The 72,089-nt window shown below is 35.8% G+C and overlaps 1 protein-coding gene across 1 annotated transcript; it reads right to left on the bottom strand.

The window, feature by feature from the left end:
- Nucleotides 1-20,123: 20,123 nt before the first annotated feature.
- On the bottom strand, nucleotides 20,124-71,876 carry LOC145668600 (cytochrome P450 6k1-like). Its single transcript, XM_081736628.1, has 4 exons — nucleotides 70,907-71,876; nucleotides 45,712-45,933; nucleotides 41,021-41,272; nucleotides 20,124-21,932 (listed from the first exon to the last, which is right to left on the bottom strand). Exons 1-4 carry the CDS (start codon nucleotides 71,835-71,837, stop codon nucleotides 21,736-21,738), a joined length of 1,602 nt encoding a protein of 533 aa, XP_081592754.1. The 5' UTR covers nucleotides 71,838-71,876; the 3' UTR covers nucleotides 20,124-21,735.
- Between the last annotated feature and the right edge of the window lie 213 nt (nucleotides 71,877-72,089).

Raw genomic sequence — 72,089 nt, 5'->3', positions numbered from 1 at the left:
TGTATCATGTTTAGGTGGCAGATAAGCCTTCTTACAGCCTTAACCTCGACTTGTAAAACAAGTCAAAATAAATTTGGAATACTACATTAATAAATTCAATTATGTATATCAAACACTCAGTGCAATACAATTTAACCATACTTACACAAAGGTGCTTGATTTCGATGTAAGAAGCAGAAGTCAAATAAGAACAAGCTGTGTCAATACTATGAAACAAACTCACTTGTTTGCCTTAACTACCTAGGTAATGTCACTTCTAAAACTGGTAACTTTTACGTAATAGAATATATTACTCATTAACAATATAATTATTCTTCGTAGAATTCTTGCGTAAATAACTTTGAGAACTTTTATTCGTGCACTATCATCTACAATTTAATTTACAATGTAAGAAAAAAAGTGCAAATAATATATACGGTTAGTAAAAATATGGGAACTCTCACAAAAGGAAGAGTTTTGTATGTATTATTCCAAAAGGGGTAAAACCAAAGATCAAGGTTAACATGAAATGGGTTTTGTAATTAAGGAAAATCCACAATACTCACAAAAGAATAGCACATTTAGTACGTAAATCAAACAGTTATTTCTGACTTCGACAACTGTCATCTAATTCCTGATTGCAACAACTTCTTGCATAAGTTTCAGATACTTAATCAGTGTCTTCAAAATGTGAAGACTTGGAAAGGAAACATACATATTCACATGGCAATCAAATATCTCTCTAGTCTTAGTATCTGACGTTCTCGTATTGTCTATCCACAGAGATCCTGGAAGAATATGGGAAATACCTATGTCTAAGTTGTGCGTGTATGTGTGTGTGTGTCTTTTTTTAACGAGTTTCGAAAGGAAGAAATCACATGTCAACTGCAAACAGAAGGCTCACAGGATGTTGTTTCAATGCTACCCAAATTTGGAAACTTCTCTTCCAGCTGATGAGGGTTCTATCCATCTACTGAAAGTACAGCGTTCCTTTATGAATTCTGTGCATAAATAGATAAAAAAACTGCAAGTCTTTCTGAATTCTGAGGATAATTCAAACAGATAATAGTAATTTACTCATTTGCTTAAAATTAGATCCAGGTCAGGTATTATATACTTGAGACGTTTTAGTTTTCAAATAGTAACATTTCCATCTTCATTTTTGTTTTCGATGTTGACTATTAACTGTTTCTCAGTTTTGGGGATGAAATATTTCATTTTCTAATTTTACAGTGGAAGTGAATGAAAGTATCATATATTCGTTTTCTATAACAATGACTAACTTTACTTTATGATTTCCACTAACAACCTACTCGTTTACCACGTAATACGACTGAGTTCATTTCATAGATATAGAAACTGTTAAAGATCAATTTTGCACAAGAAACTGGAGTTCGAAATGTTTTCTTTTGAAAATAAGACCTTCTTTAGCTGTGCGCTACGAAAAGCTACGTATCTATGAATTGAACAATAAATATGTTAGGTTATCATGTTAAAGTTTTATTCTTCAGAGAGCTCTGGGGATATAATCAGTGGGCGGAATACTATCAAACTTGTTAGGAATCAGTGGCAGATCCAGGCCTGGGCCGAGGGACCTAGGTCCCATGTTTCTTCACTAACAAAAATAATTTAAAATATTATTTATATATTATTGAAACTCCATAGTAAACTCATGATATACCTATTAGTATCGGTTCTGGCTGCCTCCCGGTTGTTACCTTCTAGATTTACCACTGGTAGGGATGATTTGGAAATATATAGAAGCGGATTATGTGGTAAAAAGTAAAAATTACCATGATCAGATGAAAACGTGAAACTGAAAAACGCCAATTAAGTGCGGCACGGAATAAAAACGACACTATTGATACGAAATAAAAAGAAAGGCCGTAATTATCTGCCCTGTGGGTGTCATGGCAGTAATTAGTAATGCCAGTAACCTCCCTTCTCATAGTCCTTTAAACAGTGATAATTTGAACATGATAACCTCAGGTATTTGTACGAGGTTATGAAGGTATTTCAATATCTGTCCTTTTCCCCTCTCTCATTATATATATATCAAAGGTTTAGGGCAAGATAGCGTTATGTAACACTTTAGCCGCAAAGCGAGAGTCCATTCGGAGTACTTTTAACGGTAGTAAGAAATTTCATGAAATGTTAAGGGAGAACAGCGTAAGTGCTACAAATCTGTGTTGCCTCATAAATACAATCTTAAGCATTCAGCATGAACAAAGTATGCCACGTGCCGGAACAACGTGGCAAAAGCCAGTACGAGAAGTGTCAGAAATCATGCGAAAACAATATTGTGTTATATAGACAAAGAAAATGATACTAAAGATTTATTTCGCAGTAATGAAAAGAATATGATTTTCATGACAGTGGATGAAGCCTAAACGTAATTGTCTAATAGGAGGCAAATACAATAGACATTAACAAAAATAGTTTATCGCTAGTTATTCATTCTAATCTCTATGCGTAACGACAAAATAATATAAATATAAACCTGAAAACTAAAATCAACCAAAAAAACTGCGATCAAAACATTTCTACCCACATAGTTAATACATTCTATTTCATATTATGAATACGAGGTGCATGTCAAAGAAGGACCGATAGTTTCTTACGCGGGGTTAGCACCACTGATTACGCTGATCATGCGCAGAAGCATACTCCAGTGTTCTGTGCTTGGAGCAGAATTAGAAGTGGCATTGCATATGTTGGAATAGCAGTAAGGTGAAATGGCTGCCGTAACACAAAATCCCACCAAATATGAAGTGAAATATATCATACGATTTCCGAACGTCAAACGACTGAAAGAAGCTGAAATCTACCAGAAATTGTATGGAATTTACGAAACCACAATAATAAGTGAAAGAAAGGTCAGTCAATGGTGTAGAAAATATAGGGAAAATCGTTCAAATGTTCATGACAATGAGCGTAGAGGAAAGCCTAGTGATCAGAGGGACGAGGTGGTGGAACGTAAAACGATAAAGTGTGATCCAATTTCCGGTTTACAATAACTGAACTTGCCAAAGAGTTTGCAGAAGTTCCTGCGAAAACAGTGCATCGAATTGTGATAGACGACTGGGTTATCATAAACTGTTGGCAAGATGAGTGCCAAAAATGCTGGCATGCTCAAAATGGGCAAAGAATGACAGCTGCACGTGATTATTTGGCCCTGTAGGCGGAGGATGGAGATGACCTCTTTTTTCACATAGTGACAAGGAATGAAACCTGGATAACGGACGTCACTGGAAATTCAAAGTAGTAGTCAATAAAACGGCAGCAATCTGTTTCTCCCAAAGCGAAGAAATTTAAACAAACACCAACAGTTCCCAAAGCTATAGCAATCTTCTTTTGAGACCAAAAGGGTGTGATTCACGAACAATTACAGTAAATGTGTATTGCCAAACACTCAATAATTTGCAAAATGATATCCAAAATCGGCGAAGAGAAATGCTATGCTCTGAAATTCTTCTGATTCATGACAACGCCCAATTACACACAGTTGCTCGTAGACGTTAAGACAATTCAATGATTCCGATGAAAGCTATTACATCCTACAGCCCTTCATAACCCTGACTTAGCTTCCATTGATTTCTTTCTTTTCTTAACCTGAAAAAGTGGCTTGCGTCGAAACGCTTCAGCTACAGTGAATTGCTCGACAACAGTTCTGGATTGGCTGCATTCTCTGGCGGCACCGTTTTTCACCTAGGATATGCAGAAGCTTGCGGCACGCTACTAGAAATCTCTGCAGGCTCATGGTGGCAATGACAAAAAATAGTCAAGGTATGTACTTGTGTATCAATCATAATAAACTTCTTCTCCTATCATTTTCTTGTTTTTCTAGAAAATATCGACCTTTCTTGACATGTCTCAATATATAAGCAGTTTCTTTCAACTTGCACAATATTCTCCACATCTCTTATTTTAACATACAAACTTACATATTCCTATATTATTTATGTACTCAATTCGCATTACTAATTATAAAATGTTCTTGTTCTCCAGAAGTGTACCTATCCGGGCATTGCAGATCACCCAATGGTGTTTCTCCAAACTACTTATCCTCCGTATCTTTATTTCGGTTTGTTCTCTTCGTTATGATATCACTCTCGATATACCACAAATATCAAATATAGTTTCCTCATTTCTATAGGGAAGTGTTTTCATACATTCGTTGGGCTTTATGTTTTCGGAACATCTGTGAGGTCGTAGTTGATGTGTATGTACACTCATGTCCAAAATGATTGTCGCATATCTATAATTGTCTTGTAAGAATATAATTTGATAATGATTTTGCAGGGTACTTTTAATACTGATACTATGTGTATAATCGGGAAATGTATATTTGTGGTAAATTTCATAGGAAAATAATTATAAATACGAAAATTAGAATGAGTAAAATAAAATATTGCTAAATGGAGTAGAAAGTTTAATTTTCGTTTTATTGTTCTTGTTTAATGCTCTTTTGATATGAGACTTGCCACATATATGTCTTTGCTGATTATACACATACTAACATTGTAAAAAATACCGAGCGAATTCGTTATCAAATTATATTCCTCCAACAACATATTTATAGACATGCTACAATATTTTTGGACATGAGTGTATTCTCCTACTTTTGTTTTGCAACCAAACTTTGTTTAAGAAATTCTCTAAACAGCGATGAACTTTTCCTGGAACAAATTTAGGGAAATTTTGGGGATTATTTAAGACCCAAACATATTGGAATAACCCAATTTGAATAAGATACTGGTTTCAAGATACCTTGTTGTACTATAACATCAATATTCTTTTTAATTTGGTCTGTAATTGTGTATGGTAATTGATAGCACTTCCGAAATGTGGGTTTTGCATCCGATCAGAATGGCCTATGGCAACTGAGCCCAGCGTATGGTTGCGTAACTGAATCCCGAAAACCTTCCGAAATTATCTGCCTCTAAACGTAACTAATGTTAACATTCGTAATATAATGTAGCTGAAACATTGTATTAGAGATAGCTTTAATTTTCTCCACTAAGAAACATAAAATCGAGCAAAGATCTTCCCTGAATTGGATAATTTAAATTATATTCCACAACGATCATATCCACATTCATAACAAACGTTTCTTTATGAACGAATAATTTAATTTGTCCTTCTATAAGTAATGGTCAAATTCTACGGTCTTTAATTAAAATACCTTGATTTTAAGTCTTCGTTTAGTATGTACACTCATGTCCAAAATGATTGTCGCATATCTATAATTGTCTTCTTGTAAGAATATAATTTGATAATGATTTTGCAGGGTAACTTTTATAACTGATACTATATGTATAATCGGGAAATATATATTTGTGGTAAATTTCATAGGAAAGAATTATAAATATGAAAATTGTAATGAGGAAAATAAAATATTGCTAAATGGACAAGAAAGTTTTATTGTTCTTATTTACTGCTCTTTTGGCATGCAATTTTCCACATACACACGCTAACATTATAAGAAATACCGGGAGAATACGTTATCAAATTATATTTCTACAATACCATATTTATAGATATGAGACAATAATTTTGGACATGAGTATACATTTGATAGGGTACAGCGTGGTAATTCGAATAGGCGGGGACTTTGAATACTGTTAAGCATTTTGCCAGCTGGAGTGGAAACGCGGCTCGCCATGTTAGTGAACCTGTGGTGGATTTGTAGGTGGTGGTTTGCAGAAGTCGCTCTCGGAAATACAAACTATTCCTTCGGTTCTGAAGGCTTATACGATTTTTTGTTTGCTGCAAGGTAAGTAGGAATGTGTGTATTTTTAGGTCGTTATAATTTTCAACGTTGTTTCCTTAAGCTTTCCTTATTATTAACTGGATAAAATGAAACCGCTCTGGATTATAATCGTATCAGTAGCATGTGGGGCATTGATATACTGTACACTGGCGTCAACTAATCAGCAGCTTTCATACCATATTCTGAATGGAATATTCGTCGACTGCGGGGCAATTTGGATAATTCAAAACGGGTCAATTTGAATAGCAGGGAAATTAGAACTATAGGCCTACTATTTTATATTTGTTTGTCAAAAGCGAAAGCTTCTAGTGTTAACAAGGAAACTGCGAATTCTTATTTTGACTTACTGGGAAAATTAATGAACGAGCATGATCTCCAACGGTGATAGCATGCTGCAATGCCAAAAGGTTTTTTATACCTCCTGTAGTAATATTCAAAGGCGTACGCCTAAATCCGGACTTTAAAACCCAAAATCTCACTCACAACTTTTGTCCTTAGAGTTCTACCAAAGTCATGACATCGAAATGCTTTACCTACCTCCACACACAACACACGTATTATAACCACTCGATCGCTCTGTTTTTAAGGCCCTTAAAGCCAATTACCACCAAGAGGCAACTATCTGGATTCACTAAAACCCGAGGTCAGTGATTAGTAAATCTCAGTTCTGCATTTTGTTCACTGAAGCCTAGAAGTGGACAGCTTCTGTTGGACTGGCAGTTAATGGGTTTTCATGTACTGGTATCTACCCGTTTAGTCCACAAGCTATTGAAGAATTTCGATTCGTCCCTTCGGAAACGTATGCTCTTATTATACATTTTGAGGAGCAGTCTTCTCGGGAAGAAGATCTTAACAACGCGCCTTCTTCTTCCGGTCATGGCTCTCAACACTTTGTCCCAACGAAGCCTATAGATGAACGCATACAACAAGTGCTTCCCAGCCCAGTGCAGAAGAGACGTCGTGCCGCAGGAAAATCATGCCACTCAACTTCTGAAAATATTCGGGCAATTAGAATAAAACACCTCCGAGGAAAGATGCAAGCGTCGGGTGCAACAAAATCCAAAGACACTACAAGAAAGAAGAGTGCTAATACAGAACCTGCCAAGAAAAAAACAAATGAATGCTCGAAAGAAACTGATATCCTCTACCCCTTCCAGTGACGAAAATGTAGGCCTAAGTCTAAAGATGGCTGCAGGCAATGAAAGTCAAACAAGGAATGCTGTTTCTGTCTTCTTAATTACTATTCAGAACGTTCTACTAGAAAGGGAGACTGGATTCGTTGCCAGCGTTGTAAGACATAGTTCTACGAAGTCTGTGTCGGTGCAGAAGGTCGAAAACAGTTTATCTGTTGTTGTTGTCGTTAAATACGAACGATGGAAGATGAATTAACCAATTACGGCGCTTTGCCTTAGACAGTTCTAAACATTTTTTTTTTAAGTGTAGACCTACATTCAATATGTGACGCATATTTATAATATATTTAGGCCTACTTCTTTTCATTCAAAACTATCATATTTCAACTACCGTAGAAATAGCAATCTATCTATTAAATAGTTTATACATTATTTCTATAAGACTTGTTTATTTAGTTGGTTATTCATATTACCCCACTCGTTATTCAAATTGCCCCTCACATTTACGTTTTTCGAAATTTCGGCGGGGAAATTGAATACAAAAATTTCACAATGATGTATCTCAGATACTCTCTTAAGAAAAATTGTTAAGTAATAGTAAGGTTCAAAGTTTTTGTTCGCAATTTTATATTTGAATACCAATTACAGTTTCCGACATATATGAGAAAATGTCTGAAATTATTCAAATTACCCCGCTGTACCCTATATGTAACAAAGTAACCTACTGTGATTAGAAAAAATAGAACTTCATTTCGGATTGGCAGCACTGCTAATTTAGTGGTATAGCAGGGTAAGTCAATGTATTCTTGGTAATTTTCAAATAGTACAAAATTTAGTTTTCTTGTTTCTATTAGTTAAAGAAATAGAAAAAGAGACAAAGAAGATTATGTGTGGAAAAAGTTTCATCCAAAATTTTGTATTTTGCATTTCTTTTCATTGTAATTTTGCATTCCACTCTTTCTATAATTATAGCTATAATTCTTTTCATTTAGCCCAGCATTTGCCATTTCTTCTCATACACAATTTTATAGGTAGTTTTATTCAATACAGAAAATAGTTAAATATGTAAAGCTTTAGAGAAGTGAATTTCTTCATGTTTTTCACTTTTCAGTTGAATCAATTAGGAATTGAATAATCCGTGTAGATGACTCTTGCTCAAATTTTACTGTGAAAATATCATATCCACATTCAGTCCATCCACTCTTTAATTAAAATAATATGTTAAACAAAGGCAAGCAGCGTGTGATGATATATAAAATCAGTTTTTGGACCTATTTTATTTCTGGATCTTTCTGAATTGTCTTTTTTAATTCCCTAACCCACACCGCTCATCGAGTGGTTAACGCATACGTCTTTGGTGTCCAAAGTCTCCGCCTTTGATAGTGTGTCACAAGAAAACCTAGCCTGATAAACAAAGACTGATTTTATTTCAAAATTCAGTATATTTGATTTAGCTTAAAATGTTATTCACACTCGTGGTGATAAAAAGAAAATATTGTTGGCCAATGTTATCATTGCCTCACAGCAAAAAAAAAAATTAAAAAAAAAATCCAGAAACAAATCCATATATTCCAAACAGATAGCAGATGCTTCTGAATATATGCCTTCTCGAACGATAGAGATTACTGCGATGATTACATTGGTCTACAAAAAAGAAAATCACTTTCACAAAAACATGTCTAAATGTACTTGTCCTATTAAATTTAAAAATGCAATCAGAATTTCCTCATCAGGCACGTTTTTCTTGTGTCAGTAATTTGTTTTGTCACGTTTGCAGGCGAAATGGATCATATTTTTTTCAAACATCCTTGTGTTTGTAGCGGCATAGCTCAGCTGTTTATTAACATGTCATCGATTCCATTCGAAGGGGAGAGGGTGTCATTAAATTGTGCAAAATGTGGAAATTGTATATACATTTGCATTGATAATTTTAACAATAGATTGGCAAAGTAAAGGGAATATCTTATTTTGCCGTTTTCGTCCTTGTTGTATATACATTAAAGAAAACACAAATATGACCACAGTATAAATATCACTTCTACTTACCTAAGACGTTGTAGGCTTGAATGATGATTTTCGGCTGTATTTAGTTTCCGGGAAGTCTCTCTTCAATGTCCAGCAGTAATCGACTAGCACTCTGGGACTACATTTGCCCTGATACCTCTTCTCCATTGTAGAAATTTGCTGTTGGAATCTCTTACCATGTTCATCACTTACTGAACAGAGATTTTGCGGGAAGAGAGACTAAGAAGTGAATCTTTAAAGACATATTGCATCCCATAGCTTAGTACGAATTCACAAGATCATTCACTATTTCACGATAGTTTTCTGCTTTATGTTTTCCAAGGAAACCACGACAGATATCTACGAAGAGTTTCCACACTTTGTCTTGTAGGGGATTCAACAGCTCTGCAAACTTGTCGTCATCCAGTAATGATGTGATTTGCGGCCCAACATATATTCCTTCTTTCAGTTTTGTATCGCTGACGGCACCGGCTGTTTTAGAACCGGTTCATATAATGTTAAGCAATGATGACGGCACCGTGGAACTTCGTATAAGACTCACTTCTCATTACATATCAACACCCTGTCCAGAAATGGCTCCTTCTTCAGACGAGACAGCATAAAGAATCACAGGTGGCTGCTTGAGTTGCCTTCAGACCCAGAGTCAAATCATGTGGGACCCTTAGACCCAACTTGTAATGGTTCCCAAGTTGATGGAGGTGCTACCAAATGGTCTCTCCACTCTCATTGAACTGTAGTCCCAGTTCCTCACATGTCTAGCCACTTTTCGCCTCAAGTGATGCCTGAAGATCTTCATTTCGTACACGTGTTGGTCTTCCGGTAGGTGGTGCGTCTTCGAGTGTTTCCTCACCTTCCTTACACTTGTTAAAGTACCGCTGCACTGTCCTCATCGTCACGACACCTTCTCCAAAGGCCTGGCATATCTTCCGCCCCGCTCAGTTTGACCTTGTACAGCATACACGCCCTTATAACGCTCTGTGCAGGTCCCATGTTCATTCTGTCCTTACGCAAGTTCACGGTGTAACTAAATATCCACAACCAGGTAGTAAGTTGGATATACGACAGGGGCTGGAAAATTCATAAAATCACCAAGAAGAAATCAAAATTGAAACATATCATTGTAGTCATTAGAAAGGTCATATATTGTGAACCTCTCGTCCCGTATATGATCATTTTATCATTGTTATTTCCTCTGTTACAGGTTCTGTAAAAGGATATGGAGTATCTAAGGAAATTCGAGATGAATCAGCTTCACAATGTCATCCTTTTTTTTTTTCAATAAGACAAATCCTCTATGGAAATTCATAAAACTTTGCAGTAAACTTTGGGGGAACATGATCCTGGACATACAACTGTAGCGAAGTGGGTGAGGCGTTTTAAGACTGAAGATGAACCTCGCTCAAGCAGGTCTTCAAGTGCAGTGTCCACGGAAAACATAGACAAAATGCATGACATGATCATGAAGAATAGACACATATCAATCGAAACCTTTGCTGCGTGTGTGGGGATATCGCGTGAACGTGTGGGTGGGTGTATTAAAAGGAGAATATGTGGGCATGCGGAAGGTCAGTGCCAAATGGATCCCAAAATATTTGAATGCTGACCAGAAGAAAACAAGGGTGCAGATGTCACTGGAATTTTTTCAAAAGTTTCAAAACCCTGGTGAGTTCTTGCGCAGTCTGGTGACAGAAGATGAAACATGGCTGCTCTACTGTGATCCAGAGACTAAACAGCAATCCATGGAGCGGCGCCACAGTGGATCTCCTCGACCCAAGAAGATCAGAAGCCAAAGATCAGCTGGGAAAGTGCTTTGCATTGGTGTTTTGGGATAAGGACGGTGTCATCCTTATCAAATATTTAAAAAGGGTAAAACCATGAATGCTAGGGTTTATTCCAACTATTTGATTGAGCTGGAGGAGGCTCTGAAGAAAAATCGTCGGAGAAAAGTGAATAGTGGTGTTCACTTTCTCCAAGACAATGCATCCTCCCACAAAGCTCATCAATCCATGCAATTACTGGTGGATCTGGGCTTCACCTGTGTACTTCATCCACCCTACTCACCTGATCTGCCCCCTCCGACTACCCCATCTTCCCACATCTCAAAGGCAAACATTTTTCATTTGATGAGGCACTCATTGCGGAGGTGGTGGGCTGGTTTCAACAACAGAACAAGACCTTCTATTTGCAAGGGTTACAAATGTTGCAACATCGTTGTGAAAAGTGTATTGAATTTCGGGAGTTATGCATTGAATAGTGTATTAAAATGCTTTTTCCATGTAAATTTCTTCTTGGTGATTTCATGAACTTTCCAGCCTCCTCTCGTACCCACACCAGCTACTGACCTTCGCTTTATCTCCATTCGCATTCAGCTCACAGTGTGAGAGTCAATTGGGCACAGATCTCTACAATAAAACGGCAGACCTTTCTTGGTTACCTTTATATGTAACCAAAAGGTACGGCAAAATTTCACGGGTGGATTTCTTATGGGTAGATCCACCCGTTGTTGATTCAGGATGGGAAATGTTATTAACTAAACTGTATTTAATAACAGTTAGAATAGCTTCCAGTACACACCACTGATTAATTCTGCATAATACATTTATTCCTTAATATATTTCGTCAATCATATCTTCACAATATTATTTCACACCATTTGTCCTTCCGACAATTATCTACACTTGAATCATGTCAATTATGTATTCATTCCTTTAACTACCCATGCGGGGTATCTCTATATACAGATCACCATATTTACTGACAAAAACTTTCATCCTCTTCTATGCTACAAAATTATTTGGCACCGCAAAACGTGCCTATACTATCCAACCTTACAACACCCGTGAAGTTGGTCCACCAACTTTATTTTTTTGAATATGTCCGTACGTTTTCCGAAACAAACGAATTTTTCTTCAAAACAATCAATAACAAACGAAAAACGAACGATTGGCGTCGGTTTCGAGTCGAAATTTCAAAGTGGGGGCCAGTGTGAAGTTGGTCCCCTCAAACATTATTTTATGAATAGGTCTGTACATTTTCCCAAACAAACGAATTTTTCTTCAAAACAATCAATAACAAACGATTGGCTTCGGTTTCGAGTCCAAATTTGAAAGGGGGGGGGGGCAACGTGAAGTTGGCCTTCCAACATTATTTTGTCAATATGTCCGTAAGTCTTTCGAAACAAACGAATTTTTCTTCAAAACAATCAATAACAAACGAAATATAAACGATTGGCTTCGGTTTCGAATCGAAATTTGAAAGTGGGGGCTAGTGTGAAGTTGGTCCCCCAACTTTTTTTAAAAAATATTTCTGTACGTTTTTTTTTTTTTTTTTTTTTTGAAAAAAAAAAGATTTTTTCTTCAAAAAAACCAATAACAAACGAAAAACAAACGATAGGCTTCGGTTTCGAATCGAAATTTGATAGCGGGAGGGCCAACTTCACATACGTCCGTCGTTAAGGTGCGGCAAGATGTAAGGGAGAAATTGCGCAATTGAAAAAAAAATACAATTCCCACAATATTTACCTAAATTTAATTACATCCCACCCCTACCCCCATGACATTGATGACACAAATCTTGCACTAGATGAAAGTTTTATTCTTTCCCAGTAATCCTTCTACATTGATAAACCACTGCGCTATGAAGATTCAAACATATGGATGTTTCATGAAAATACGATTCATTTCGTATATAAGGGTGAAAAAACAAGTGAATGTCACAACAAAATGGTGCCTACTGGAAACATTTTGATTGCATTATTGAATTCAGGAGAATAAACTGCTTCACAATCAGCAATCACTTCTTTTGTGAAAAAAATTATGTTGACCAGTGTCAGGCCGGTAGCCAGCCCAAAAATATAGGGGGGGGGGCTGAAGTTAGGGGCAATCCGATCCAAAAATATTATATTTCATCACCATATTATAGTTCATTTGCAAGCCTACCGTGAACATTTAAGGGGGGCCCGCAAAAATTTAGGAGGGGCCGCCCCCTAGACCCACCTGGATACGGGCCTGACCAGTGTTATCCAAAATTTCAATAAAATCTTATGATCAGTTAAGATGTATAATTTCTGAATAATTTAAATAAATATGGAGCACTTTAAACCAACGTATGCGTTTAATAGCCCGTGTATTGCATTATACGTATATGTGATATTTAGTTCAATTGCCAAAGTTGAATTACGTATATGTATAACTATATTTTATTTTAGAAGCAACAATACGAAACTGCGCATTTCCCCTTTGCTCTTGGAATCACTTCCCTTCCTCTACTTGAAAATCAATCTGCAAAAGCAATTACTTTGTAATCAAATAATAATTCTTAAAACTATACAATGAATTGAGGGGAAATTTCAAACAGGTGTGCACAACAATAGTGCTAACAATTAAATAATTTTGATAAATGGGTTTAATAAATAAATATTTAACATTTCTTAAGTTTGTTTTAATATCAAAAAATTAACGTTTTATTCTCGACCGTAAAATTTAAACCCATAATTGCGGCCATTTTAACATTGGGAGATTTAGTGAAAATACTACATGTATGCTTGCTGGATAACCATGGGCGGCGATTAGGGGGGGCAAAGGGGGCAGTTTCCCCCCACTTTTTTGAAATTACCCATTAATGTATATGGTTTAATATGGAAATATATAGTTTTGTATGTATTATTGGTTCATAGAATAAAAATGGTGCCATAAAATATTTGTCGTTCCATGAGTACGTATTGGTTGTCTTCCTGTGGAATTAAGAAAGCTACAGGAATTGCGTTTGAATTGCCACTAAAAAATTCCCAAAAATTAACCTATTGGAGCGCCACAATTCGAGCGTACTTTCATTTCTTCTTGCAAGGGCTCGATATGTTAGTCAGCCGCTCTGGAACTAATTGAGATAACATTTTGGAAGAAAAGAAATCCTTCACAAGTTATTCTTTAATTGCACAAAAGTCGACAGTTCCTAAAATGTATTTTCTTCTTTCTAAAAATAAGGAATATTTTGATTTGATTTTTTTCAGTTTAACATCCTGTTCAGCAGCGAAGTTATATGAGACGTGGAGATAATGATCAACGTGGAGTCCAAACCACGTGAGCTCCCCCGAATCCCCGGAATCGAGCCCGGATCTTCCACGTCAAAGGCGTGTACGCTAACCGCTTAGCCACGAAGGAGCTCAGTGAGGAATATAAATTTTGCAGTGTAATATACGAGTTTAGGGGTGTACAGTTTTGTATATACAATTAAATTTAGTGAATTCAGCATAATTCTAGGTTTTAGGATTATTTTGTATAACTTAAATGTGGAGTGACTAAGTATTGCTCAGTTTTAATATATTCCAAGAAAATGAAAACTGTGCTTAATGGCAGCGAATATGTTTCGGGAAGCTGCAAAAGTATTTCTTTAAATGTCGTAGCATATGCTTGTAGTATTCACTGTCATCCTAAGAGTAATAACATATGTGGAATTAAAAATATAAGTTGTTCATTAATTTCCAGTTTCAATATAACTTCTGCAAAACAAGCCTCATTATTCATTACTATGATTATTTGATTAATATTATCCTTTGTTTATTTGTTTTGCAAATTTGTTATTAAATAGGACCCTAATCTCATCACACAATTTTCCAGACATATTCATGAGCAAGGAATATAATCTCTTCTTACACCTTCGTTGTTTAAGAGTACAAAGAGCTAGTATCTCTTGTCAATTTACTCTCTTGCGTTGCTCTTGTCAATTTACCTAATAAATATGAAACAAGATATACGGTATTTTAACTCAAAAAGACAGTATCCTAATAGTTATACAACCTTTCGTCAAAGAAAGTGTTAGAAGCAACCAGGAAAACTAACATTGATATCAAATATTCAGATCATGTCTTGCCCCCCCCCCCCACTTTTAACGTCCAACCGCCGCCACTGTGGATAACAGGTCTCTCGCTAAAACTACACTACAGAACTAAGAAGGACTGGGATTAATGAAAATAAAACGAATGTAAATAAATAAACCGTAGATAAATAGGGAAATGCTCTACAAAATGTAATAAGTCAATAGTAATGACGTGAGCTCCTGACAAAATTTACAGTTTTATCATACCTATGAACTGAGGCAGTTATTTTGTTGCAAGTTATATGCTACAAAGAAAATCCGTAAATGACAAAAATAGCATAAGCCTCTTTACTAAACTTCAAGGGAATCGTCCTTTCATCATAATAGTTGATTCTCTCCGTTTTAGATAGAATATGATGTATTTATTTCAATTTCTGGCTCAGCTTAGAACTTTCTAGCACATTCTCTGCATAGTGCTATCCTTTCAAATTTCTGGCCGTTAATGTTCTTAAATGTTCGATAGGGTTGCCAACCGGCCGGTATTTCACCAGCCTGGCCGGAAATACTAGGCCCTACTGTTATTTTGATTAACAGTACAAAGTTCTTACCAGTCCCTTTATGACCGGTATTTCGAAATCTGTAATCCAGAATAAAAGATCGAACGTCGAAATTCTATAACAGTGTCTTTGCAATTACAAATTGCCTTTGTATTATACATTAAGCGGTATTTGTTAAAATCTATGGTAGATTTTTTTTTCATTTACTTAACATAAGAAATTTGATTACAATTACCACATATTTTATTGTGAATTTTTTTTCAACAATTGGGACAAAAATGTATAATTTGTAATTGTACAGCATAAATATAACCATAAATTTAAGTTGTCCATCCATTAATGGCAAATAACTTTTAGGCATTTCGTTAGTATAATGTTTGTTGCATTGCTTAGTTTCACGGTTCTACACGGAGAAAAATGCATAATCCAGTCGGCATGTAAATGCTGTTTTTACTAGGTAACGCGCGTCACCACATTAAATAATGTTGTATCATCTGTAGTACGATCTACACCACCGTCCAGCGAAAATTTTGTATTGTGGGACCCCCATTTCAAATCTATAATTAACCCCATACCCATTCCGATGATGGTAACTTATGTATACAATGTCTCCTCTTGGTTCTATCTAAATCTGTGACTCCTTACCTTACGAGAGTAATAAGACGTCATATCATTCTGTGAGAAGGAAAGAGAGGACAAATGTTTTTAACACAAAATCCAGGCGCCGAACTCCAGACTTGGAATGGTGTTCCCACCTGCTGACTTTTATACATGAAAGTACATTACTTAAGGAGTGCAACCGCGTAAATACGATGTATCCACACGAAATTCCTAATCCTTTTTTCTCTGTGCAACTGTTACATATGGCAATTTTCCTTAAACTTTCAGCTTTCTTCCTTAGAACTTCTTAAAGCAATTTCCAGTAATAAGGACTAAATTTCATTTTGTCAATCCAAAATTGTCACGTAAAGATTAATCTATATATATAAAAGAGAACGCACAAAATCCTTTGTCCGCTCATCACGCTAATACGGCTGAACCGATTTCTTTCATTTTTGGGGGGTTGTTAGGATTTGGACCCTAGATGGTTTTTATCATATCACTTTAATTTTCAATTACCAGTGTCTTGAGATAATTGACCAATCAGGTGTCAATACGTACAAAAAATCCTTTGTCCGCTCATCACGCTAATACGGCTGAACCGATTTCTTTCATTTTTGGGGGGTTGTTAGGATGTGGACCCTAGATGGTTTTTATCATATCACTTTAATTTTCAATTACCAGTGTCTTGAGATAATTGACCATTCAGGTGTCCATACGTACAAATCCTTTGTTATTAGTTCATCATAGGTATAAAAATAAACGTATTTATATGCAACCCGCATGACCCTGTGACTCGGCGGGTTAACATAACTGACAGGCGCTATAAATCACTTGAAAGCGAAAAAGTAAAAATTATCTAAGTAACAAAGTTTATTGCGTTCGGGGATGACCGCAGCGAAGCGGGGCGGGTTAACATAAATGACAGGCGATATAATGTTAACATTAGTGCAATCTTCTATGGTTTTTATCATATCACTTGAAAGCGAAAAAGTAAAAATTATCTAAGTAACAAAGTTTATTGCGTTCCGGGGTGACCGCAGCGAAGCGGGGTGAACGCTGCTAGTACAGTATACTTTTGTTCGTTGTTTCGATAGTTTTAAAGAAGTGACAGTTACTGCTAAATACAATAAAATGATCAATACGGACTTCAGAATCTCATTTTAGCATAATGTACCAGTTAAGCTCATTAGTAAATGTATAAGGATATTGTTGTTGTTGTTGATTTTAGTTTAGCGTCCCTTTCAGCAGCGAGGCTATATGAGACGTGGACCTACTGATTAACGTGGAATCCGAACCACATGAGCTCCCGCCGGGAATCGAACCCGGAGTATAAGGATATGAAGAATAAGCTGCTAATGCACTTTTGTCCACGACAGTACATTTCTTTTCCATTGATGAGTCCAAACAGATGTACAGTACTTCACACTTAGGTCTATGTCATAGCGAATTTTGAACGATGCCGGTAATTTTATTTTCCAGAGTTGGCAACCTTAACGTTCGATGCTGTAGTATATGTTGAACTCCGATCAATTTATATCTTAAGAACTATTTTATTTATTTATTTACTAGCAAAAGTCCCATCCTTTATACTTGAAGAACAGCAGTGTTATTTCAGATTTTGGTTGTAGGGCGAAAGCTTCCTCACCAAAATAAAATTTTCATGTTATTTTAATAAGTATATTAATACATAATAGATTAAAATCTATGTAATTATGGAACCAAGGAGGGCAAAAGACACCTCGATGATAATTCTGAGGAAGAAGAAGATTTATAGAAGATATTTGAAAGGAATACATAGAAGATTATTTTTGCTGAATCTTAAGGTGTATTACCACCCGGAAGTCAGTGCATACTTTAGCTCATTACCTTAACTACTGCGCAATGAAACGTTACATATTATGAATATTGTACTGTAAGATAGAATAATGTTTCAGCTACAGCACAAAACACTGATTCACTTGGTTATGTCTCCCGATGTCGAAAAATGTAACAAATAAAAGAAAATATTTGATCCGTTTTACAATGAGCACACAAGATGGAACTTGCTGTTAGATCTTACTAGAAGGACTCCGTTTTGAGAAATGTTTATTTGTATGCGTAAAGTATTTTAAAGTAACGGTCTTATTACGAAATAGATATATTGTTTGACCGTTTTTCGTGTTATGTTTCACATTTTATTTAAATATTAATTTACATTTAAGGAACTAGATTTTGAGACGAAACTTGCGCAGAACGCTATAATGCGTTGTTGCCAAATTTGTACATTTACTGTAGTAGTGGCAATAAGAAAATTCCTGGATTCTAGCGTAGCAGTTCGAAAAGCGGAATTGCGGTAAGGGTCGAAAACTAATTTTTCTAGTAAGTATCCAAGCAGAATTCCATGATTACTCCCTTTATTATCTGGCATCAGTAAACACTCGACACTATCTGGCAACGCCACACTATTCAAGTAGCGTTTAGCATAACACTGGGAATACCTAGTGATCCACCTTAAAATAGGTTTAATTGTCGATGGAAATTTGATATTACTGGTTATATAAACACTCATAAAATCGTCTTCATTTCACTTTCCTTCTTTAGAAACGGGACTTTTAATAGTGCTCCCTTATTTTCAGTGAAGTGCTTATATACTTATATTTTACCTGCATTTTAAAGTAATCTTCGCATTTATTAACATAAAATAAAATTTAAAATATTATAGGAATTACGCACTTTCCCCTTTTAGAAGCAGAATTTTTGAAAACGATGAAAACTGTGTTTACTCATTCCGAATGATAAGTTTATATGCCGAATTTGATCGCAATAAAATGATAAAATTCCAGTTCAACTCGTGTTAATAATGTTTAAAAAATGTATTTAAGTGATCCTCGAAAATTATGGATTTGACACTAATGCCCGTAGTGACTATGTAGTTAGCGTTCGCGTATTCGTGGACCCGGGGCCGGGCCCGGCAGTCTGATAACCCGTTTAGCAGTAGGTCCACGCCTCATATAGTCTCGCTGCTGAAAGGGACGCTAAACTCCAATCTCCCACTATTATCCATTGTCCCGGGTATTTATCCTCTCTTTTCATAAACAAATTTTATCCCGCACCTCTGAATACCCTGCAAGCTGTAAATTGTAAAAAGGTTTTGTACGCGATTAGTTCTGGCCAAGGTTTATCTGTATGGAGAATCTGGTGGTTCCTTTCTGCACGAAAAGCTGATGACAGTCAGACAGACATTAGATATGGAATGATCTACCACCACGTATTTCACCCAGCACTTATGGGGAACTACGGGCCTATTTTAATGGATAGATACAGTTTACTGCTCGGTCCATATTTCTTTTGTCATTGGACAGTTAGAGTCCTTGTGTACTAAGTGTGCCTTCAAGGATTGTTCCTCGACCTTAATATTTGCGTAAGCGAGTAATTCAGGTCTCACACTCAGGGAGTGGAGATATATGCCTACTACGTGACCAGACATATTCCTTTGTGCCTACTGGTTTATCTTGCAGAATGTCCGATTGCCTGTCCTAAGAGCTCAATGGCTTCCACTCCCTTTGAACTTTGTTACTTACCTCAACTCTTGAGTGCTTCTTAATCTTCTTTCACATCTTCTCTCACAGTTCCATATGCGCAACACTTCTTGGCTGTAAATATGTTCGTTCCAACTAGCATTTCTAGTGTTCTACCTAAGTATTGGCACTAATATACTCCCTGAGCTCCCTCATAGCTGCATGATTAACCTACGCGAAAGGCCGGGTTCGAATCTCGATGGTAGCTGATGTTGCTTTGAACCCTACTGAAAGTTGTAGTTTTATTGCTTCTGAAAGAGACGCAATCTTCAATCAAAGCAACCAACTAATAATATACTCCCTATATAGACACATTGTTTTTGCAATTCTTACCATAGCATCTCTATTTTACACTAATCTACTTCTCGGTCTTTAACATGTAGTGTTCCATTAAAAATGAGTATCTGTCTATGAAATTATTTTGTCTTTGGACTTCTAATTAAAATAACTCTTGATCAAAAATATTTTTTTGTTTAAGGTACAGCAAACAACTAACTACTTTACTCAAATCATCTAATCGAGTTCTGACAAGAATATAAATCGTCGGAAAGAATATCACACTTCTTGACGACAGTATGTCACAATTCTGTAGCTGACATACTGTCGTCATACTGTCGTCATTCAGTTAATTCTGTAGCTGCTGAATGTCGCAAGAAACACAAGAAATTGAAACTATATCCACTATTAATCAAATCATCAATATATTCACAATTTGTATACTTGTTACATCTTACAGAATTACACACACACAAACAAACTCTATGTCGTTGATACTTCCATATGTCACATGTAAAGAAATATCCAGTTTTCTATCACTTTGTAATCAAAATTACCGGCAGCAGCTTCCTGGAAGACGTCGCACCAATTGCAAGAATTATGTCCTCACTGTCAATATAAGCAATGTCAAGGGGCTTCGGATTTGGTTGCAGCAACATGTTTCTCGCTTTCCTGAAAACTTGATATACGACATATTGCAGCTTGTATGTCAGCGTTCAGCATAGTATACACAAAGTGGACAAACTGTTAGAAACACATTGTGAATGAAAAATGGGCTACTTAACTTTGTTTGAAATGGGAATTTCTCGGTTCCCGAATGGTGAATTAGAGCATTTCCAAAAGTACGGCAGCCATATAATTTTCAATGTCAATGTATGCGAATCCCGAATGAATGAGTCAGAAGAAAATTTTCAGTAGCAATGCACTTTCAGGGCGAAATGAAAAGAATGAGAGGGGCTGGGAACGCTTCAGTATATTCGTGCAGGTAAAGAAAAGAGTTACGAGAGCACAACTGATTTTAAAGCTAGCAACTCGTCTTCGTTGAAATCTAATACGAATTGTTATTCCAGCCAACGTTCTACCCGAGTGCCAATGACAGCAACAAGATGCAAAAAACCTCCTTAACAGTCACCAAGAACCACCGAGGCTGGCTTGTCAATTAGTGAAAGACGGGTTCGTATAGTCCGATGAATCTTATACTGATGGAAGGATCAGAGAATGGCTAAAACGAAACGAATCATGGACTTCCAGTGTCATGTGTAGCAAGTACAGGCGATGGCGGAAGTATTATGGCGTTGGTACTGTTGTGTTCGGATGTTTGAGTCCAGAACTGATAACTGTTATTGGGCACATGAAAGCATTATTTAATTTGCAATATGTTAGTGATCAAATACACTCATTTATGCAACTGACATTTTCAGTGGGAGAGTGGTCCATGTTACACAGTTGCTATCGTGTCAGAGTGGTTCTAGGAACATGACAATCAAGTGATCTCATCATTGAAGGTGCCGCGGAAGCTCAGTGGAAGAGCGTTCACCTCTGGTGCATGGGGTCCTTGGTTCAATCCCAGCTCGCGCCAAGTAAACTTTGTGGTGGACAAACACCACGTGCATGGGTTTCCTCGAGGTTCTCCCGTTTCCTTCCACTTTCTTCATTCCACCATTTTCATTTATTCTCATCACCTCTCTTTTAGCCTAGCAGGCATAAACGTGGGACATAAAACTGAAAGATTGCATTTCATTTCAAATAATTGAACATCTATTGGACGTGGTAGAGCGGGCGGTTCGAGCCCGAAGTTCCCCACCAAGCAATTTTCAGGAATTGAGAGACACTGTTCTGTCTGCTTGATACAGTACTATTCAACAAAGATACCAGGACCTTGTTACATCGTTAATACGACGAGTTAAAGCACTTCTGAGATCCAGAGGAAGCCACACAGAATACTAGCTAGGTGTCTCTAATTTCTTGCCCAATCACTATATAAACACATCAAATAGATTTATTATCGTCAGTCAGTATTATCCACTATCACTCTTCCAGTTGAGGCAGCTTCTTCTCTTAACGAATTTCAAGAATATTTTATTCTTTGGAGCAGCAAATATACATTTTGTGGTCCGTTCTAATGGAATAGGTGTCTTCTCACAGGGAATGATATCGAAGTTACTAATAATGTGCAGCAAAGCTATTTTTATCATCGTTATTACGAGCTGGGTACCTGAAATATAGAATTATTATTATTATTATTATTATTATTATTATTATTATTATTATTATTATTATTATTATTATTATTATTATTATTATTATTATTAATAGTAGTAGTAATGATACCACTACAGCGTCATTCAATCAGAAGTAAATGGAGCAATTCAAGCTCAATAGTTTATATTGTTGAGTTATCGTGCGTAATTTTAGTGCGTGTGGCAAGTTTAACTTCTGGGCGAACTCAGAATACGTTTATTCAGTGTTCACTGAGCATCGTTAGGGAATAAAAAAGCTATGTTAATTAAGAGGTTGTTACCCTTCTATAGGAGAGAAAAGTTATTTGGTGAAGAATTTTATTAAAAGAAAGCAAAGATTGAGAATTATCAGTTGATTGATTAAGAATGTTATCAAAGTATAGTCAAATTACGTGATGGATAAGATTGCCTACGACATAAGAGTTGAGACTGTCTTGTCTCAAAGATGTACTGCGAACATTATATCCCATCTCGGAAGAAGTATTATTTTCTATTTGAAGAGCTGTGCCTCGTCTCGTATTACGCCATAAAAAATTCTGTGTTGTTTAAGGCAACCTTAGTAAGGGACATCATTTTGTATTTATAGTTTCATGTGATGGTTACGTAAAGTAGGTAACACAATGATGAAATTAAGGTAAGAAAGGATAACGATGATAGTCTGGCGTCGTTTGGTCGACACTGAAAAGAATAACATAAAGAGATTAAACAATTAGCAATGCTGTCCATAGATAATAGTATTTATATGAGAGCGACTTATCGCTTTGCTGTACTTTAATAAAATCAAGATTTTGAGTAAATGAATAATATTTCCTTGAAGTTTTATCATGCTATAATATCCTACTTTTTTGTGATGATTAAATACAGATTATGTGTATTATTTTGTATCCAATTTGTTCTTATCAGCCACACTGTACAGTTACACAATAACAATCCGTCGAGAAAGTTAAGTCAGTGTAGAACACTTACCTTTGATTCCAGGTCATTTAAGTTTATAACAGACAACATCATGTCATAGGATTTACTCAGAATTTTTCAGTTCCTGACCCGTCACGTTATTATTTCAAGTTATTTTATAATCATTCATATTCATCAATTATTCGTCTTCTTTAACTTAAACTCTCTTAATGTGTGACATTAAACTCAAAGATTTCATGTTTATTTTATTTAAGTAATGTTTCTGATAAAACTAAATTTACTTTGTTGCTTCGATGATATTAATTTCTATCATTTTAGTGAATATTTATATGTAAAAGTCAAGTGACAATTATCACGATTTCATTTGATACAGTAATTTCTTAGGAATACTGACAAGAGTGCTAAAGAAGGCTGTTAGTTTGGAATGAAAATAATTAAAGGCTGTAAGAAAATTTCATGTAGGAATTAAGTACACTAAGAACACAATCAAGGTAAAAAAAAAAAAAAAAAAAAAGCTATGTTAGCACAATAATAATACCTCATAAACTCCCAATGTAACAGCAAGGGAGAACTGAACAGGTAGTCTGGGTGTGTCACACACAATGTTATTGAAATCATTGGATACATTAATTGCTTCTGTAAGACTTAATGGCGAGTTTGTAGTATAATACTAATTTTATATCGTAGATGCCGAGGTACTTTTGCGTTTTAGTATTAAAACTCTATAGGTAACCAAAAAGAGGGCAATTGAAATCCAGCCTGCTGCATTCTCCTTGGTTCGATTTTTGTTTAACCCCTTCATTTGTTGTACTAAACGATTTACAGTCCTTGTACTAAGTCTTACTTGATGTCATTCGAATACTTATATATCGATAGTTTCTTCAGAACCACTTTTAGAGTATTAGATTTCTTTATGCTCTCTAGGGTATATTCAATTGTCTATTTTTTCCGTCTTGAGAAAGGTTTCTATTTGTCGTATTCTTCTTAGCTGTGATATCTGACCTTGATGCTGTCTCTGCTGATAGTGAATTTAGGTTGTTTGGTGCAGAAGGAATTGACTGCTTCTGCGAATTGTATGATCCCCTCGAATTTTATACCATATACCAAAGGATATTTGGTACATCTTCCGTGCCCAAGGGAGCATATGAATTTTAAATTCTTATTTGAGAACTTGAAGTATTTATCCTTCCCTTAAAGATCTTTTTGGCATTGCGAAAAGGTTTTCCGTTAGAATCTTCTGATATGTCAACGTTTGAACATGATGGCTTCTGGACCTCATAAAGACCGGAGCTGGGTATTGCATTGGATGGCTGTGAAGACTGTGTTCGGTGACTTTTCGGATGGACTGCTCTATGTGACAAATTATCTTGTGTTACGGGTTGGAAACTAGGTATTGGGGTCTTGGTAGGGTGAAGCGCTAGAAATGAGATGACTTCTGTTGGTTGAAGTTGTGATTTGAAAACGTGATGTAGTCATTTCTGTTGGTGTATCTTCGTTGTAGTCACTATAAAACGTAAGATCATTGTGAAATGTATGAGGTCCTACAAATCTGCAGCATTTGTTCTGTAGTTTGTTTGTATTTAAATTAAATAAATAATGGAAGCATATACTGCTGTTGACTCCTTTGACTATTTCCATGGTATAATGGTTGAAGATAATGTGTGGTTCTGAACAGATCCTGTAGTTATGACGATCTGATTGATGTGATTGAGTGCTCCACAAAAGGGGGGGGGGTATAATATTCCAGAACAGACACTATTTCTGCCCTTAATTCTCTACTGAAGCCAGAAGAGGTACAAATTTATAACTTCCGCTTTTAACATTGATTCTCAGAGGAACAGTGGTAATAGATATCATGGAATGGCATTTTCTTATGAGTTTAGTACATAAAAAAGAAATTCAAAGTCGGCTCTGATCCCTCTATTCAGTTTATAAGTTGTTGATAAACTGTCGCTTGCAGTTTTAATATTGTATTTTCGTAGAGTTAAAGCTGTATAGTGAGAAGTTGTTTTCTAATACAGCTTTAGCATTTTAAAAGTATATTTCGTATTTTTCTTCACCTATCTTTTGAAACTGGTCTTCTATCACTTTTAGTAAGAATTGACCCCCATAATAAATTAAGTGCACCGCAGTTCTATTGTGCGAAACAAAACTGACTTGTCTGAGTAGAGAAATAGCACATACCTTATCTGTTATAAGATTCACTCCTGATATAAATACACTGAGAAAAAAATGTAGGTGGCATACTTAAAAACGTAGGTTACATTCGTAATTCCTGTAGTTTCTGGACTTAACGTACAACCGTATATAACATCCTGCAGCAAACGTATAGCTGAAAAAGTATGTATTATACGTACTGTCTGCACAAGTGCAATGACGTCATTCGTGTGACGTTATCTGCAGTAACAAGTATATACGGAGGTAATATCTAGCTTTGTGACGTCAGGGTCGTATGTAGCATGTGGGTTAATAATGACGACATACACTGACTATCAGGACGGAGCATGATTTCAAGAAGTATGCAATATACGTTCTGTACGTATGTTTCTTGCGTTCAACCCCGAGACAGCATCTATATTGTACTTGTGCCCCATACGTACGACTAGATACAGTATACGTATTGTACGTATGTATTATACAGATTTTCCTTATGTCGCACACAGCTTGTCCAGATACAGCATACAGAATATCCGTATGCACCATACAGAGTGCATATATGTAGCTTACAGACTGTCTGCATGCAGCATATAGATTATACGTATGTCGCGTACAGGTTGGCCATATGTAATGTATAGATTGGATGTATATAGCTAATAGGTTGTCCATATGAAATATACAGATTTTACCTGTATCGAATACGTATTGCCTTCTTGTAATGTATGGATCGGACATATGCAGGATCTAGAGTGTACGTATAGTGCACCATTATTAAAGTGCTGCAACATACTGCAAAGTGCATGATACATTCTTACTGTAATGTTGTCAAATATTGTTTTACTCTGTATGAAAACAAAAATAGCTTAAAATATGGTTGATCTCCTTTGTGCCAATAATAATAAAATTAACAATACTACACTTTTCAAATCTTAGTTTGGAGCAGTGAAACTGTCCAAAGAAATGTATTTACCTGCAGGGTGTCCTATAAGTTTGGGCTTCCTGCTAATTCGTTGGAAAGCTACTGCAAAGTCAAGTGTTGAAAAGTGACACAAGCGTTAATTTTAAAATTATGGGCACAAAGCAGGGGCGGATCCAGGACGGACTTCTGGGGGGGCGGTCGGCGGTAATACTGCTACTTTTAAGAGCTCCAAACTTATGGATGGGTTTATTTATATATAAAATAAGAAAGTTTCCTCTTGTGGGGGGGGGGGCGATCGCCCCGATCGCCCCCCTCTGGATCCGCCCCTGGCACAAAGGAGGTTAACCATATATTAAACAATTTTCGTTTCCATACAGAGTAAATCAATATGTGATATATTACTGTAAGAATTTATCATATGGTTTGCAGTTAGTTAGTTGCAGCACCTCAATAATAATGCAAAATGCACAGCCTTATACAATCCTATATTCAAACTCAAACAAGATTTACGTACAATCATTTATTAAGCTGTTATCATCCATTGCTTGTACGATATAAAGATTATTTTACCTCATTCTTTTCCTTAATAGTATCTTCTACTAAAGTGCAGTTGTTACCACAAGAGGCCTGAATAGAATTTTCCAGAAATAACTTCTCTGTACATTTTAATTAACAGTTTTTTTTTTTTTTTAAATGTCGCAATAATTAAAAGTGTGGTGTCAGCCGGAAACGCATTCGCTTACAATATTATTCCTACTCAGTACTCGCCATTAAAAATGAAACACCAAGAAGGAGACTGGGTAGATGCGCCAAAGTTCCCAGACCGATACCTAATAGTAAGTGCAGAATACTCTTAAACGTTCGCTGTATTCGCTGTGTGACAACGTGGTGACAGCGGAGGCGTTGTGCAGCCATCGACTAAACATATTTATTCTTCCCTGCTATAGACATTCTGCAAATTTGGACTTTCCTGGATGCATCCTTCTTAGTGCAACATTTTAAGGAAAGAGCAATTTAACAGTCTCATACATTGCTTAAAGAAAGAGCAATGATTCTCAGAATTACTCGGAACATATATATACACAATAATTTAAAACGGTTATTTCAAACTTTGCAATTCAAAGCACGAAAAGAACTATAGATAAAGGAACACTGATTTTAGCCAAATAGTAATTAGTAAACTCAATCACACTCAGTACCATTAGTTGCTTGGTGTTATCCGTAAGTCAGAGATCACGGTATCTCATTTCGTGTAGATTTTTGCATTTGTTTAATGCTAAAAATGTATTTTATCGCTAATTGAACCCAGTACCATATATATACCGACAGGACGTACCTTAGTCACAAGGTGACATGAGTGAAACACTAAACTATTCGATTGACACCTGCGGCCTTGTCAACACTAGAGAAAGTTACAAAGTGATTAAGTAAATACGGAACATAGTTCATACAAAGTATAGCGATGTATGAAGTCTCCGTTTCATACGACTTGGATAAAGGATACATCTGAAATAGCAACAAAGAAATATATAATGATTTCTCTGGATAATTTGGATTAGTCCAGAATTCGAACACACACACGCTGGTAAGTCCAACATTATTTTTTTTTTTAACTTCTTTCTTCGGATTCCCAATAAAGTTGACTACTGAAAAGCTGAGTTATAGATTCTGTATTAAAACAACACCTTCGCTAGACATGTTCAGTATACACATTGTCTTACATACAGAACAATACATTAGTTATTAATGCATGTCTGAAATAATAGTGCTTCGTATAGAATTTTACTTCATCCAATCGCAATAGCACAAAGATAAAAAATATTGCTAGGGATAATGTTCTTATTACAGAGAAAAAGAATTAAAATGACTTAACATTAACAATCATTTTCTTTAAACAGAGATAATATTTTATTATAATTTATGGAAGAAAGAAATAATTTGTAGTACAGTATCTTTATTAGGGTTATATATTCGTACAAAATAATGTAAGTACAACTGAGTCTGTCTTCAGAAAGGGCGTACTTTTAGCCACAACCTACACTGCTTCTTTTGACTGTCTTTCAAGCAGAATCCTGGTTTGATGCACGAAATACCTGCAACAAAAATCAGAAAATATTTAAAATGTTATATTCAGTGTGCTTAATTTGGTTGTACTTAACAATACAAAGTATCTTAACATTTTTGAGATTAAATGGACAAAATCTGTTCGGTCAGGTATGGACTTTTGGGTTGCACGTAGAAAAACTATGAAGTGTTTATTGATGCTGAACAACAACTCAAAATGTATTACCATTCAAAAGTAAGTGGGTACCTCAATGGTGTTCGGGCTACCATGGGGTACCTAATGTCTGTATTTTTTAGATATATGAAAATAAATGTCTCTAAAATGTAAGGAACTGACATCTGTTTACCGAAAACCTCAACTCGGTAAGCCTTATGGATATCGAGATATGGGAAAATAAAGAGCGACACTACAGAACTGTGGAGTTTGCGTACTACATGGTGCAGTTTCGGAAACGTAATTACGAGGGCTTACAACAACCTCAAAAGTAGTTTCAATTAAATACACTACACACACGCCCTGATGGGGGTTTTCGGGTACCATGATATTCCCAGAACTCTCATTTCTAAATATTCTAAAATATGTCTTAATAACGTTTTAAAGAACGTTAGAGGTGTGTGTTTACCGAAACTGCAAGTCGGTACGCCTAACAGTTACCGAAATATGGTGAAATAAAAAGCGACACCATAGGTACGTGGAGCTTGCATATTAGACAGTACAATTTAGAAAATTAATTAAAATATGACTATCAAGATATTGTCAAATAAAGGGAGGATCCATATAGTTATGGGGTTTTCGTGTTAGGTGGTAAAATTTCCGAAACCGGTCATGTAAAGTTAATAAGCATCAGTAGCAATTTCATCTTAAAATAATTAGGTATTTCCATGGAGTTTAAGAACATCATGGGGTCTACCAAGATTAAATTTTAAAAGTTTTGTAAAATATATTTTGACATTTGTAAAGAGTATTAGAAATATGTATTTACCTAAAAGTTCCAGCTAGTACATCTAGCAGCTAGAGAGACACCATACAATAAAAGCGTATTAGATCTTGAAATTTCAGAAAACAATTATTGATCCTAACAAAAGTTAAATAAGATGGTACTTATATGGGTTAAGTGAGAACCTCAGACTCATCAGTACAATTTCGATCGAAAGATTAATTCAGCTCTAAATTTTCTTTGGACAATTCCAAGCGTTCATCGGGCTCTGAAATAAAGTGAACATTTTTTGTCAATATCTAATATAGCAAGCGAGATATAAGGAATTATGTATTTTATGACGTCGTAAAAATAGAGACCCACATGGATTTGTACTTTTGAGTATTTGCTGTAAGAAGAAGAAATTTCAGAAAACAACCGTATATACCTTAATAGACAATTAAATGGGCGGGGGCACAGTGGCTTAGTGGTAGAGTGCTTACCTCTGGTGTATTGGGTTCTTGGTTCGATCCACGGCCAAGTCAGTTTGTAGTGGACATCGTATTCGTGGGTTTTCTCGGGGTACTCTCCTCCCACCTTTGCATTCCATCAATTCTGTCAACAACATTCACTTGCTTTAATCATAATCTCCCTGAGACTAAAATGCATAATCGTGGGTCGCTACACTGAAATATTTCCTTTTATTTAATTTTAAAATTAAATAGGGAGTTAAGTATGATCGTATTTCTATGGGTTAAGTGAATACTCCAATAGTTTCTGCAAAAAAAAAAAGATTAGTTAAATACCCTACCACTAAGCTACTGTGTCCCCGCCCACTGAATTGTCTATTAAGGTATATACAGTAGTTTTCTGAATTTTTTTTCTTTTAGGAAAGACCCAAAAGTACAAATCCATAAAGATCTCTATTTTCAAGTCATAAAATATATAATTCCTTATATCTTATTTACTATCTTAGATATTGACAGCGAATTTTCATTCTTTTGCACAGCTCGATGAACCCTTGGAATTGCCTGAAGAAAACCTAGGACTGAACTAATCTTTCGATCGAAATTGTACTGAGGTACTGATTTAACCCATAGAAGTACCATCTTATTTAATTTTGTTGCGACCAATAATTGTTTCCGAAATTTCAAGCTTTTATTTCACAGTGTTTCTCCAGATGTTAGATGTACTAGCTGGAAGTTTTGGGTAAATACATATTTCAAATACTGTTTACAAATGTCAGATTATATTTTCAAAAGCTTTTAAAATTTAATTTTGGTAGACTCCATGATGTTCTAACACCCCATGAAGATATCTAATTACTTTAAGATGAAATTGCTACTGGTGTTTATTAACTTTCCATGACCGATTTCGGAAATTTTAGCATCTAACACGAAAACCCCTTAACTGTGTTGGTCCTCCCTTTATTTGACAACATCTTGATAGCCGTTAGTCATATTTTAATTCAATTTCCGAACTGTAGCGTCAAGTATGCAAGCCCCACATACCTATAGTTTATTCCCCCCCCCTAAAAAAATCAGTTCTTTACATTTTAGAGACATGTATTTCCATATATCTAAAATGCAGAAATTAGGTACCGCATTGGAACCCCATTGGAGTACTCACTTACTTTTGCATAGCAAGGTAAAAACGCCAGTGGTTCTCACTTTAAGTTTGAAAACATACTATTTTGTCTCTTCTCTGAGCATCGTGAATCTGTCGGAGCTGTACCATAGTTGGAAAGACTCACTGATCCTTCCTATAGTGACCATGTAGTCAGAATTCAAAAAGGAGTAGCCCTTGAAGGAAAAACAATATTTTAAAATCCTTGCACCAGTAGTCGTCACCTTAAAATCAAAATGTTCCAGTAGTAGTCAGGATTTTCTACCAGTGTTCATCACTCAAATAACTTGACAATTTATTCAAAAACGCACTGTGTATCAGTTTAGGGTTGAGAATACAATATAAAGTAGTAAGCTTAATAACTTTGCATCACTTTTAGCACTCAAGAAAGAAAATAAAAACGTTTTTACATACTTTTTAAAGCAATTTCAGAAAGAAAAATGTTAACTGAATACAAAAGTTAACTGTATATCACTTCCACGTTAAGAGTACAATATTAAATACTATGTTTAATAACTATACGTCACTTTAAACTCTCGAGAATGAACATAAACAATTGTACATACATTTTAAAAACAATCTGAGAAACAAAATAAGTTAACTGAATTCAAAATTTAATTATACATCACCTTAAGCTTAAGAATACACTATAAAATGCTGAGATTAATAAAAAATGAAATCTTTAAGTTTAACGTCCCACGGTTATGCCGGTTAGGATAAGGAGACGGTGATAATGAGAAATGAGTGAAATGGTGGAATGAACAAAGTGGGAGGAAACGGGAGAACCCCGAGAAAACCCACGAGCAAGGTGTTTGTCCACCACAAAGTCCACACGGCGCGAGTTGGGATCGAACCAGGGACCCCAAGCACCGGAGGTGAACGCTCTACCACTGAGCCACCGCCCCCCCCTGAGATTAATAACAATGCATTACTGAAGAATGAAAACAAAAATGTTTTAGCTACCTATATTGTATTTACATGTTATTTCTCATTAACATTTTTTTTTTTTTTTTTTGATAACTCATGATCAAGTCTAGGGATGCGCAAGAGAAAAGATTTGAGGTTGTCTCCTCTCGAAAAGGTGCCGCGAAAGTTGTCTCGTCTCGAAAACTGGATCCGTTTCTATTGGAAAAGCTCTATCTTGTCTCGAATTTCGTAACAAAAATTGTCTCGTCTTGTCTCGTGCGCATCTCTAATCAGGTCCATAGCCAAAAACTTCATTTCGGAGGGTGCTCGATAGGGCTTTGGGATATCCGAATTTAGATATAGATAATCGATGTCGACAAACTATCGAAACTTGTTCGAAATATCGAAAAATACAGCAATATCGAAATATAAACAATATCAAAAATCGAAAATATAGAAATATAAAAGAGATCAAAAATATGGATATATCGAACAAAAATGGATATATGATCTTGGAATACGATTTGGTGGAATAATGAGGGAGAAAAATAATCATTGATTAAATATTAAATTGAAAAGAAATAAGAGCCTGACGCTCAAATACTTATCTATCCGGCACCCATCTTGATCCCCATAAAATATCATGAAGTGCTTCATTGATTCTAAACCCAATAATAGTAATTTAACAATAAACACAATATATAATTTACTACGCACCTTGAAATGTAGAAATTAATGATTGTAATCCCCAGCTTTCCAATAGACCTTTGATTTCTCCAAATGAAGATTCGGATATCTTGTTTCTTCTCAAGCAATAATGGGTTACAATAATCAGTTGCAGTCCAAAGCCAAGTCACTAAGTTAAGCATAAAAATAAAAGAATTCATTAGTTAGATGCATACAAAATCCTACGCATGTAAATCCGAATCTACTTGTATTAAATTGTAAATTTAAACAAACTAAATTATACTACAGTTATAGTGACATCAAACATACATTAAATAAGGTATACAGGGTGTCTCAAAAGTCCCCTGACATAGGGTAACTCTGTTATTATCAGAGTTACAACAGAATGTAGGAGGGAAAAGCATATCCAATTATGATGTTTTCAATCTAAAGTGAAGGAATTTTTAAAATCGGATGACCCGTTTGCGCTGTACACTCTCTATGCGCCCAATGTGAAATGAAAATGCAACGTTGCCATTTACCTGGACCCACAACAGAAGTGAGTGAAGTTACTGTCTTTTACGCTAACATGTCGATGGCCAGCCCCCGTTTCAAAGAGTAACTTCATTCACTTATGTCGTGGGTCCAGGTAAATGACAACGTTGCATTTTCATTTAAAATTGGGTGCATAAAGAGTATACAGCACATTCATCTTGTCCGATTTTTTAAAAAAGTGTTCACTTTAGATTGAAAACGTCATATTTCGAGATGTTTTTCCTCTTACATTTTGTCGTAACTCTGATAATAACAGAGTTACCCTATGTCAGGGAACGTTTGAGACATCCTGTATACATCATAAGAGGTTCCTTTCTTAATTCTACACGGATGTGGTTTCATTGAATGTGAGGTGGGTGATACACATTAGGTCTTTTGGGAGTACGTCACACGGACGACCGTAATTTTGTGTTCAAAATTTTTATGAACTGGTGGGATATGTGATACATATGGCCACGGGCTAGAATTTTCTCAGTATGTCAAATATGCAATCAGATTTCATGCAGCTTAATTTGGTGAAAAGCTATTGCCAATTGAACGTTACATTTACCTCTTTCTTGCAGATGTTGAACCATGCCGTTAGCACGTGAGGAATGGATCGAAATAATCAAACTGTGGGGCGGGAGGAGTATATGTGCAGTGGTTGCCGATTGCAGAGTCATCCACAATGTGACTCTGTGTCACATGTTTCAGTGTCACAGTAATTAACTAAATTTGAGAAGACGGGCACATTCGTGAACATACATCGTAGCGGTTCAAACTCGCGGGACCTTGTTCCTTCCCCATTTTGAACCGGTACATGAAAATGCCATTTACTCCATGTTTGCCTGCGCCGATTTTGAAAATTCCTTCACTAATCGATTTCTCCCGTTGAGTACTACAAGAACCAGTTAAAATCTCGCGGGCCCTTTATTCTTCCCCATTTCGAACCGGTACATGAGAGTGCGATTTTTTTTCATGCTTGCCTGCGCCGATTTTGAAAATTCCTTCACTAGTCGATTTCTCTCGACGAGTACTACAAGAATCAGTTAAAATCTCGCGGGCCCTTTTTTCTTCCCATTTTGAACCGGTACCTGAAAATGCGATTTTCTTCATGTTTGCCTGTGCCGATTTTGAAAATTCTTTCAGTAATCTATTTCTGTCTTCGAGTACTACAAGAATCAGTTAAAATCTCGCGGGCCCTTTTTTCTTCCCCATTTTGAACCGGTACATGAAAATGCGATTTTCTTCATGCTTGCCTGCGCCGATTTTGAACATTCCTTCACTAATCGATTTCTCTCGTCGAGTACTACAAGAATCAGTTAAAATCTCGCGGTCCTTTTTTCTTCCCCATTTTGAACCGGTACATGAAAATGCAATTTTCTTCATGCTTGCCTGCGCCGATTTTGAAAATTCCTTCACTAGTCGATTTCTCTCGACGAGTACTACAAGAATCAGTTAAAATCTCGCGGGCCCTTTTTTCTTCCCATTTTGAACCGGTACCTGAAAATGCGATTTTCTTCATGTTTGCCTGTGCCGATTTTGAAAATTCTTTCAGTAATCTATTTCTGTCGTCGAGTACTACAAGAATCAGTTAAAATCTCGCGGGCCCTTTTTTCTTCCCCATTTTGAACCGGTACATGAAAGTGGGATTTTTTTTTCATGCTTGCCTGCGCCGATTTTGAACATTCCTTCACTAATCGATTTCTCTCGTCGAGTACTACAAGAATCAGTTAAAATCTCGCGGTCCTTTTTTCTTCTCATTTTGAACCGGTACCTGAAAATGCGATTTTCTTCATGTTTGCCTGTGCCGATTTTGAAAATTCTTTCAGTAATCTATTTCTGTCGTCGAGTACTACAAGAATCAGTTAAAATCTCGCGGGCCCTTTTTTCTTCCCCAAGCCAATATTTTTTTGTATATTTTGAATGTATTCAAGTATGGAACAAAAGTATTATATAATTCCCTTAGTAGGCTTCTCAACTTAATATTTTTCAACTTAAATTTTATTTATTTTAATTATTTATTTTCTTGTGACTCAATATTTAATTGCAATCGTTCATTGGGGAGAAGGGTGGCCATTCTCAAATATATAAATATAGTATTCTTAAAATTTATGTGTTCTCGTACTATTAGTTTCTTCCACTAGACCTGGAAATTGCAAAATTAATACCTGGAAAACCTGCAAAATTCAGGGAAATTGAGTTCCATATTTATGTATGAACACTGCTATTTACATTTTTTTTTTTTTCGAATAGGGAGAACTGTACGAAAGGGTGGTTTGAGAATAGTATAACAGTAGGTTTCTGGGAGTGTTGTTCGAAATGAAATCTTTAAGTTTTACGTCCCACTATTATGCTGGCTAGGCTCAAGATGACGGGGTGTTGTTCGGTGGGGGTCAATGTTGCCAATTTTGGGTAAAGTCGCTAAATAAGGGGAATTCGACCTCAACGATAGCGCAGGGTGACCATAAAATTTTCAGTTAAAAACGGGACAGGTTCTTGCAACACTAGACTTTTAGATCTACCTTTGTTCTTATCAGTGCCTTGATATCAGAGTTCCCCCTCTCTCTCTTCGTTACAGAGCGGGTACTTATGAAAAAGGAAAGACACGTTGAAGTTTGTTTAACACACAACCAACTGCTAAAACCTCTGCTGCCTTTCGAGCAGTACTGCGAACTATAGAGTATGTTTAATATAGGGATTTTCAGTTCAATTTTTGCCGCTTTGTTATTATTAATACTTTTAAAAGGAGTAAAGGTACTGGGTTTGTTATTTACTTCTTTCATTTACATAAAACGGGACGAATGCTACTTTTTTCCATCTACTGACGGGACGGCCGCGACACGCCCCTAAAACGGGACTGTCCCGGTCAAAACGGGACGTATGGTCGCCCTACGATAACGACAAAAAAAAAAAATTCCGATTGCAGACTTTTTTGGGTGATTTTTAAATAACGATTTACCTACTTACACATTTAGCGACTTTTTGCTGCAAACAAAATGTTCATCTGTAGAGAAGCATTATTAGTTCAAAACAGTTTTTACGTTCTTTTTTTCTGTTTGTTTGTTTTAATCAGCGCAAGTGATGAAGAGTTTGGAAATACAGCGTACTCACTACTCCACAATCCTGCATTGTTATGTTACCCTTGCCCTCTAACGAAGAATAACTACAAACTTGATGTCCTTTAGTTCGCAGAGTTTCCGTTGAGAGACACACGTAATACATCATTACCGATAGCAACAAGATTAGCTATAGATGCGTGAAAAAAGGCGAAGAAGGTGTTTGTTATATTTGTCCTCTGGGGTCTTTTAATTATTCTGCACTTTTTCTTTTACAAAAAATTGCTTAACGTAAGTACTGTAGTGTTAATTATTTCGGAACTATTTTGACCACAACATGAACAAAAGTAACCGAAACAACCTGAAATGATCCCTGAATTAAAGGATTGGTTGCGCCCTGTTTACAAAGATGTGAATAGAACCAGCGGCGCAAATCTGTCTTCAACATTGGGGGGGGAGGGGGGGTAAGACCGTTACCATACTTTTTTTGGCGATGTCCAAAATACTTATGAAGTTGAAAAACAATGTTGTGGAGGATCAGAGTTGTCTTTAGCGTTAGGAGGCTGCAGATTTGAGGCTTATTCTGGGGGACATCTCACGTTCCTTTGTAGCAATCGGACAAAAATCATCAAATTTCTCCCAAAAAACACATTTCAAATCGGATTATTTGGGAGAAGTCCCCCTCAGTTCCAAGATTGGAGGGGACATGTATCCGTCATCCCCCCCCTGGATTTGCGCCAGTGAGTAGAACATATTGTTTAGTTTACATCTACAACTTTTACAATGCTTATAGACAATGAATTTCTCGATTATTTCTTATAGCGACTTTTCACCCAAAATTGGAGTCGTCACCTCTCGTTTCGCAAACTTATTGCCAACATTTTAGAAACTGGTTGCGGGGAGAGCTACAATGGATGATTCAAGTTATTTCGTCGCTTCCGCTGTGAACCTAAGTACAAGATTCCAAAAGTCACATTTTTTTGGTTCCAAACAATATGTCTGCTGGGTGAAAGCATAGACTGGAATGTGTTGCCATTCCTACCTTATCTTTAATCCCATAGTAGCTCCTTTCCCAAAGTTAAAAAAATGCAATTCTTCCTTTCTTAATAGTACTTATGACCCAAAGTATTACGTAAGCATTGTATGTTACTTATGTAGCTCACAGAGCCGCAGCTATGGGCGAGCAAGCAAAGCACGTGTCCCGGGCGCGTGGTTGGAGGGGCGCCTAAAAGAGAGGTTATATATTAGTACTTTTCCTGGCGGTATTTAATACTTTTCATCAGAGTGCGAAATCATGAAATCAAAGTGAGAGGAAAAAATGAAATGAAATCTTTGAGTTTTACGTCCCACGGTTATGCCGGTTAGGCTAAAGGAGACGGTGATTATGAGAAATGAATGAAATGGTGGAATGAAGTAAGTGGGAGGAAATGGGAGAACCCCGAGAAAATCCACGCACACGGTGTTTGTCCACCACAAGGTTCACTTGGCGGGGCTAGGATCGAATCCGTGATCCCAAGCACCAGAGGTGAACGCTCTACCACTGAGCCACCGCGGCCCTAAAAGTGAGAGGAGACTGGAGGAGTGAAGAGAGACAGAGAGAGAGAGAGAGAGAGAGAGAGAGAGAGAAGAAAACGCTCGCACTTTTACACTTCAAAGTAAATTAAGTCATTTATTTTTTCTGTCCCCCTCCTCCCCCTCCCCTAAGTTCTGTCAAAGTAAATAGCTAAAAACACTCCCAGGCCAGAACCGCATCTACGTTGGAAATTTGATCGAGATCGGTCGGTCGGTGCAAGAGATTAAGAAAAAATGAAATGAAACCTTTGAGTTTTACGTCCCACAGTTATGCCGGTTAGGCTAAGGGAGACGCTGATGATGAGCAATGAATTAAATGGTGGAATGAAGTAAGTGGGAGGAAATGGGAGAACCCCGAGAAAACCCACGCACACGGTGTTTGTCCACCACAAGGTTCACTTGGCGGGGCTAGGATCGAATCCGGGACCCCAAGCACCAGAGGTGAACGCTCTACCACTGAGCCACCGCGGCCCCCGGCCGGGAATCGAACCCGGGTGTCCCACGCCAAAGGCGTGTTCATTAACCACTTAGCCACGAGGGAGCTCATCTGTGAGGCAGTGTAAACCCCCCAAAAAAGAAAGAAAATAAACGCACACTGGATGTTTGCGCAATTGAGGATCAAAACATTCTCAATGGAGTATGAGAAATAGTAAACGTCAATCAATGTGTGCTTTTGCTTATTCATTACTTCGTTAATACTTAATTCCTTCTAGAAATAGTGAAACAATACTATGAAGAAACACTAATTAAACTAATAACAAATACGTTGTATTTCTTACCATACCGTTTTTACCACCCATAGAATTTCAATCTAGCACTATACTGCATTAGTCACGCCGTAACGAAAGCTGAAATTCAAAGACCTGGCACTCGTTAACTGTTGAAGCTGTGTTGTAGCTACCTGTATATCACGCGGCCTGCGTTGGTACTCCTCAACATAAATACGTCACAGCCCAAAGCCAGGAAACATCACAAACAGAAGACAGGGGCACAAGCAGTGCCTGACACTTCACGAACTCAAACCCACCAAGACTCAACTCAACATGACCTTCAATTACGTTCTAGAAACCAAACCAGTGCTAAGGCACAAACTCACCAACTTCCTATATGAAAACACAAGAAAAAAATCTAACGTTTTGGTTCCAAAGTGATGACATAACAATAATACTAAAAAGGTTTTAATTTTCAGTAACCCAAACATTAATTAACTAGGGAACATAACAAAGCAAAAATAAATAAATAAAAATAAATTAAATTAAAAAATAAAAACCTGGCAAGTAAGCTCTCCCTGACTACTTTTTTTTTTAAATTTCAGTGAGGCTGTAAAATATGTCAATATCTTCGTTATATATATATATATATATATATATATATATTCATTGTAAACAAGTTCTTTAAACAAAAGAAATCTCTGAGAGCGCTTACCTCTGACGCGGTAGGTCCCTGGTTCGATTCCTGCTCCCGACAAATAGGCTTTTGGTGAACACTGTAGTTGTGGTTATTCTTAAGACTTTCCAGTTTCCTTACATTTTCTTGATTCCACCATTATCATGTATCTCATCGTCACCTTCTCTCTTACATTGATGTACAATCATGGGGCGTTAAACTAAAAGAAAAAAAAATCTTGCAAATATCCTAGTAAAAATGAGTTTTCTAAACTACACTAGTGGCCCCGCGTAGCGTATTCGCTAACGCTCTCGCCTTCGGTGCGAACGGTCCCGGGTTCGATCCCGGTGGGGGAACTCGGTCGAAAAAGTATTAAAAGATTTTAAGTCCAGCCATCCTGAATGAGGTTTCCTTGGCTTTTCCTCATTCACAGCAGGCAAATGCCGGACTGGTACCTAACATATAGGTCCCAGGCCGTTTTCTTCCTTTAGTTATGCAATTATGTTAAGCAGCCCTGTAGTAAAACTGCTCCAAGTAATAAATCGTCACATATAAAACGGAATGAATAAACACATAACATTCATTTTGCTACCTTGAAATGTAAAATGTTTCAAAACATTAATATTCAAAGATTTCTCAAAATTCAGATTCACCCATTCCATTGTCCTCAATCATTAACGAGTTTTACAATAGTAAGAATTGTATTCATAAACTACATTACTTACTTAGTACTATATTAAAGCAAGTTACACTAAAAGAATATATAATTAATGGAATATTTAACTAAAGTAATAGTTAACTAGTGTACTTACCCAAGCACTTGTTTCTTTCCTCTCTTCTTTTCCGTTTGTAAACAACCTCGTTTCGCAAGCAAAAGACGGTAGTTCAATGACGTCAGCCATGGCGAAAGAAAGAGGTGTCTATAGGCGGCCTGGATCTCACACACAGATGGACGTATTTAACATATAGCTGAAGTATTTAACATACGTATACGTATGTAAAATACGGAAGATTGTTAGATGTAAGACATCCTGCAGCGACATGATGTAATATCTAAGCAGGTAAAAGGCAGTACCTATGTAGTATATGGATAAAGTACGCTCCGTACAGATTTCCTTAGTAAACATAACGAATCCTTGTATTTGTACAATATACCGCTGTCCGGATAATGGATTTTTCTCAGTGTAAAAAAAAAGCTATTGTATGGTCCTACTACCGTTTATTTGATTTGACATTTACCATGTTTTGTTGTAGTTTTGTATTTTCTTAAAACAACTAATTTCTGAAAATGTATTTTCTCACTCAAATTTAATTTTAAGTAGTGTCCGTAAACTGCTTTTACTACATTTTTTAAGCTTGTAGAAAACTAACCAATTGCATTTCTGAGCACTTCTTCTCATCGTTTGCTTCTTTCCCTTCATCTTTTCCCGTGTATGTGGAGGCATCGTTTCTTCTCCATAAAGTTCTGTCCCGGAATTCTTCCCCTGTTTGACAATTTTCCCTGAAGTTATTCTTAACAATGTCCATCCGTTTCCTTCTTGGTCTCCCTCTACGTCTCTTCTAATCTACTTCCGTTGTCACTTTTCTGAGTACATAGAGGGTTATTCTTTTCATAACACTGCAGTCTTCTTTCTTGGATCTTCTTAAATATCTCTACTACCTTAGTTGTTCATCTTATCTATCATTCCTGTCTCTTTATCTTATCCGACATATCCAGGATAACATTCTGCATATCGTAGTATTCTCATTTTGATAACATTTAATCTTTGTTCATGTGTTTTCTTTATTGCCATTTCTTTAGCTACGTAAATCATTGCTGGCTTAACCACTATTTTGTAAAGCATCCCTTTATTTTTTAATCACGATTCTGTGGTCATACAGAAAGCCACATACTTTCTTCCTATTTCACCATCCCTCTTGCCTTTTGTGTGTTATTTCAACGTCCAAATCACCATTCTTGGCAACAAGTCTAAATATTAAGCAAAAATTACTTCATTTAATCTTTCTTCTTGTAGATTTACTTCTCTATCTGCTTCTCCGTTAAACTAGAGACTCCCTATTTCTTCACAATATACAGTATCACTATATTTATTTACTCTTGTACAACTGTTATAGCAAATACCATACAGTTATCAATATTTGATAACCTTTTATAGGAAAACTTCTTCATTTGCTGAAAACAACTTTGTCACTTATGAAAGAATACTTAATGCTATAACGATATGTTTGTCCTTATTAAAATGACATAGTACTTACAATAAAACATTTGCAAAAATGCAGCTTTTCTTATAAATTAAATTTGTTGTTTAAACGTGACTTATACTAAGACTTCAGATACTCACCGATACACTTCCTTTGTCCTATCCCAAATGGCAAGTAGGTATAAGGATGACGAGATTTCTTATTTTCCTCTGCAAATCTTTCAGGATCAAATTTCTCCGGTTCTGGATAATATTGTGGGTCATAATGTAAACCTCGTACCGACGTAAAAACATAAATATCTTTCTCAATTTTTATGTTGGTTCCAGGTATAACATAATCTTTGGTGCACGTTCGACATAGGAAATCGATTGTTGGATGTTTACGAAACGCTTCTGAAAGTAACAAGAGTAGACAAAATGCTTCAGGAAGTTCCATTATTACTTAAGAAATCATGAGGATGATTAGTACTGGATATTTTAACAATGTTAGATCAAGTAACCCTATATAGTAAAATCATATAGCGAGCGTTAAATAATGAAGTTATTCGATCGGGTAGAAGACTTGTTATTTATCCTTAAAATATATGTTACACAGTATTACCAATATGTAATTCAGTTATATATTTTTCTTTCTTTACGAATTTAAGGATCTATGTAAAAGTTAGTTATTACAGTGTGCCTCCAATTCATCACAGAAGAAAATGTTCTACGTACAATTTAACCTCTTCAGTCTTGTATTTGTAAGCATAATTTCTGTATTTGTTTCCATCTATAGCCTTGGTGCGCATGCATGTGGTGGGAAGAAACGGGTTACAGTGTTGCGAGTGGCGGGGGTCTGTGTCTCCTGTAGGCGACATTGGAAACCAGTGAGTCAAAAAAGGCTTCTACTATCGTTATGTCTCCTACAGGAGACGCGGGGATCGAAGAGGTATTTAATTCCTCAAGTTTGCTTAACGTCATCGTATACAGGGCCGCCTTCAACCTCCAGGTTTCCTTACTTACCTTTCTTCCGAAGGTCAAGTGAACCCTGAAGCCACTTTTAAAACGAGGGTAGATCAACAAAAGAAACTCGACGATCAAACCCGAAAACCTGGTAATCATTTGTAAGAAGACATATGCTGAACAAGGTATATTGTTTTTAACCATAGTTTAATTTTATATTGTTGAGTTATATTAGTATACAAATTTGCGAACGAAATTTAAATTTTGTATTTGAACGTCATATATATATATATATATATATATATATATATATATATATATATAGTTTTTTTTAAGTACAGACTTGTTCGAGAACGCTGGCGATCAGCCTTCCTTTAAAAGCTCGTATTTTCAACAAAAAATGTACGTAATAGCATTTATTGTTTTTACATGAAATAAAGGTCTTAAATTGTAACATAATACCCACAGACATTCGTTCTCTTACGAATAAAAGTATAAAACTTTCTCTAGAAGATGTCTAAGATTCGAAGAGAACTGTACAAGTGTGTGTCTTACAACAGCAAGTCCCATTATTGTTTGAATAATTAGTTTGCAATGATTACATAAATTATGATTTTTGAACTCATTACTAATTCCCTGACTGTAATCCCTTTCCTTTTACGCGATTGACTATTCAAATTACCATATAACGTATTTTTGAATTACGTCGTGATACTAGTCTCACGTTCGAAACAAGTTCATAGACTGAGGCGAATATTCGGAATCAAGAGCTGTAGAATGGGGAATGGTGGAACTACATAAAATTTGTTAAAGGTTTAAGAGGCTGAGGAGGGCGGGTCATGTAGCAAGAATGGAAGAGCACTTTCAAAATTTTAACTGGAAACCCGATTGAAAAAAGACCAATAGGAAGACCTGGGCGCAGATGGAAGGACACTATTAAGATGGATCTCGTAGATATAAAACTATAAAGTAGAAACTGATCCAGTTGGCTAAGAACAGAAGTGAATGCTACATTCAGGGTCGCCTTAGGGGTTGCGGGGCCTGATTGAGAACATTTTGCGGGGCCGTAGGTTTACAACTAACTTGCAACAAGGTCTGTAGAACCAATTATATACATATGTATATATATTGCACTCTCCCTGCTGTCCTAGCGGCTAGCATGTGTGCCTGTGTTTGGTATAAACATACTCTCGAACCCAATTCCCGGTTGGAGAGCACACAAAATTTAATTTCATAATCATCACCTTTCATTAACCATCCATCTTTTAAAAACAAATCCTGAGAAATTAAATAAAGAAAAATATCATTTTCATTTCATTTCAAACGTTTAATAGGGATTTTGCAGACAGAATCGGTGTCAATCAAAATTGCGCTTAAATAGAGAGTGAAAGTCAATAGGCTAAACAAATATAAGGTACATTTCAATCTAAAAGTATATATATGCTCATCTACAACTAGCAATATCGTATATGAAAAGGACATAGTCATAATACTACTTTTAGTCACTAAAACTTGTAGTCATAATACTACTAGTTTTAGTGACTGTGAAATGATTCATTTAAAAAATTAATTTAGTTTAGTTCAGAAAAAACATGACAAAACAAGAAGTATTGGTTCGTCCCCGCGAAGAGGGGCCAGAACGTCTAGCCCTCAGGCTACTTGGTCCAGAGAGAAAATTGTTGAATGGTCAATGGAACCTTATCATGGACAGGTCCCATTTCCCTTTATAACGTTTTTTCATCTGCAAAATGTTCTGGTGAAAACGCTCACCCTGTTCATTGCTTATAGCAGCTATTTTTTCAGAGAAATAACTCAAATGGAAATGCAGACAGTGAATGGATTTTAAAATATATAGTTCATCTTTGTACCTCGCAATTTTTCAAGAAGATTTTTATTATACAAAAGAGATGCTACAGAATATGGACCAGTGCTGGAAGATTTGTATCAGTATTTAATAGTTTTCTTCCCTTATAAGTAAACCTACCAATGTTGAAATCTAATTTGTTGACCAAACGTGGTAGAAAAGTGTGAAATATCAATTGTAAACAAAATTTAAAGTGCTTCCGTTCATAAAGACGGCCGCAGTGGCCAGAAGTCTGGTTTATCAGAATACGCCATAACAATGTGTTTCAAGTTTGAAAATTTCATTTTATTTGTAAAACGGATAAAGGGATGAAAAAGAAAAGCACATTAACCGACGTCGAGAGGAAGTAGACATCTTTTTGAGGGTATGCCTATCATGGCCACTATCTTGGAGTCGGCCATCTTGTATTTCACTCGACTTTTTTAAAAATAAGTCGGACTGTAATATATCAAGGAGTCATGTAATATATCAAGGCGGTCATGTAATATATCAAATTGAGTTAGAATTTTACGAGAAATACAATGGTGAAGTCTATGTTCACATGAGTTTATATTTGTAAGACATAAAGAAATGCACAGTGATATAAATTCGTTTTTTCGAAGATTTCTTAACAGCTGTATATTTTTGAAAATAATTCAAGTCAGGGAAACCTAATGTATATCAGTGAGAACATCGAAGGTATCTATTTTATGAAACGTACAATCAACTTGAAATCGTTTTCGACTGCAGACAAAATGAAAGGGTGATAAGACGATCAGAAACCTTAAGGAATTGATGGAAGGTAGATGATGTATTTTCCATTGCATTATCGGAATTAAAAGACAAACGTTCATAAGCAGCCACCTATTCAGTACGCACTAGTATACATTCGGTTTTCCTTACTTGACTTTAAAATATCTACCCACGGGATTTTTCGCAAGAGAGGTCAAAGCTTGTCCTCTGGTTTTGTATTTCTAATAGAGTTGTAATAAGAGAAAGGACGTACAAAGAAGTCGCACTGAGGCTAATTTACTTGATACCATCTCGGTATTCACGGTAGTAGTATATAACATGACATAATCAATAAGAACGCCAGCAACTTTTACTTACAGTTAGTGAGGTGCTCAAAATAAGAGGGTGTGCATCCAGAATAATGATGTACATTTTTACACCAACTCAAAGAAAATAACATTTTTAAGCCCAAGAGTGTGTGTAAGGAAATTTTGACCGGTGTTAGGGGTATTGGGGTTGTGCGGAATACTCCGTGGATATAATATCTATTTTTACAACAGAAGTTACACATATACAACAGAAGTATATGTGTACTTGACAACCGAGAGTAGCAGAGCCATCTTAACGGTACCATAGCCACATGGCCGGGGGCCCTGCGAGCAGACTGGCATGTATTAACTACATGTATTAGGAGTAAAATTTAATCATGGGGTCTACAATACACTTGTTCACTCTGTGGTCTATTATGCTGTTAAAACGGCACTGGATGGTAGATTATACTGAAGAGTAGAATAGACGGTACTAGCGCGGGGAACTCTTAGACACGGGCCCCAATTGGGAGCAATCGGTCCAATCGGCTTAAGGCCGGCCCTGGTTGCATTAAACCTTAAGGTTCCATAGCTCATATTAGTCGGTTGCTTAGTGGACAACTATGTTTACTCCAAGTTGGAGAATACTCCGGTGAGCCAGTTACATTCTCAATGAGTTCCTTGTTTTGCACTATTAAAGAACAGAAGGAACAAACTATTTAACTACTGTATATTTCTGCAGTAATGTGGTAATGTTTCCACTAACACAATCATTTACCATGCATTGTCGTAAATAATTTGAAAGCAAACCTGGCAAATTAAAACACGGTGTATTTCAGTTTTACAAAAATAGGAATGTTTTAAGATATTATTTGACTCATCGTTTCCCATATTAAGATTTCCTATAACGCTACACTCAAAAGTCATTTCTGAATTCTGATACCTCAAAAGTTTTGCTATACACAGCATATATTACAAATATTCTTCCTTAAGTTTTCACCTCTTACCATAAATTACTTTTTCCGTGTATGTCATATCTGTGATAGATTCATGAGTGACTTCTCCGTTATGCTTTTCGTACAATTCTTGTAATTCTTCCCTCATTTTGTGCTGTATTTGTTCATTCAGTGCCAATTCATACAATAAAAAGACCATAGATGTTGTTGTTGTTTCCGAACTTCCAACAAAAATAGATGCTGCTAGACCCAAAATGTCAAGTTTACTAACACCTGGAAAAGAGAAAACTGAGATCAGTCGTTAATATATCAGTAACGTTTATATATTTGAGAAGTAAGGTAAATTATTTTTTTAGATGTATGTATTATGTAAATATATTTGTAATAAAGAAGCACAAAAGCCAATAACACTTGCATGCAGGAATAAAAGTGGATCTGAAAATGGAAGGTGACGCTTAAAGTCACGTCGTCCCCTGTGCCTATCTTTGCCCATTGTAACTTTTTAGAAAATGGAGGGGCGCCATAAATATTTTTGGAAGTGAGGGGCGACATCGGTCGGCGTTCCACACTTTTACCCCTGATTGTATGTAAATACTATTATTTGATATAGAAAAAAGAGTATATGCGGTCTACCATGGGAACCTAATATAGAAACTTCATTACTTCCATTTTCCTCAACGTACTTGAGACTGATGTACTATTTCATAACAAATAGGAAAACATATACTGAGAGAAATGCTACTCTACCACATCTATTTTATCAATAACAGGTATTATCACTGTTGCTGTACATCATCTTTATGGCAGATTTTTCATAATTACTAGACAATACCAAGTGATTTGTCTTTGTAGCTTATACTACTGGGCCTAAAATCTGTAAAACAATGATATTTTCCTACAAGATGTTATTTACGCATTTGTTCGATGCAGGAGCGTCATTTCAGACTTCGCTTGAGGGGAGCAAGATCACCACCGACATGAGACTTTCACGTTTTCTACTAGTATATTAGTAGACAATCTACAAAAGTATATGTATTCCTCAAACTCTAAGGGGGGGGGCAATTGCCTCCTCCTGTCCTCCCTAAATGACGCCCCTGGTTCGATGATACATTCGAAACAAGAACACCTAGCATTAGAGGTGAATGCTCTAGCACGAAATCGCCTTCTCCTAAATGAAAAATAAGTGAATTTCTTTTCACTGTGTGTAACTTAGATACACTTCCAAATTTTACTAATTCAATACCTCAAGTAGTATATCTATAACCATGTCAGCCCCGGCGTCCCCCACAGGGAACATAAAATAAGATGAAATTCTTATTTCTTCACAACTTTAAAATCAGATTGGCAACATTGAAAACTGTTAACAGGGTTCATCATAGATAGCTCATCCCCTGTAAACAGTTTTCAATGTTGCCAGTCTGATTTTAAAGTTGTGAAGAAATAATAATTTCGTCATATTTTATGTCCCCTGTGGGGGACGCCGGGAACGATATGGATAACTAGTGGTTAAAACAGAGGAATAAGATCAACCATAGAACCTGTTCCTCAGGTGCTGAATTGATGTCAAAAAACATCACTCGTCACCTCTTATCGCTTTTTTAATCTATGGAAATAAGTATTGAAACCGAAAATACAGTGTGTCCGTAAAGTTGCGCAACCCGTTTTTTTTTTTTTTTTTTTTTTTTTGCGTATATCTTTTGACCTAAGCAAGAATAATGAAAACCTGAGATATTTCAAATTTATTGCAAAATTATTTCATAAAAACTCTGGTTATCAATTATGTGCAAATTCTCATAACTTATCATTAATTAACCTAAAACACACATGATGCAGTAATTTTACGTCAACAGTGTAAAAAAACGCCCAATTTTACGGATTTGCATTAAATATCATTTTTATATGACAACACTGTATCAACTTTGTCACATTTTCACACAGACGGATAAATGTTGATGCATACTGCACATATACTCAGGAATTCGCTCGCAGGAAATCAGTTTTCGGCAATTGAATATTGATTTTCTTTATTTTGCACGCCTTTTATTTTACACTTTCGATAATTTCTTTCGTTACTACATAAAAAAAGACGCTACAAATTTCCTCATTGGTCATGATCTCGAAAATATCCACACAGAACATACTAACATTTGTTTCAAGTTTCAGCTTTTTATCATTCTTAGATCAAAAGATGTACGCAATCAAACTTTGGGTTGCGCAACTTTACGGACACATTGTATAAGTAAATTTCAACCACTTTTGATTTTGGTAAAATGTTGCTTATGGTAATGCTTTCTTCTCTTGAGAAGTGGAGTCAATTGGTAAAAACAGCTTGACACTATCTATTACCGTTACTGTTGAATGATGATCAACGTTGAAATAGGATATGGTTAATTTCTACCAATTCTGGTGTGAATAGAAAGGTGCTGAAAGAAACGGAATCTATGCTTGAGACAGTGAATTGATTGTAAAAAAAAAAAACCGTTTGTCATATCTGTTCCCGAGTTTGTTCTATAATGACAAATGTTGAAATCGGAAGTGGTTGATTTCTACTACTTCTAGTTTAAATAAAGGGTTAACGGGGGAGCTTGAGTTTATTCTTGTGACACTGAATCGATCGCATCTAACGCTGATCTGATACTGAATAGCTTCTCAGTGTATTTTACCGTTTTCGCTCTAAAGAAGTAAGTATTGAAATCGAAGGTACTAATAAATTTCAAACACTTGCGATTCCCATAGACTGTAGTGAGTTGTGACTATATATCCTCTTGAGGCGCTGAATCGATGAAAAATGCTTGTTGCTGTCTCTTACCGTTATTATTCTATGGCGGCAAACGTTGAAATCGGAAATAATTAATTTACATCATTTTCGTTTTGAATAGAGGGTTAGCAAGGGATCACATCTATTCTTGGGATGCTGAAAGGGTATTGAAAAAAAACTGCTTCTCAATATCCCTTACCATTTTTGTTCTGATATCTGTCAACAGACGGACAGATGGACATAACTTCTAGAAAACTTCCATCAGTTAAGGATAGCATAATTTGGTAGTTCAAAAATAAAAACATTTCTCTGTAAAAGAAAAAATAAAAAAAATAAATAGATAGGCTTTTATATACGTATGTTTTCTTTTGAATACTTACTAACTAGGGGAGGTCGCGAAGTGGTCCTCTGACTTCATATCGATAATATGCTCAATCGACTCCATTTTAAATACGTAGCAATTACGCAAACGGCAAGCCCTCGATCGCAAGTGTGTTCGAATTACGAGCGTTAAAAATTAAAAATTGAACAGATTCTGCAAACTGTTTAAAGAAACTATTTTTGAGATAAACGTTTCATTTTTGGTATCGGGAGGTTTTCTTGTGTGCCCACCACAGTGATGATGTCAAACTAGACACATTTATTAGGGAGGAGGTGAAGGGTCATAAGGTCTTACAACTTGCAAATTCTCTCCAGTTTGACACACTGCATCGATAGGCTGATAAAATGTACTTTCCACCCCTATTCGACTGTACTGCCATTCAAATGTCAGTTCTTTGTATGGCCGCCTTCAAATTTAACAATGGCTTTTGTATCCGAAACGCTTGGCTGCGGAACTAACGTGAACGGGACTCCGAACCCGGTCGGCCTGCTTATACATTCGGGAAGATGGTATTTCAATACGTCGTCGTTAGCATTTCTGTTTTTTATTATTTTATTTTACTTATTTAATTAATTTTTAACGGACTTTAATAGCAATTGTTGGAAAATAGTGGTCCAACTTCAGGGAATATTTTACAATATTTGGCGATAAATGTGGTCAGAGAACAAACAATCGGCCAACGACGATATATGCGAACAACGGTTTCTCCAGAATAAAAGACACCCCACATAGCACACGACATCCCCAGGACGTCCCATTTTGATCCCAATTATCCCATATAGTTTCCAGGATTATCGCGACAGTGATTATACACCCCATGGACGTCCTGAATGGGGCGTCCTAAAGGATTTCCACATAGGACGTCCACGGGACGTCTCGGATGAGAAAGGGGATCCCAGCGAAATTCCACACTGGACATACCTAGAACAACATTATCACACCATTTACAAGTGGACATACCTTTGAGGTCCCGTTGAATATCTCGCTTTCCGGGATATTAGCGGACATCTGGATATCCCGTGGAGGTCCTATGGATGTCCTGGGAGCAAATTCGGATGATTCCAGGAGGTCCTGTTGTCCATTGTGGATCAGTATCGAACGTGCCGTGCAAGTCCGTGTGCTATGTGGGCTGTTCACAGTTTTGAGCACACATTCCCGCTAATCATTTTTTTTTTTAATTTTTCGACCTATTTTGTCGTTGAATATCTTCAAATATTTCCTGGAGTTTGAACAATATTATCGCATAATCGGCATTTCAATTCGCTTAAAAAAAAAAAAAAAAAAAAAAAACATGGCATGCGATAATATATTGAAACATCGTCTTCCTCAATGCATAAACATAGGCCGACAAGGTTCAGAGCACTATCCATTCAGGATACTTCCGAAGGCGACCACTCTAGCGCTGCACGATCTATTTGAAGCGCCAATTCCTCGCGATTGACTACAAAATAAATGGCGGTGGTGTAAACTAATATTCGTATTTACTTTTAGTTCCAACCTGTGGTGAATAATTTATTTGGTTTAACCCTAAAATGCATTTTGATGCCAATTGGCATCATAGTGAATCAATAAAAACAACAATAATAATGATCTTAAAATGTGTACCGTACATTAGTGAAAAACGCACGTCGATGCCATGTGGCCCCAATGGAATTATGCTTTCTACCACACAGTTTTCATCTAGTGGCATAAGTCGGACAGAAAGTGTCAGAGAGCGTTTGAAAGCATATAGAAAGCACAAAAAGTACACGTTTGTTATTTGTATTTTTTTTTTCACAAAACATTTTTTCGTTATCTTAACATTAAAAAAAATCATTGTTTCACAATTATCGATACCACATTGTTTCTGCTGATATTAACACTAAACCATCGGCGCAAATCTGTCTTCAACTTGGGGGGGGGGGGAAGGGTAAGACCGTTCCCATATTATATATATATATATATATATATATATAAGCGATGCCCAATATTTATGAAGTTGAAAACAATGCTGTGGGGATCAGTGGAACAAAGAGCTTGAACAAAGAGCTTAAGTTAAGTTGAACAAAGAGCTTAAAAAAATGGAAAGTTAATGACATGCTTAGAAATTGTCTTCAGTGGTGTTTTAGGGGGCTATTGGGCTCAAGCTCCCCCCGAAATAAATTTGTTAGTTTTTCGCATTCAACGTACAACAATAATCCTTCTTACCATTTCTAAGAATGTCATTAACTTTCCATTTTTTTAAGCTCTTTGTTCAGAAATAATACTGTATTTGGCAAATTTCATTCCATGTAAGAACTGCGTCCTTTTGTTCTTTCTTTCGTCCTTTCTACTTTTCTGTTTCTTTTTCTTGATGTTATCTCTTTCGTTTCGCCTATCATACTTTATCGACCGTTGTCAGTTGTGATTCAAATCGGTCGTCATCAGTAACACCTAAACTAAGAGGAGTTGATAAGGGAAACTGGTGTTCCACACCAACTTGCGCGGGTATCAACATGACGGGACTTTAGTTATTATAACAAAGGAAAAATATACCGTTTAGTTATTTTTTAAAGAAGAAATATTTGAATTAAAGAAAATCAAAACGGGGGAATAATTAGCCCGGGAAATTAGGTAGGCCAAGATGATGCTTTCTTTTTCTTGTATGAATAGAATAAAGGGTTAGATTCACTCCTAAATTTTTGTACCATATCATATAGGATTTATCGGTCTGCAATTTTTGCCATTATAAATTTAATTTATGCATAAATTAAAATATATTTAATTCTCAAACTCAGGTGGGCAATTGCCCACTCCCTTCCCTGTGTTGGGCATAGCCCTTCGAAACAAAATCCTAAATAAGCCATTGGTTTTCTTCAACATTGGGAGGTGGGCATCTTTGAGGCTTATTCTAGGGAAGGAAGATGAAACTCATATTACGGTAGATGAATCTGAGGTGAAGCTGTTGTAGAGTATATTATATATTAGGCGATGTAGATGAAGTAGTAGTACATATCAGTATTACAAAACACTGCCGTGAACACATTCTGAGATCTGAATACATGCATATTTATAATTGGTATATTTCTAATTAGGCATCCACAAAGATCCACGTTAAAATTGTTTTATAATAATATAAATAATGACTTCCTCAAAACTACGAAGAAAGAATAACAATTATGTATGATGGAACAATACTCTTGTTTCAGCAAAATGATGAAAATTTCAATAGTATTACAGGAATCGTTGCAGAAATCTGACGCATGTCATATACTCTTTAGTTAACAGATGTAACCTTAAGGAGAAAAATATTACAGCAATTGAATTCTTTTCTTTGCTTAAGAAGCATCCCCTCTCAAAAGAAAAATTGGGACACGTGAAAATATGTAGGAACAAACCATGGTTCGACTAGCAGAGAAGAGAAAACGGGCAAAATTACGTTGGCTACAAAATCCGAATGAAATAACTACACAAAATTTCGTAGGCATCAGGGGGAAACTTTCGAAACTTTTACAACAAAGAAACGGGATTTTTTGAAAGCTAAAATTAAGGAACGTGAAAGATAATAGTAAAAATAAAAACATTTGAGACATGATAAAAGGGGTCAACGAATTTAGAAGAGGCTATCAACCTCCTCACTGACAGCATTTTAAATAGATGGAAAGATTTATTTGACGATTTGCTTAACACGCAGCCAAAAACTAATGTGCGTCGAGAAAGAGAGATACTCACCGCAGAACCGTATATTCCAGAACCCAACCGAATAGAGGTAGAAATCGCTATAAAGAAATTAAAGAAAAAGAAATCTCCGGGTGTAAATTAAATTCCGGCTGAGTTAATTTTAGCTGGAGGCGAAAACTTGTGCAACAAGATACTCAAACTCATCCTCCTTATCTGGAACAAGGAAAACTTGCCACAAGAGTGGAAAGAATCAATCATTGTTCCAGTTCACAAGAAAGGCGACAAAATTGACTGTAATAATTATCGAGGCATCTCTCTTCTGTCAACATCCTAAAAATCCTTTCAAACATTCTATTAGCAAGATTGAAACCATACGCAGATGAAATTATTGGGAATTGTCACTGCGGATACAGACGAAATCGATCAAGTAACGACCAAATATTTACCATTCGCCAAATATTCGAAAAGAAGTGGGAATACAATACCCGGGTATATCAACTATTTATTGATTTTAGAAACGATTACACGACTCGGTTAGGAGAGAAACATTGTACAACGTTCTTACAGAATTTGGAATACGGAAAAAGCTAATTAGATTAATTAAGGCATGTTTAAATGAATCCCAAAGTAAAGTCCGGGTAGGAAAATTTTTGTCCACGAGCTTTCACGTCGTAAATGGCCTGAAACAAGGAGATGCGTTATCCCCATTACTATTCAACTTTGTCCTGGAATACGCTATAAGGAAAATCAAAGATAACAACCAGGGCCTAGAGCTGAACGGTGTTCACCAAGTTATGGCGTACGCTGATGATGTAAATTTAATAGGGGATGATAGGAGAACAATAGAAAAAAATGCAGAGGTCTTATTAAACGCTTGCAGGGACATGGGTTTACAAGTAAATGCAGAGAAAACTAAATACATGGAAGTGCGTCGGGACCGTAATACGGCAAATTATGAATTCGTTGAAATATTAAATAATACTTTTGATAAAGTGGATACTTTCAAATATCTAGGATCAATATTAACAGACGAAAATCATATTCACGAAGAAATTAAATGTCGACTAAAAACAAGGAATTCGTGATATAATTCAGTTCAAAATCTCTTGTCATCGCGAATTCTATCGAAGAATTTGAAGCTTAAAATATATAAAATGATAATCATTCCTTTTGTTGTGTTTGGTTCCGAAACATGGTCGCTTACTCTTAGTGAATAACATAGACTGAAAGTATTTGAGGACAAGATCCTGAGACAAATATTCGGACCCAAGAGGAACAGGGATGGGGAATGGCAGAAACTTCATAACGAGGAACTACATAATTTATACGGATTACCAAACATGTTAGGGTCATCAAGTCTAGAAGGCTTAGGTGGGCACGTCATGTAGCTAGGATGGGAGAAAGTAAAAACGCTTTCAAAACGCTTGACTGAAAGACCAATCGGAAAACGATAATTAGGAAGACCAAGGCGCAGATGGGATGACAATATGAAGATGAATCTCGCAGAAATAGGAATGCAAAGTAGAAACTGGATCCAGTTGGCTAAGGATAGAAGTCAGTGGAGAGCTTTTGTGAACATGGCATTGAACTTTCGGGTTCCATAGGCCATAGTGTTAGTTAGCTTAAGAAGCATGAGTAGATTATTAGGCTGATACTACAAATAGATGAAATGTGCATTTACTGAAAAGATTGATTCTACTGTTGTTTAATATAAATTTAATAATTATATTTGAGTATAATTAAAACTTTTTTAAAACTCAAAAGGCAATAGCAACACCCTTTGAAAACCAGATATTTCATCAGACGTATAAATCTTTGTAAACAACTTGGTGAAAGGGAAAGTGTCTTGCCACAATCATATAAAAGGACTCACTTTTAACAACAAGTTAAGAATTGAAGATTCGAGTTGATTCGACAACGAAGGTTCTTCAAGGTTCCTTTCAAGAATGGCAGCACACTCTCCTAATCAATAAGTTGTCCTTTCTCTCCTAACTGCTTATTTGTTATGATGACATTTGCTATGCCAGATTGTTGGTAGGTCTTCCAACAACAGGTTTCACTTATAACTTACTACTGAGATTTATAATTTGTGTGATTAAATAGTACATTTGTTTTGAGAATGCAAATCTCAAGTTGGCTCCCATTTGTTAATGTGTTTGTTTGTAAGATATCTGCTAATGCTAATGGCACATATATATAATTAATTAAGTAGTCTCTATAACTGTGCCTATAATAGCGAAAAGGCAGAATGTGACTTTGTATTTTATTAATTTAGTATCAATATAACAAATCTGTTAACAGACCACATCACATAATAATTTTACATAATAGTAAGAGTAATAAAATTAATATAAAATATTTTTAAGAGACGAAATATGGCTCCCCGGCAGGGAATCGAACCCCGGTCTCCCGCGTGACAGGCGGGGATACTAACCACTATACTGACATTGGGTAATCTATATACTCTTCGTGTGCTAGGGGAGAGGAGGAGATAAGATTTCACATCAGGTTACGTCATGTACAGTCGCGCACCTTTATTTTCATTAAAAATGGAAAAGCCAAGGCAAACCAACTTCATCTGACCTTCCTTTGTGGCAGTCTGACACGAATCATCACACTTATCTGCAAAAAGCACTTTTCAAATCGGATTATTGGGAGAGCCTCCAGTTCCAATATTGGCGGGACATGTCCCCCCATTTCCCCGGAATTTGTGCCAGTACCTACAGCTGAGACAACTTTCCAGCATGAGGCTAGGGGTATATCCTCCTCTGGTATTTATTGTAATTTGTGCCCAAGTAGCGGAAGTGGAATAATACATATTGATGAGACTACTAAACGCACTATATCACGAAGTTCAGTTTGAAATACTACAAAATACGATTCTTAAAAAAAAGTGAATAAGCCAAGAGAGATCAATTTTATTTTACATTGCTTTGTGGCAGTCGGACACAAATCATCACACTTATCCCAAAAAGCACTTTTCACGTCAGATTATTGGAGGGGACAGTCCCCCCAGGTCCAAGATTGGGGGACATGTCCCCCTCGTCCCCCTGGGATTTGCGCCAGTGCACTAAACTCTGTTTTCGTTAGTGTAATAGAACCATGACATCTATCATGTAGTTTGATGCCTCGAAGTAAAAACATAAAAAATCCTAGTATTGGATATTATATTCATTTATTTACGTAATGCATAAAGAAAGAAAGAAGAAAAATAATTTCAACAGGACCAAAATTAATTCGTGCAATAAAGGATTAACTTCATTTTAACAATAAACTGATTTTTGTTTTCCATATATATTATGTTGTAGTGCAACATTACGACGGCGAAAGTTTAAGATCTCGTAACTCATCAAAACTAAACTTTTCAGAAGAGCAATAAAAACATTCTGTTTTTACCAGAAGAAATACGATACGAGGTTTTAAAAGGTTAGTTTTTCACGCTTTTTATTGGGTCTTCGTTTATGAACTTTTGCACACACGTAGATTTAGAAGTAGAAAATTGAATACAACCAAAATCTAAAATTCTATTTAAAAAAAGTAGAGATACAAGGTTTTGCACTTCCGATGTGGATTTTTCCTGGACAGCTGATCCGGGCAAAACAACACATTGGTGATAGAGTCTTTTGAGAAAATATTGGTCTCACTCCTACCTACAGAAGGCAAGAACATCACAATATAGATTATCACAAGATTAATTAGGAATAACACGCCGTTCTTTATTGAATTTCGCACGCCTGGCAAAGGGTTTTGGAAACAAATAACAAAGTTAAATTTGAAGGCGGTTACACAGGAACGTGATATTTGAATGACAATACAGTCAAATAGGGATAGCAAATACATTTATTAGCTTATCGACCCGGGTTGCGAAGCTGGATTCAATTCGTAAGTTATAGAACGTTATTACCCTTTACCTAACCCTAATAAATGCCCTTATGCAAAATGCGTACGTTTTGACCTCACCACTGGGCAGGGCACCCAAGAAAACCTCCGATACCAAAAATGAAGCATCTAAAAAAAAAAAATCTTTCTTCAAACTTTCTGCAAAATTTGTTCAACCTCAAACTTTTAACGCTCGTAATTCAAACACGCTTGCGATCAATGATTTCTCCGTTTGCGTGATTGTCTCATGTAAAAACGGAGTCAATTAAGCATAATATCGATATGAAATCAGACCGCGACCTTCCCTAGTAAATTATACCGGAAGTTTTCACAATGAATATTATGTAGATTGAAAGTAAGTAAACAACTATTTTCGTTCCAGAGAATAGAATTATTTATATTTTCATGAGAAAATTTCACAGCGGAAACTCACCACCTAAAGTCTTCGTGAGAAATACTGCATAATAATGCTTTATGCAGCAGATACCTAGTAGTATATAATAGATATAAGAAGACCTGAAAACTCTATTTGGGTAGACGTCTAGGAATTAACAAGAGAAAATCATATTGATAACTCAGTAAGAAGCAGCAGGAAAGACAATTTTCTTTCTTTCTTTCATTTTTCAAAACAGTGTTGTTGTAAGTATTTTTATTTTATCAATTTCAAGAGGATAGAAAAATGAGTATTATTGAGTAGTAGATTTAATTGGTACTACTGTCGCACACGAGCCCACAAATTTGCGTAAAGAAATTGGTTGCTTTACCAAGAAATAATGCTACTGCATTGTAACTGTGCAGGTTCTACATAATAATGTATGATTTCGGAGAGATTATACAATATGTCCTCCCCATATTTTTTATAAAATAGATGGGAGTAGAATTTTCACATACCCTTTGTATGTCCAGTATTCTTCGATATGGTATTTTATTATTGTGTACTCTTACCTTCGAGTGACGGTAGGCCGTAGGAGAGCAGAAATTATGGTGATCGTGAAAACAATCGAAATCAAATCAACAGATTTACACGTTTCGTGGCTTCCATATGCCGAAAATAGTTTTATTGTGCGTGTATTTCTGTGCATTCGTTCATTCACTTGTCCCGATTTATACAGACTCGCCTAGAAGCATTAGTGTTCAACGTATCCAGACTGAGGTTCAAACTTAGGCTTTTTAAAGATCCTCTAAAGGCATCTTTCAAATATTATGCCTGCCCTCAGAACAAAGGTGATTTATTAAAGAGTGGAAATCAAAATTTCTGATTTCCTCGATAATGGATCGGATAATTTAATTTATATTTCATAAATCAATATGCCATATGGGTCATTCCATGTCAAATCATCTAGAACACTGTGCTTCAATATCTCAGATTCTCTTCAAAATTTTTTCATACATAAATACCAATGAAATTATGCTTAATTATTTTTTTTCGATTTTTTGGATGAGAAATGGACCGGGGAGAAATTTTAGAAAAATGTGAATTTTTGCGCCCATTTCACTTTCTGGCACTCAGCATCATAGAACTGAAATTACCAAAACTTCCTCATTTTTGAAGTTATTGAGCTCATCCAGATATCAACTGAAAGCTTAAGTTTTGCTCTTTCAGCAGATTAAAATGTCTTAAAATGCAGATTAAAATGCAGATTAAAATTAACTTTGCAAAAGATTAAAATGTCAAACATTAATGGGCATAGAAAACAAATTTTAGGGCTTTTTACAAACTGTGCCATTGCTCGAAAGTTACAACTATGAAACTTTTGAAACTTTTTTGTACATTCATCTTAACACGTGCATGGTATGGTTAAAAAGTAAAGAGGGTGTTTTTTGTACTTTTGTAATTATACTTTTTGTAATTGTAAGTTACTCGTAAGTTACGACTATGAAACGTTTGAAACTTTTCAAATAGAATCATCTTAGCACATACATGTTATGGCTAAAAAATAAAAAAAAAATTATAAAAATACAAAAAAAAAGAAAAAAACTCCACCAGAAAGTGAAATTGGCGCAAAATTCACATTTTTAAAAAAATTTCTCCCTGGCCCATTTCTCATCCAAAAAATCGGAAAAAAAATAATTTAGCATTATTTCATTGGCATTCATGTATGAAAAATTTTTGAAGAGAATCTGAGACATTGAAGCACGGTCATGTTTTAAAATTATGTGATTGGCATGGAATGACCCATATACATCCCTAAAATACATTGTAAGTCATTTTTCTAGAATAAATACAAATGGGATAGTTTAGTCACTGGTGTCATTCAAATAATTTAGCAACCAGTTCTATGATCAATATAGTAGGTAGACTTAGTATTATTATTATTATTATTATTATTATTATTATTATTATTATTATTATTATTATTATTATTATTATTATTACTGTATGATTATATTATTATTGTTATTTATTCCAATATTACTAGCAATGGTAACGAGGATTACGCCATATAGTATATGGCTTAACGTTAATATTTTGAATATTGATTTTTAAAAACATAGTTCTAGTGGATTAGTTTTCTTTCGTAAGTTCTGGATCTGGAGATGAAAAGGCAATTTTAATAACCACTTCGAGCGAACCAGTGCGAACCACCTGAATACCACAACTGAGTTTAGTTTATTCTTAAAGTAAATTATTTTTCCCACCATTTTCTCAAAAACTGCTGGAATTATTTTATTCCTATTTCGTAAATATACAGGATGTTTCAAGACAACACCGACAACATTTGGGAAGTGATTCCTCACACCAAGATAAGACAAAAAGTATAAACCAACCTAGGTGCACAAATCCTTCCTCTCGGAGTTATAGGCTGCCAAAAACATGAGAAAAAGGAACTTTAAAATCCAAAGCTCCAAAACTGTGGGGCCTACCATAGTCCTTTCAAGACTTCATTTAGGAACTAGTACGTGCCCTATCCAAATATCCAAGTTTCACAATGCTGAGATACTTTCGCAACAATTTTTACAGAGATAGTTGATGAGTAATTCAAATTATGTACCCGTAGCCGAACTGCTGCGTGAGAATCTTTAAATTTTGAAGAATTTATTTTTGGAAAGCACACATATTAGTTCCTTACAAGGGAACATTCCGATTTGATGAATTGAATTGCTGAAAATGAGTGAACACTGGATTCAGCACCAAAAGAAACGGAGATAAAGATGGTGTTTAGTGGAAGACTGTATACATGGTGGGAGATAAGTGAAGGCAAACTGTGAAGATAGAACTAGAAAATGTCTAGAAATGCCATGTTAATTTTGAAACGAGTAGAGAGATTTAGGTCAAATATTGGATATGAGGAATGCATGTAGAGCTCCACCGAATAGAAGTAATGTGAATCATGGGGGACATCTGAAAAATCGTCATGTTGGAATTAGCTCAAGAAGAATATACGGGAAAGGGGTCATGTGACATATGGCCCTTGACACATATCGTCTATTGAAATCAATAGTGGCCGATACAGTTTGAGACCTCTGTTTAATTGGAACTGTTATGAAACTTAAGAATGGTTGTGTGGCTGATACGAAAATGGAGACAACAGTGAACACATTTGAAAAACGATAAGATGGACAGTCGAGCTCAATTGACAGATGTCATAAATGCGTCAGATGTTGTTTGCAAATCTCCAGTTTTGTAGAAACCATATCTAATCATAGCTTGCAACCTTGGTGCTATAAACTGGAAGTGGATGAGTGATGCAAGTTAATAGTCTTCCCGTTGTCATATTTTGAAGTCAGATGACAGAAAAGTGGTGTCTGTTATATACTTTACGAAATTTTTATACGGACGGGAATAACATACAACGATTGTGTAGGTGACGTGCAACTATCACGAATAAGGAGTCAGGTAAGTTCAAGATTGTCCGGTTTCTGCACCAACTCTTCACCTTTATTGCTTTTCCGTGAATCAACGAGGAGCAGCAGATTTATCTGTTCTATAGAAGGCCAGGAAACGTCAGTCATGAACTCTTTCAGATTGTCCTTGATCATGTTTCCACTTTTACCATCACATGAACGAATATTGGGTGAATCAGGACGTTTGTTCGCTGGAAAGTTGCCTCATTCACACTTGTGGTAGTTCCTCATTCACGTCACCTTTACGACAATGTTGATACCCGTAAACTAGAGTGCTCCGTCGACATGCTTTTAACAGGGTTGTCGCTGGTTTCAGAAAGTCGTCCAGTGGCTCGAGGAACATGCAATTATGACACACAATGTCCTTTTTTTTTTTAAAGAAATCTTCCGGTTATTGGCTCCGAATTACGTAGTGTACTACCAGCTCCTCATATGTACTACAACAATGCTTTGAAGGAAAGATAAAACCTTCTACAAGAAATTCAGTTATCAAAACATATGCATTAAGAGACCATCGATGCCTCTAATTCTTGTTACTGTTGAATAGGGTGGAGAGGTTTGCACTTTTGTTGGAAATTCGATGACGGCTAGTGCGGAAAAGGTACCATTAGTGGCACCGACCTTACTGATTTTTTATTTTATTATTTTTTTTTTTTTTTTGACAACCCCTTACTCTACCCCAGTTCAAAATGACCTTCTGGCGAATCCTGCAATAGTTTTAATACACAAATACGTGCATACGTTACATTAAGTATTGAATAAAATCATTATCTATTATTTTGAAATTACAATAGAGATTAATTTCTGTTTGTGAAACACTAAAGGGGGACCTGAGAATCTATAAATTGTATTAATGCTTTGTATTTGAATGAATGACGTAATATATATATATATATATATATATATATATATATATATATATATATATATATATATATATATCAAAGTGTGTGTTAAAGGCACACTATCGTTATTTTTTGTTTATTAAAAAAATAACTCGTAAGAGATTTGTTGATTAATTGTTACCAATGTTCTAGATAAGGATCTCAACTTCCTTCTCCAAACATTAAAGGTACTTCTATATATACACTTCGTATTCATTAAACCAAATTTTGGTAAATGTAAAGCAAGAATATCATACTCTCCCTCCTTTTTCTTTAAACACCGATTCTGGCCAAGCCTGCAACAAGCCACAGAAGTTTTGGAGGTTGGAACATACATATGTTAGGAGGAACATAAGGACGGAAAAACTTTAAAGCGCTCTACATTATTAATGATTCAGATCTTGTAAGCGTGGTGACCATAATTTTCATTATGTTCCTCCAATCTAGCCACCGACTCTAATAATAATAATAATAATAATAATAATAATAATAATAATAATAATAATAATAATAATAATAATAATAATAATAATAACTTTGGTAAACTGGCAAAATTTTAGTTCATCTAAGTATAGCCTTTGTTCTAGTGAGGAAGAACGCAGTTTTATTTAACCTTATTATAATGTGAATTACTTACATTATCTTTTGACGTTCAACAGTAGGGTGGAGCGTTTTGCACTTTTATTGGAAATTCGATGACGGCTAGTGCGGAAAAGATGCATCGACATTACTGACTTTTTTTGGGGAGGGGGTAACTCCTTATCCTGCCCGAACTGACAAGTTTTTTAAGTGTTTAGTTAGGCAACACTCACAACACCAATGACAGAAAAGCTACTTGTGGTCGTTTTTAGTTACCTGATGGCTATAATACAATTATTTTATTAAAACAAACTTGTAGCAATGCCAGTAAATAATTTTAAAATGTTTATGAGTCAAAGTAAAGCCATATAAGCTCAGTTGTTGGAATTAATGCCCAGATTTTTGTTTGGAATGCCACGTTAACGATGATTATAGGCATAGCTCTTGATATAACACGATTTGTTTTTGGCAACTCTTCGCTTGTTATGTACACCGACAGCAAATGCCATCTAGTGGCAGGCTACACAACTTCGTGGTTGCTTACTTTGGCCACGCTCTTCGAGCATCGTCTCAACGTCCGGCTCGGTCCAGAAGATTCGCGCACCTCTCGCTCGCCTCGTTGGCTCCAGAACCTATGCCGACGTTTCTAGAATATTCTCGCTTGAAGTTCGGTAGTGGTATACATATTGCGTACTTCAGCCAACCAATCCAACAGGCCAGTTTATTGATGCTTAAGCTTTAACGGTTTTAGTTTGCTACTGTTTCTGTTAAGACAGAGAGTTTGTGCGTTGTACCTAAAGTTACAGTCTTCTTAGTGCGATACGATTGAGAGACATTTTGTATACTTTGGTTTCCAAGTTAGGAAGCAATGGAAAGCAAGATGAAGAAAAAGCCTCATAGCAGACCAACGTGGTAAAATGTGAAACGAGGCTTATTTGGCAGTCTAAGTGAAATGTGTGAAGTGCAGTTACCCACATACCCGGACGTTATGCGACATTATCATTGGTTTCGAAGTGGTTTAAGTGGTGACGAAAATGTAACTAAATTACCAGTGACTGACTGACAGTTGTACATATTTGGCGTAAAGCAAGCATTCCTGTGAATTCAGAAAAGAGAGTTTTTGAAATGCTGAAAACATTTTATAAGTGTCGCACCAAGGAAAAACATTTCAGTCAACAAGGACAAGAAGCAACACTTCGTGCAGGTTTTGTTGCACACGCGGAAAAGTCTCTTTTTGATATTGCGTCTTGAAAATATAAAACCGCCGAAGATTGCAACTGTGAGAGGACATGCAAGATTCCGAAACGAGAATTCAAGTTTCTTTTGGACCAGAGAACATCACGGAAAATGAGCATTGGTAACATTGACGTCCGAACAAGCAAATCTCTGTCAAAGATGTTTTCCCGTAAAGTGAGCAGATTTAATGGGCAGACAACCAAGAAAGACGCTGGAAGTGTTGAAACAAGTCCATCAATTAGTGGGATTAGGCATAGGCACAGGTCAAAGATACTGGCATCGTCAGGGAAATCCAGAGAAGCTGTGGAAGCAGGAAGCACGTCGGGATCCGACTTCGTGGCGCGTCGTAAAAGAAAACCACCTAAAGCGCATCTGTCTTCAAAATAGAGCGGAGGCAGCGTTTTAAACTGGAGCTTCGGACAGACAGGTTGCTTTGATCGCTTCTGCCATACTTCAGGACGCGAGACTCGTAACGCCAGAGGACAAAAATCTTGTTGACAGATCTAAGGTACGAAGAGGAAAAAATAAACTGGGTGAGAAAATCCAGAAAGAAAAGGCTCACCTAGGCCGGGCGATTATAAGTATCTACTTTGACGGAAAAAATGATGCAACTCTTGTGCAAGAAAAAATTAACGACAAACTACGAAGATGAAAGGTTACAGAAAAGCATATCACAGTTCGATTGGAGCCCGGTTCAGAATACTTGGGTCATGCCACACCTAAGTCAGGCACTGGCAAGGATATTGCCGACTCTATATTGGAGCTTTTAGAGAAGAACCAGTACGACGTGTCAAATCTTGAGACAATCGGCAGCGATGGTGAAGCCACGAACACAGGATGGGATAACGGCGTGATAAGTCAGATACAAAGATCCCTAAGAAAGGAACTGCGGATTTTCATTTGCCTTCTTCATACCAACGAGTTGCCATTTCGACACCTGGTTACCAAATTGGATGGTGGGACGACGGGACCCAAGGATTTTTCCGGCCCATCGGAAAGTAATTAAAGGATTGTGAGCGTTCACCGATCGTCTCCTTTACACCCATTTCCGTGGAATGGGTGTCTGAAATGGAAAAACCAGATGGCTTAAGCAGCGACCAGAATTATCTCTTTGAAATTTGTAAGGCTGTTGCTACAGGAATGTGTACTACTGATCTAGCAAACAGAAAACCAGAACCATTATCACATTCACGATGACTTACATTGGCTTGTAGGATGCTTTGCCAATAAATCAGTACTGATAAACTTAGTTCAAGTTTGTGTCTACTTTGCCAGTACATTGTTAAAGTATACGCTTCCATCTGGTTTTCAATACGGCGAAATCCTTCGTGCAAAATGGACGTCATGCATCTGTTTAGCATAGTTAAGCTATCACGTTTTCTGCTAGCAAATCTACAACACATAGTTCATTCTGTTCTACAAACAAACAGATACTATGTTCATCATGAAAATCTGCTGATAGCGATGACAGCAGATAAAAATCCGCATATTCGAACGTTAGGCTGGAGAAGAAAAAAGTGCTGCAAACAGAACACTCCGAGATCAAGCCGCCCACGTGACTTCATTGTTCCGAAATTAAACTTTACAGCTGAAAATTACTACGACATGATTAATTGGCCTAAATGTCTAACAGAGCCGCCTATCACACGAAACATAACGGATCAACAGCTTGAAGAAAATATCCGAACTTCAGCTACTCTAACAACAACATTTCCTTGCCATAGTCAAACTGTGGAACACACAGTGAAGCTGGTGTCCGAGGCAGCGTCGAAAAAGTGCGGCCAGAACGGAAGAGATATCTACGTTAGAGCCAAACTGAAGTCTACAACAAGAATGACCCACTTCGAGACCAAGAAGAACTACGTGGCATAAGATCAAATGTCAACGTATGCCTACTGGCTGGGTGCGTGGGCGGAACTCGATATGCAACCATCTTTCCGTGGTGAGTTCTGGGTTATTTTGCGTACAGAGCAAAATAAGCGAAGAGTTACACAAAGAAAACCGTGTTATAACAAGGGGTATGCCTATAATCATCATTAAGGTGGCATTCCAAACAAAATCTGGACATTAATTCCAACAACTGAGCTAATATGGCTGTACTTTGACTCATAAACATTTTAAAATTATTTACTGGCATTAATACAAGTTTGTTTTAATAAAATAATTGTATTAAAGCCATCAGGTAACTCTAAAAACGACCACAAGTAGCTTTTCTGTCATTGGTGTTGTGAGTGTTGCCTAACTAAACACTTAAAAAACTTGTAGAGCGCTTTAAAGTTATTCCGTCCTTATGTTCCTCCTAACATACGTATGTTCCAACCCCCAAAACTTCTGTGGCTTGTTGCGGGCTTGGCCAGAATCGGTGTTTAAGGAGAAAGGAGGGAGAGTGTGATATTCTTGCTTTACATTTACCAAAATTTGGTTTAATGAATACGAAGTGTATATATAGAAGTACCTTTAATGTTTGGAGAAGGAAGTTGAGATCCTTATCTAGAACATTGGTAACAATTAATCAACAAATCTCTTACGAGTTATTTTTTTAATAAACAAAAAATAACGATAGTGTGCCTTTAACACACACTTTGATATATATATATATATATATATATATATATATATATATATATATATATATATATATATATATATTACGTCATTCATTCAAATACAAAGCATTAATACAATTTATAGATTCTCAGGTCCCCCTTTAGTGTTTCACAAACAGAAATTAATCTCTATTATAATTTCAAAATAATAGATAATGATTTTATTCAATACTTAATGTCACGTATGCACGTATTTGTGTATTAAAACTATTGCAGAATTCGCCAGAAGGTCATTTTGGACTAAAAGCATTAGCAGTGGCAGATAGGAATTTATTTTTCTGTCTTCTCTCCCACTTCCCTCGGGAAGTTAGGTGTTGAACGTGTGCAAAGTTAGAAAGTTGGCTTCTGTTCATGATTTACATAACAATTCATGAAAATGTGTCTGTGTCTTCTGGAGTGGCTTTTCCTAATAGATGATCTCTGACGTCACAGCATTCTTTTGCTTTCTCAATAAGCCACACGTAGAGAGGAAGGACCTATCGGGTAATCTAACGTAAACACAAGACAGTAGTGACAAGCATAGAACAACAACGATCATGTCGTTGATAGATCTTCAAGCATATTAATCCTGGATCGATAGTTACGCATATAGTATCAATAGTTGGTCACTTTATTCTCGTACTTACAAATTGTGTTTCTTCCTGCTTTCTCCAGGCTGTAATAAATGTAATACTACATCGTACATCTGTCAGTTGCGAAATACTGTTTCACAGAATCACGACGCGGTGTTTCTGACAAGACGCGCCACGCAAAAGACAAGATTTGAAGCTCTCTCGTCTCGAAAATATGCTGTAAAAGTGTTGTATATATATATATATATATATATATATATATATATATATATATATATATATATATATATATATATATAATTCTTGTAAAGGTGTCATTCGATCATATGATAAAAATTTAACACTAATTTCTGAATAGAACTGATGCTTCTGTTTTCTCGAAGACGAAAATCAACTCCAAAGAAACAGCTCCTAATTTATTTTGTGAAAGATCCATTTTTAAAATATATATATATATATATATATATATATATATATATATATATATATATATATATATATATATATATATATATAAAGTAGAAAAAGCTTGATCTATCTTCGAGGTATCATTAAAATAATCCGAGAAAAAATACCACTCTTTTATTTACTAGAGGTTCCATACAAAATCCTGATTAGTGGTCATTGATATATCTGAGGCTAGTGCTATAGCAATTCTGTGGGTAGTCTTCTCTTTTGCAATATCGAAACTGAAAATTAAGTTTTGAAAAAGCTAACAAGCAGGCTTTCAATTCGAGATCTCCTATAGGGATATTTCCAGTATTGAAAGAGATGTTGAATTCCAAATCAACTAAGGAACCTAAACTGTTTTTAAATTAACAAAGAAATTCGTCGGAATAGAAATGTCAATCCAATATAGTAAAAAAGGAGATGTCATAGAGAGTGCTGAGAGTATCGTTTTTCTTTTATAGCACATTATTATTTCTTTGTTATAAGGGCAAATTACTGACTTATATTTATATAAAGCATCGAACACCAATTAGCAGAAAATTGCAAGTGTGACACGCTTATTTTTAAAATTCAGAAAGGACATAAGTATGGAATAAGATATTTCGGAAGTACGTTTACGTACCAGTTTTTGTTTCTTTGTTGGCTTGTTTTGTCAATAAAAGGCATAAAAAAAACAGTAAAAATGCTAGTTTTGCTTCCTTTAATGATGCTCTTTAAGCTAATAAGCGGATGATTAATGAACAAGAATGATTATGAAAGAGTTGGTAGTTACCTGAATTGGTAGGAAATGAAATAACCCAATAAAAATGGACGAACACTATGTTACAAAGCGAGAACTTACATTCACTGAGATTAAACCATGGATATATCTAGGAGAAGGCGCTAAAATAATAATAATAATAATAATAATAATAATAATAATAATAATAATAATAATAATAATAATAATAATAATAATAATAATAATAATAATATCTTACACTTACGAATTTTTACTGGACTCGACAGTGACATAAATACATAAAGTTGGGGATATGATGGCCCACTGGTAACCTGTTATGCTGTAGTCGAGCTGTCGAGATGTTTGATTGATGTTGTGGGATAAAACCCACTGGAGATTCTAGTCGCTCTAAAGAGTATGGAGAATATTAACTGTCTTGATGTTTCCGTATTCGTGTCCTTGTCGGCTCTAGTAGTCATGAGAAATATACGAAAGAGAAAATATGAATCGAAAACTGATTTTGTTTGAAAGAAAAGTTCTAGAACCCCTCACCTGATGGTTTAATTCGAGGTCATATGAATTTGTCATCGACATCGTATCAGTGAAGTCTCTCTTTTCTCCGCACATAATTAATCCATCAATTCTTTTATAATCAATGCTTTTATGAATCAATGATCTTTTCTCCGCACACAATTAATCCATCAATTCTTTTATAATCAATGCTTTTATGAATCAATGATCTTTTCTCCGCACATAATTAATCCATCAATTCTTTTATAATCAATGCTTTTATGAATTAATGATCTTTTCTCCGCACATAATTAATCCATCAATTCTTTTATAATCAATGCTTTTATGAATCAATGATCTTTTCTCCGCACACAATTAATCCATCAATTCTTTTATAATCAATGCTTTTATGAATCAATCATCCATCATCATGGTTGTAACCTCAAAAGGTTACAACTATGGGTGCAAAACTAGAAAACTTTATTTCATTTTTTGATTTTCAGTTATTCTTTTTATTTTGTTGAGAAATAAGCTAATACGTGAACATACCTGGATCCATTTTATGAAATACAAATATATTTTTGCAATCTTTAAAATTATTTTGTCATATAGATGCATTATGTCAAATATTTTAGGGGGCAAAGTAAGTAGCAAAATATTGCAATTATTATTTAACTACACTAAGAGAAAAACGTATGTGGAGTACATAAAAACGTATGTTACATTTTGTAAACCCTGTAGCTTTTGGACTTAACGTACAGTAAACGTATAACTGAAAAATTCTATTTTATACGTAGTTTCCAAATAAGTGTTCCGAATAAACGTACTTTTCGTACGAACGAAACAACTGCATATAGGCGGTCAGGATCTCACACATAATATGGATATATGTAATATATAACTGACGTTTGTAACATACCTGCCATATGTATAGAGTATTCGAAAGACTGTTAGATGTCATACATCTTGCAAAAGCATTATGTAATATATAAGCAGGAGAAAGGGCAGTGCGCATGTAGCATATGGATAACGTATGCTCCGTATTGATTTTTGTTGTAACTCTAAGGATTCCGTATATTTGTACAATATACACAGTAAAAATGGTTGTGTTAATTCGACTCAAATTTAACACAGGACAGTGGTTCCAGCATGACTATCACTATGCGGTATTAATTCAACACACACTCCGCTGTGTTAGCGTTTAACACACAACCGGTGTTGAGCGATGTTAAATTCGGATCTGTGTTAATATTTTCGGTGTTGATTCGACACAATGTCAGGGTCGGTAGTCTGGGGAGAAGTGTTAAGTGTTACTTGTGGCGGTGTTGCACCAACACGAAGAAAGTAACACAGTGTGTAGTGTGTTAATTTTCTGTGTTAATATTACTCATATAAAGTATTAATATAACACAGTCTCTGCATTATTTCAACACACAATCTGTGTCATAATTCAAGGTGAAAGCCATATAAGTAACACCGTTTTTGTGTTAATTCAACATTCCCTGTGTTAAAATTCAAGGTCAAACCACCAGATTAACACCGTTTATGGTGTTAGTTCGATTCCAGTTCTGTGTTACTACGACACCTATTTGGTTGTTAAAAATAACTCCGTTGCAGTGTTGATGGAACCACTTTTCTGCGTTGATAAAGCTTGTGCATGCTTACAATTACCGAAGATTCTACTTTTAAAATAAGAATAAAAAACTACAGAACACTTCATTTAGAAAATCTTCATAAACATTTTTTGTCGTCTTCACCAACACTTATTGTGAAGTATTTCTTGGTGGTTCGAAACACAACCTTCACCAACAACTTGTTCAAGAATGATAGGAAGCTCTTAGCTATATCCTTATGTTTGCCTCTTAATCGTGTTTCTACTGGTTTTCCGCCATTTTTGAAACACAGTCCCCGGTGTTGACCGGTGAGCTCTAGTGCAGTGTAGAAGTGACACAGTAAGATGATATTGTTTCTCGCTGTTGACATATTTCTTCAGAAACATTATGTAAAACCATTGAAAACACATCGAACGGGTTGCACGTTGAAATTTTGCGAATACCTGGATTAGTTTAAGCACTTCTTTCTACTAGTTTGACTGTAGCTTCAGTACCTAAGCCTTTCTAATTAGATGGCCAGCATATTTGGGAATCACGCAGAGAACAACACCGAAGATTCTACACTTGTGTTAATTTAACACACAGGCTGTGTGTCATTTCAAGCCGACATTTGACACACAACTCCCAATGGAGAGTGAGTTGTTCTAACCACCTGTTTGTGATATATTTTAACACAATTGTGTTAACACATAGACATGTCGTTGAAATAACACAATGATTTTTTTTACAGTGTATCACTTGATTTTATTCACTCTCATTTTACTTTGAATCACTCTTCTCTAAATCCGTGTTTAGAGAGATGAGGGTATGAGATTATGTTGAACAATTTTGAAAATTATTTAAAATGCTATTTTAATTGAGGATTTTGCTTGAAATTATAGTCTTCAACATTTCTCTTGGATATCGCCTTGATCCTCCATATCAATCGAATTATTTGATAAAATTTAAGATATTTCGAATAAGAGAATTAATTCACATATTACTTGACATTTACATATTTTACTTGCATTCGTAAATTTCAGATATCACTATGATAAAATCTGTTTTTGAACTAAAACGAAAAATCAAACCTGTTATTATACCCTAGTTTCTTGTCTTTGCAAGTCCTGTTGAAGAATTTGAAGCTTGAAACATATAAAACGACAATTATATATTTTGTGCAGTATGGTTCCAAACCATGTTCTCCTACTTTGGAATAAGAATGCGGGTTAAATAAATAAAATCTGTGGCGATCATTCGGACCCAAGAAGGACGAGAATCGGGAGAAAGAAAGTAGGAAAGCTTTCAGAATTTTTACTGGAAACTCCATTGCGAAAGAAAAAAATAAAAGAAAAAAACAAATGCAGATGGGAGGATAATATTAAGATATATCTCACGAAGTTGAAACTGAGTCTAGATAACTAAGGAGAAACGTCAATGGAGAGGTTGTGTTAATGTGACATTGAACCTCTGGGCTTCATAGGCCATAGACTTTCTTGGCTAATTACATTATGTCTAGAGAAACGTCATCGTCTCTTTTTATACAGAAAAAGGTTTAGAAATAATGAATAATAATTATATAGTTTACTTACGTATTTTGGCGTCAAGAGCAGATTGTATTTTTTTCGTTGTTTTTTCATCAGTAATAGGTGATAAGTCATTATTTGCTAATTTTTCCAAATCCATTACTAATTGCAAGGCGTCATTTGATATTATATTATTAGTTTTCCGATAGTTTACGATATATGTATATATTTTATCCAAAAATTTATATATGTCCATTTCGAGAACAGTTATGCTAAAAAATTTCATAATTTTGGGGAACAATGATATGCCGAGAAAACCAAAAATCCTGCGCAGAGTTGGATGTAATATTCTTGATGTTACTTTGTGAATATCCGCATGAAACTGGGAGTTTTCAGTCCACTTAATCCCACAAGCTGCAAATAATATTATTCCTATCGTGTACCGTCTTATGGTGCTTTCAACGTCAATTTCTGCAATATCTTCTTGGGATGATTTTACAATAATATCTGCTAGCATTTCACCGCACTTATTTAAAGTTGGTACCATATTTTTCACTTTAGCAATCGTGAATCCTGGAGTAATACTTTCGCGATAAAATTTCCACTTTTCATCTTTCATCCAAAATAGCATTCTTGGTATCAGTGGGTCAATGTCTTCTTCAGGAGCAAATGCATTGTTTGTAAAATATTCGGCGCCATCTTTAACAAACATAGTCTTTAGGACTTCAGGGTCTCGAACACCAAACAAAGGATATCGTAGATAAAATAATCCAACGTATGGATGTCCCCTTCCTTCCTGATATAATTCATAACACTGTTGTCCTAAATTTGATTTAAATAGCACCAAATTCTTAACATTGCCAAATAACAGTGAAGGTTTGAAATAATATACCCCGCGTTTCTCCCAGTAGTCGTAATTCCATGTAAGGTAGATGTAAATGGCAATCAATAGTATTGTGGCAGTCACAAAATAAAGTGGAATGTCCATTTTCTCCATTCTTGAATGAACTATGGCATTATTTCCAAAATTTCAACTCCTGAAACACAAAGAAAAAAGCGTAAAGAAAATTTCTCTCGAATAACTAGGATTCAAAAAGTTAGTACACAAAATTTAAAATTAATTTAATATATATGGGTTTGTTTCGAATCTTAAATACACTGTACTCGTATATTGAGTGTAAAAAATTACTTTTTATTGAAACAGAGAATTCCTGGTCCTTAATTAATGGTGTCCCAAGAATATGTTTCG

The sequence above is a fragment of the Thermobia domestica genome, chromosome 13 (genome assembly GCF_964235325.1).
Source record: "Thermobia domestica chromosome 13, izTheDome1.hap1.1, whole genome shotgun sequence".
Classification (NCBI taxonomy): Eukaryota; Metazoa; Arthropoda; class Insecta; order Zygentoma; family Lepismatidae; genus Thermobia; species Thermobia domestica.
The sequence above is the reverse complement of the archived record's forward strand: the minus strand, read 5'-3'. Positions and strand labels throughout refer to the sequence as shown.

What these genes read in the sequence shown, in the direction of transcription:
- LOC145668600 (XM_081736628.1), bottom strand. Translation starts at nt 71,837, where the DNA reads ATGGAGAAAATGGACATTCCACTTTATTTTGTGACTGCCACAATACTA. An exon ending in TGCTCTTGACGCCAAAATAC is followed by an intron (nt 45,934 to 70,906) that starts GTAAGTAAACTA and finishes TCTCTTTTCCAG; the next exon opens with GTGTTAGTAAACTTGACATT. An exon ending in CACGGAAAAAGTAATTTATG is followed by an intron (nt 41,273 to 45,711) that starts GTAAGAGGTGAA and finishes TGTTACTTTCAG; the next exon opens with AAGCGTTTCGTAAACATCCA.